We start from the raw sequence: 72,089 nt of genomic DNA on the forward strand, positions 1-72,089 counted from the left end.
ATTAGATTCCAGTGTCCTGCATCTTGTATATAAATTTGTATAAATTGGGGAGGGGAAGGGAAATAAAAATGCTTAAATAAGGATACAGGTTGTCCCATTGTAACAATGATATGCACAAGACACTATGTTGAAAATGAACTTTACAATTTCGGGTGGGGGTTTGGAGGAGGAGGAGTTGGTGAGGTGGGGATGGAAAGGATGTATGGGAAAAACCAAGGAGGAGGTTACAATGCTCGATAGGAAATGTACTCACCTTATTCATATAACTGTAACCCCTCTGTACACAATTTTTACAATAAAGAATACATATGAAAAAATATATCTGCATTTCCAAATTTTTTGCAGCATTACTCAAAATTGCCAAAATGTAAACACATCCAAGATCATGAAATATGGGTGGATATAAATATATATATATATATATGTTGTTATGTTATTCATTTTTAATGAGCAGTGAATTGATTCATTGTTTTAAAGAAGCATTTCCTACTATCTGAGAAAACATCAATAAAACTGGAAGACACTAAGCTGTAATACACAAAATGAAAAATAGTCTCATGATGTTTCTGTCATATGCAGAATGTAAAAAATAGCCAGAATATAGAACCTCATTAAAAAACCTGGAGGCAGTGGGTGGAGTGTGAGTAAGGGGAAAGGTGGGCAAGGGGCGATGTAGGTTGAGGAGTACAAAGTTGTTGCTGTATAGGATAAGTATAGTAATCTAATATGTACTGTGAAGACTAGAAAAGTACTTTGTTACATATTAGAAATTGTGTGAGAGTATGTAATTTGAAGGTAATGGTGGGAGGGGAAATTGGGGGAGAATAAAGGAAAGGGTGACATTGACAAACATTGTTTTCATAAACTGACATGTAACTGTCAACCTTTTGTACAATGAATTCCCAATAACAATAAAAATAAAATAATAAATTGTTTGAAAGAGTAGTTTTTAATGTTTTAATCATTTCACTATGAACATAAAATATATTTACACCTTCAATGTATACAATTATTTTATTTTTAAATATTTATATAATTTTAATAGCTTTTATAATTTTGTAGGTATATGCACTTTTTTGCTGTGTGTGCCAATCCTGTGGCTTGAATCCAGGATCTGGGTGCTGTCCTTGAACTTTTGTGCTCAAGTCTAGCATTTCATCTGTTGAGCCACAGCTTTGCTTTTGGCTCTTTGGTGGTTAATTGAGAGTCTCTAAGACAAGGAAAGCACAACTAGCATCAAACCTTGATCCTTAGATTTCAGCCTCCTGAGTAGCTAGGATTGTAGATGTGAGACAAAAGCAGCCAACTGGCTTTACATTTTTAAAATTCTAATTCTTGTCATGAAAGCTGATGCAATGTAATTGATGTTTTTTAAAAATATTTCAAAAAGCATTATCAAGATTTGTTAATATAAATTTAAGCTCTTTGTTGCACCACATAGCATGTAAAAAGCACAAATTTTCTATTTTGTACAACAGTAAAACATTTGCTGTCTTGTTCTGGAAGCCTGACTCAGCAGTACTGCACTGTCTTAGCCAATGCCAAGCCATGTGTTCAACCCCCAGTACTTCCAATACTGTCTGTATTTAGGTTAGTATTATTACTGCATATGAGAAAGTGATTGCTGTTTACTCCAGAGTATAAATTCTCCTTTTTATTTAATTTTTGAAAATAATAGGTTATTACGTTGAGATTAGACAGAAGGAATTTAAGCAGGCATCTTCAATAAATCAGTATTAGTATACATGTGTTATATAACCCCATTGCTGTACTTGTATAGATTCATACTATTTTTTCTGTTTGTAACCACATGATGGCAACATAGATTTATCATCAGATTCCTTTAAAATTCTCAACCAATATAGTCCCTATGGTATTCATATTTTTCTTAATTTGAGATTATTCTTTGCCTGATAAATTAACTTTGCACAGTAAGGTAAACATGAGAGATTGAAAGATACATAATAAAAAAAGTAGCATGTTCTATTAACAGTTAATCAGACAATACAGTCACATGTGTTTTATTTCTTGCTTACAGAAGTAATAATTGCAACAGTCACAGGTGGAGAATTCATACAATTGAATAATTAGCACCTATAAAATAGACATTTCTGTTTTTCTTAGGGTGTTATTAGTAAAATGGACAATATTTTAATATTGTCAGTATTTGAATATATGAACTGATTTTAAAAGATTCGCAGGAACAATTAATAACAAGAACAAGAAAGGAAAACATTTGAGGATTTCGAACAATAGATACTTGCTGAATTCAGAGAAAAAAAATTGACCTTTTAGCTCTAAAAATCAATAATGTAAAATCATCTCTGTGGGAAAGAAAAAGTGAGATTCTGGAAGGCACTTTTTCAAACCTGTAGGATAGACTAATTAATTAGTTGTGTTATGTAATGCATAAGACTAAGATGTAGAATTTTCAAGATTGTAGAAAAATTTCACCTAGGAAAAGCTTTGTCTTTGTTCAAGCCCCACGACCAACAAAAAAAAATTGTCTTTGTTTCACAAATGACCTGTAAATGATAAAACCTTGAGAACAAGAACTGAAAAAAAATCTAATGCTATAGACTTGATAGTTCCACTTCTCTTTATCTAAAATAAACCATGATTTGTTTGGGAGTAGAGGACTAAGAATTGGAAAAGAGACAGACATAAGTTTTCATTTTGGATCTTTGGGGGCCGTAATAGTTACGGAACAATTTGTGGTGTTGAGACAAATGGAAAGGTGTTAAAAATAATAGAAGAGAACTGATAGGGAATATTGTATGCATCCATGGAGATATTGCAATGAAGCCTCTGTATAATTGATTAATTAATGTATGCTAAATTAAAATTTAGTGTACAATTAAAAAAGAAAAAGAAACTACAATGATGTAGACCTAGCAATTACTTAGCTAAGTCTAAGGTATTTTCACCAAAACTATAATCTATGGCTAGGTGTCAGTGATTCATGCCACTCCTCACGTACTGAAAAGGCTGAGCTCCAAAAGATTGCACTTCAAAGTAAACTTAGACTATTCTATGAGATTGTATCTCTAAAAAAAGCCTAGCTAGAGGTGTGTATTGGGTGCTAGAGGTCTAGGTAATCAAGGAAAGCAAGTACAAGGCCCTGAGTTCAAATGCTGACACTGGCAAAAATAAAAACAAAAACAAATGAGAGCTATATAAGAAGAACTGATTAAGAATTTAACAAAAACTGCTGCTAAGTGCAATAGTAATCATATTAATTTTTGTTTTAACTTTTCATTGCTATTTTTATATGTAATACATGTATGTTACATTTGATTTTCAGTTACAATACAAAAAATAAGTGACATGAGCTGTATTTTTCTTTTTTAATTTAATTTTATTGTCAAGGTGATGTACAGAGGGGATACAGTTACATGCGTAAGGTAGTGAACACATTTTTTGGCGAACATTGTTATGCCTCCCTCATTTTGCTCCTACTTTCCCTTTTCCCTCCCTCCCAGTTCTCATTCCAGTTTGTAAAGTTCATTTCCATCATATTGTCATTTGAGTGTCACTGTTGCATTGGTCCCCCTTTGTCCTTTGTCTCACCATTTGTTGTTCCCCTTTCATCCCCCAATTCAGAAAAACAAATATACAATACACAGGATTTTTCTTAATATAACTGATCAAGCAAGAAATTAATTACTTTCAAAGAAAGGTAGCTGATATTTACAATTTAGGACCAAAAAATCTTTTCATTGGAGAATTATGTTTAAGTTCTATTTATTCTTGGCTTCCCTTAGTTGCTAAAGAACATCTTGGCAACGTATTTAATAAAGTTTCTTCTTGGTTTATTTTTGTTTCAGATATTAAAATATAGACCTTTATAACTATCGCCTGTGGGGTATTTTGCCAAGAGAATCAGACTTTTGTGAAATAACAACAAAAAGAATAAAATTTGGCATCATATTAAAGACCATAAATCATTTTTGTACCAAATTATCTTCAAAGGTTTCATTAGCAACAGTTTCTTATCCCCACAGTCAACTTCAGAATTGGAAAACTGACAATGTTCTCCCTTGTAAAAAGAGAAACATTTTTTGCCTCTCTATTCTTTTTGTTTTTTTAATCCTTTTAGCAACTAAAAATATAAGTGGGAATTTAGAAAACACATTTCTGAAATCGGAGTACACTTAGAATTCAAAAAGAACACCTGAATTGATGCTAAATTGAAAGGGAATTTAATATTTTAAATAATTTTGGAGTGTTTATTCGATTTTAAAAGTTTTGAACATAAAAAGACTTAGCATTATAAAAAGAAAGAATTGTGGTTTTGTTCATATCCAGGAGTATTTTATCATTGATTTGGATCATTTATAATTATTTCAAGAATTAGCAGCCATTCTATTATTTTTTGACTGATAATCTGGACTCAGTTTATTGATGATGTTTTTTAAAAATTAACATAAAATAATGATGACAAAGACTGCTTTCATCTAAGCAACATTTATTGGCTTATACTTTAGATTATTTCCTAGAGAAAAGTTACTTATAATTTTAGCTTTTCAAATGTATTAAAATCATTCTAGCAAATAATTCAATTTAGAGAAACTCAACAAAATCCTGTATTGTGAAGTTCAATTGTAAAAGATTATATTTATGTTAGAATGACTTTTCTCCATTATCACTGAATTCTTGTATTAATGATTTTATTATGAAGTCAAGAATGCTTATATAAAAAACTCTGTACAACATTTGTACAATAAATATATATATAAACACTATTTTGTGTTTATCAATGTTTTTGAAATTCAAATTTCACTTTCTCCAAAGTAAAACTACACTAATAGAAGCTACCACTTTTTATAAGAGAGTCATTTCTTCTGAGAGAGAATGTAATGAAATATTACATTTTTATCACCATAAAATGTAGACAATATTAAAGCTATGAACATGAAATTTTATTACATCTACTTCTAGCAGGACAAGGAATCATTTCACTAGCTTGACTGTCTTACAAGAGAAGCTAAGATTGAATGTGTTAAACAATAAAATCAACAAAAATTTAACAGTATGTAATTGAAATAAATGAAGTCAAACAAAATTTAAAAAATCACACCTGCTTAAATTTAAGCATTACTGTATGAAGTTCTTTCTCTTATTTTGTTTCTTTATTCTACAAAATTTAAATTAATCATTGCTACTTCTACCAAACCCACTATGACCTCACAAATTTTTTCTTCAACAACACAATTGGATTGTACAAAAAACTAGAATTGTATGCTATCTAATATCTTATACCCTTGCAATACAAAATATTAGAAATAACATAGGCTCTGGAATAGGACAAATTAGAGTGCAAGCTCATAACTTTTAGGCAAATTATTTTTTATGAATCTAAATGAAACTACAGGAATCACATGCTGAAAACATCACTGATAATATTAATATCACAGTTCATGTCAATAATATGGCATTCACAGTGTATAATGCAAAAATATGGGATAAAATAATAGATGTTTTATCGGGAAATAAAATGAAAAATTTTATTTGATCTGATACTAATGTTCTATTTTAAGATCTGTATGTAACTATTTTTTCAATTTTGAAAGACAAATGTACAGTCATAGTTGTTTACGTCCTCTGTGCAAATGGAATGGTAGTTTTGCCTAATAAATGGCTTGATTTTGTAATAATATAAATAGAAGAGAAGTATCCCTAGTGGGAGAATTATTTTATATGGTCATTTGTGCAGTCAACTGATAAATAGTTTGGAATGATTTATTTCTCTAGTAACATTGATCAGGTGGGACTGAGTTGTCTTGTCTACTGAAAACTATATTAGTAAAGACAACCTTACCTCTGCCATTTTGTTTTTTTACCAGGAGTAGTATAATGTCAGTGTCTGAGCTAATTATGGTAAAGCATAAAATGTGAAGCAAATAAATCAAGTACCTAGCAGTTAAATACACAAGGCTTGTTTAGAATAAAATAGAAAATATTTTGTGCAATAGGCAAGTAGAACTGCTATATAAACACAAATTGCTTATTGGGCATTTTTTAATGTTCCTTAGGGATTCCAATAGTTTCCCTATAAATATTTCAAGTGAATATTCCCTTGAGGAACTTTTATAAATATAGTAAAAGATGAAAATTATGTAAAAGATAGTCTACAATCACTCAACGCTTATGCATGCATGTATCCATTGAAGTGAAGACATATTGGTATCCTGTTCTATAGCCCGTAAGAAATACCCAGGCTAAAGTCCTGCTTTAGAAGTTTCCTTATTTCTGTGTGTGGAATGGTTTAGAAGGATTTATTATTATTATGTGGATTATATTATTATTTTTGTGTAGCCACTAGCCATCTTCTGGCATCCAGATATTTGTCTTATGTTAAATAGGAAGAATTATGGGCATGGATTAAAAGTTATGTATAGTTAAAAATAAACCCTTATCCATGAAATCATCTGTGCAGTTGATGTTTTCTTTCTGGTACGATTTTCAACATTGTATTAAATCTATTTAATTGACATAGGGCCAATTCAGGTGTATTTTTTGGCCAAAAGTTTTTTACTTTAATTATTTAATTTACTAATTTAAATGTTTTACTGCTGTTTTATGTTCTGCATCTGTATTATTTATAGTGATATTGCCTCTATTTTTGTGTTATAAATTCATTTCATTCTTTTTATCTTAATTAAGCTAGTATGAGGTTGAACAATTTATCTTTAATAGCTAGATTTTACTCAATACTTGTTACAAAATCATTTCCCCCCTCACCCATATATACAATTCATTCATTAATTCTTTGAGTCTACCTTCAAAGATATCAAGAATATATGACATAAAGATAATTTTCTGAACCTTTATGATAACATTTTGTTCAAAGCCATTATCATCTGAAATCTAGGCAGCTAACTGATAACTTTCAAATATCTACCCTAAACAATATTCACAATGATCTTTCAGTTCTTCTAAAGTGATAGGTAAAATCACATTTTTATCTTGAGCAACAACATGCTGTTTAGAAAGCTATAAATAAAGTGTCAAAAGATTAAATCTTATTACAGTGTGTGTCACCTAATATAATTACTTTTGTGGTAGTTTGGGAAGGCAGTAGGGATGTTAATCAAAATGATTCTTTTAAATATTACATTATATTACATTGCATTTCTTTTGAAAGCTTCTAAAACTTTCCAATTTATTCATAATAAAATAGAAAATCTTTAAATGCTGTATGCAGTCCTAAAAGATTGCTAGTTCTCAGACCACTAACTACTGCTCTGTTATCCTGAACATGTTCTACTATAACTTCAGCAATTTCCAAACAAGCTAATGACTCTCTTGTCTCAGTGAGTTTACTCATCTTCTCCTATCATCTTACAAAATATTTCCCTGATGAAATAGTAATATTACTAATTATTTCATCTGCTTCCAATATTTGTTCCTGTCATCTGTTTGGTGAGTGTTACCATGATAACTCAAATAAAAACTAATTTCTACCCTTATCTTGGCATTTTTCCTAGTTCTCGTGTTTGTTGACTATATTTCTGATAGAATTACTTGTAGCTTCTACCTTGATATTTCCTTAACTATTTGTTGCAGAAATCTTTGGATCTTTCTTTAATGATATTTAATGATGTAGACAGTTATTTCTTCCTGTTGAAATTAACCTTTCAATAAATCCATATATTTTATTTTTGCGTGTTCTGGTGTTAGGGTATAAAAGACAGAAATCTCTCATAGCTCTAAAACTAACATTTTCAGTAATCACAAGCTCCCATCTTGGTGTCTTGAATCTTTGGGTAACTGCTGCAATCCAAATTCTGTTCAGCTTAAAGGTATTTTTGCTCTTAGGCTTTATCGAGCTGTACTGAGATTGTCCATAGATGGAACAAGAGATAGCATGTTTTAAACAGTGAATTCATACCGAGCTCAATTATGATTATGATCAAATACTTTTGGGGATGCTGAGGAAACAAGTTCATGCATTACAAGGCAAGTGTTCTACCACAGGGTTACTCTTAGCCTAATAAATACTTTACAATTTAACAGCTGTGTGGTTTCTGTTACCTAAAATTTATGAAACTGACAAATTCACAGAATTTTAAGAGTGAAAATCCAGTGGGTTGTTTTTTTTGGTTGGTCATGGTGCTTGAACTTTGGGCCTGGGTGCTGTTCCTCAGCTCTTCAGCTCAAGGTTAGCTCTCTACCACTTTGAGCCACAGTGCTACTTCCAGTTTTATGGTGGTTAATTGGAGTCTCATGGACTTTCCTGCCCAGGCTGGTTTTGAAATGTGACTCTAAGATCTCAGCATCCTGAGTTACTAGGATTACAGTTGTGAGTCACTGGCACCAGCTAATCTAGTGGATTTTAAAAGAAGTCCAAGGGTCTCTGACAGGATTACTTAATTTTAACTAAAGAGTACAAGTAAAATGATAAGATACATATGGTGCAATGTCATTTGGCATCACTTTGACTTAGCCTTTAGTAATTTAAAGCATTAATTTAAAATTTTTTCTTATTCTTTTTTGAAATTTTTTTTTCAGTTGTAGGGCTTGAACTTTTGGTCTGGGTGTTGTTCCTCAGCTCTTCAGCTCAAGGCTAGCCCTCTACACTTGAGCCAGAGTGCCATTTCCCTTTTTTGGTTTATTCTGATACTGTAGTGTGTGTATGAAGTGCAATTACTTCTCTCTCTCTCTCTCTCTCTCTCTCTCTCTCTCTCTATATATATATATATATATATATATCATATATACGTATACATATACAGTCTTTTGTAATTTTATAGGCATTATGGATATTTAGAAATAGCACAGGTTTCCAAATGATGTTGAAAACTGTTGCTGTGATGACCAGAAGATTTCGGGTTTATGGTATAGAATCACGGACTGCCCATACCCAGCTATTGAATGACCAGCTAACTTAGTGCTATTTCTTAATGAAAAGCCCACAGACTCACTGTAAATGCAGTATCTTGTAGTTCTTTTGGAACATACAGACATTCAATGCACAACTGAAATCTCCCATTCTACAAAGTAGGACAGGGGCATTTGTTCAACACGTAAGTAGTACAATCCCCTTATTATTTAGAAACTGAGGTCAGAGAAATTAAGTGAACTTTTTCTTGTTCATCTGACTGATGTCAGAGCAGAAATATCAAATTAATTTTCTACGTTCAAGGCTATTTCTCTTTCCCCTACACAATGGCAATTCTTCTTACACAGTTTCTGTCAAGACAGTCATTTCCTTGAGTCTTGATGACTAACCTTGTACATGTAGGATAACAGATAAACTTGTCACAATTTTATTGGCCTAATTTCCAAATAACCATCTTTAAGGTTTTTGATTATTTATAGGTTTTTATTGTACATTTAAAAAGATTTTAGGTTCTTGAAAGGTTATTAGCAGCCTTTGGTTTTAGGGCATGAAGTTTAGGATCTACTTAAAAAGATGTTTTTGTTTGAGGTAGACAGCTTCTAGGATAATAATATCAGAGTGCAAAAGCATGATAAACTCTCTTAATTATAAATGAAATCACTATGACACAGCTTGAAAACACAACTTGGAACAACTATATACACAAATCACAAAATAATTCTATCTGTGTAGCTCAAGGCATACGAGTTTTTGAGAAGATATTAAAGAATATCTCTGCAAAGTTGGTAGCATTGTACTAACTCTTTGAAAAATATGAAAAATAACTTTTCTTACCTCAAAAATGTAACCAATGTGATTAATGTGAACTAAGCAACTCACAGGCAGTGATGGTAGGGAGGGAATGAGAGAGAAAGAGGGAACAGCTGATACTGTGCAAAAGGAAAGACATGTACATATCATCCGATTTGTAAAAAAATTAGTTTTATTATTAAAGGTTATAGAATTCATAAACAATGTAGATTAAGATAATGACTACTTTCATTGGAAAAATTAAAAGGTGTTTGTGACTTTAGGTTAGTATAACTATGCCACAGTATTGTGAAATGTATGTAGTCATGTAACCTCAATAAAGAAATATTTGGAAAAAATAAACTATGGAAAAGTTGAAAACATATGTAGCCAAACGGCTCTGTTCATGGTTACAATTTTGCAAATGGGAATGTAGCTGCTAGTAGCAAGATCATTACTGGCTATCATTAAATGTGCTCCAAAGGCCAAATAATGCTAGCCCAAAGACATTAACATCCTAATCTTAAAACCATATGGACAGCTGGGTGCTGGTGGCTTTACACTTGTAATCCTAGCTACTCAGGAGGCTGAGATCTGAGGATTGTGGTTCAAAGCCACCCTGGAAAGAAAAGTCCATGAGACTCTTATATATCCAATTAACCACCAGAAAACTGGAAGTGGTGCTGTGGCTCAAGTGGTAGAGTGCTCCCCATGAGCTGAAGAGATCGGGGACAGCGCCCAGACCCAGATTTCAAGTCCCCACAACTGACAAAAAAAATGTGACAATAGAATAGGGGAAGGGGAAGATAAATAAATTGAAAGGTGCAGGTGACCTCTAAGAGCTGGTCAAGCCAAAAACATAAGTCCTTTGTAAAGAAAACAGCCTTGGCCATACCTCAATTTCTATAATTTATTTCCAGGACTGCAAAATTAAAATATTACTATATTTTTTACCTTAAATTTTTTTTTCTTGGGAAAAAACAAGGTGTTAGTAAACACTACATTTTTAAATACGTTTTTAATTGTAAAAATACTGTAAAGAGGGGCTACAGTTACATGAACAAGGTGATGAGTACATTTCCTATCAAGCATTGTTACCTCCTCCTTTGTTTTTCCCCTACCGTCCCTTCTCTCCCACCTACACAACTACACTCCCCCATCCCCGCCTAAATTGTAAAGTTCATTTTTCAATAAAACACTACATTTTATAGCCCACAATGATTTGCAGTTGGGACTAACCTTCCTCCAATAGCCATCAAAACTCTATCTGTTTAACTAGAAGCAAGGGTTCAAGCCAGATGGAATGTACAGATGACACTAGAAGACTGAATATTTTCCCTGAGAGAAGCAACAAACAGAAGTGACTGAGATATCCATCTTCAGGGCATAAACCATGTGACTCTTCTTGTAAATCAATTGCCCATTATAAACAACTTGGGCTTCCAATGCTACCCTATACTAAAGCATCAAATAAGATCTTGACTATATTCAAGCAATCACATCTAGTGAATTGGGAATTGATGCATTTTTATTTTATTTTATTTTTTATTTTGTCGGTCATAGGGCTTGAACTCAGGGCCTGGGTGCTGTCCCTGAGCTCTTTTGCTCAAGGCTAGTGCTCCACCACTTTTAGCCACAGCTTCACTTCCAAGTTTGGAGATGAGTCTCATTGACTTTCTTTCCCTGGTTGGCTTTCAATGGCATTTCTCAGATCTTAGCCTCCTGAGTAGCTAGGATTACAGGCATGAGCCACTGGCACCTGGTAAGAGCAATGATTTTAAACACAAGCTTACATCTCTACTCATTTACCTACAACTAGATTTGGATAGAGAGTACTTTTAGTCATCTTAACCATATAGTAAGATTTATCCAAACCCAAGTGCTTTCTGGTTCTTAGAAATAAAATGATATAAATATGTGCTTTATAATTAAAAACAGTAATTATATAGCTGCCCATAATACTCTTGGCCATTTATTATTTCCTCTCTGGGGTCACAGACTAAAGGTTTTGTTCTGAGATGGAGCTTTCAAATGACCCTATTTCCAACATAGAAACTTTCTCCAGTTTACCAATATGGTTTATGTAACTCTGTGCTTTCACACAGTCCACATTTTTCTGTAAATTGAACTGAGCGTTTTCAAACTAAAAGTAAACTTTAAAGAAAACCATGTAAGACATTTGTTCCTGTTTCCAAAGATTCTTAAGAAGACTTTAAAACTTTTCTTCCATGGACAGGAAAACCATTAACTGAATGACATCCAAGGAAAAGGGAGAACTTCTAACCCCCATTACTGTTTCTGCCACCGGTCATGATGGAGGCAGTACTACCTACCACCTCCCACCAAAACAAAACTTATGAAAGACGAATGTCTCTTGGCTCCTAGAGGTGTAGAGAAATTCTTTCAAAGAAAAACAGGAAAAATAAGGTGTTTTATAGTATATAGTATCCAAAGTCTAAAGAGATGCCAATGCAAAAATTCAAAACAAATCTTGAAAATCATATAATAGAAAAAATATTTTATTGAAATTACCAGGCTGAAATCTGTTTAACAAGCAAAAAAAAAAATTGTACGTTTGTTAGACTATAGCCTTCTTTTCTAAGCCGTCATTTTAAAATTTGTTAAGCCAGCAAGGGATCCAGTGCCTTTTATTCACGTTATATGATCTTTTTGTACATAAAAAGCTAATCATTCCCATTTGAAACAGCTGAAAAATTTTTAGGAACAGCTGAAAGATAAGCTTATTAGCCTGAGAAAATATGCTTGTATTTTAAAGCTTTTTTTGCTTATTGAATTCTCATTTATTATGCAATGTACTTTCTTAATACATTTTAAGTTCATAATATGGTATTGTTATCTATACACAGTGTTTTTTCCAAATTTTTTATTGTGATTAAGTGGTTACATAATTTCCCAAATTTCACAGTATTGTGGGATAGTGATGCTTAGTTAAGGTCACAAAACATTCTAACCTTCATGGAGCAAATTATCTATCATGGTCTATAACATTTATGAGTTCTATGAGCTTTGCAATACAGTTATTTCTTCCACACTGGGTGATATGTACATTTCTTTGTTTTGCATAGCATCGGCTGTTCCCTCTTTCTCACTTGTTCCCTCCCTCCCATCGCTGCCATTGAGTTGCTTAGTTCATGTTGGTCAATGTCCAGTACAGCTGATGGGTCCCCCTGTTGTATGTTTTTCCCTGATTCCCTCTAGTTCTGTGTTGTCCTCCTGGTTTGCCTCTGGTGTGTACATATATGCCATATATGTGATCAGCAGCATGGGGTTATTTAGTAGTAATTCCATCAGATGAGTGGAAATCCTTTGTTTCTTAAGTCTTGTTAATTTTGTTGCATCACCTTACATTTTGGATTTAACATCCACTTATCAGGGAGACCATGTGACATTTGTCTCTTTGCTCTTGGCTTACCTTGCTCAGCATGATTTCTTCTAGCTCCATCCATTTCCCTGCAAATGCCATTACAATATTCCATTGGGTATATATACCACAATTTTGGATCCATTCATCTGTGTTAGTGTGGATCACATGGGCAGTAAAGATGGCGCTGAGAGGGAGTTGAGTGGGCAGAGCCTGATTTGCTTTACATTCAATGTGCAACCAGCCCTTGGAAGCTTAGGTGCATGATAGGGTGTGACCTTTGCAGTGATTGGTTCCTCTTCCTCCCCTCCCATGCCACCCGTTCTTTTTTGCTTTAAAAAGGGCTTGCTCTGTGTTAATAAATGAGTTTCCTGCTTGCCTTGACATTCGCGCGTCTGATTGTCTCCAGGGTTAAGGGAGGTTGGGGAACGGGCAAGCAGCCACACTTACCTTTCCTCGGACCCAGTCCATCTTTCGTGGGACAGACGAAGACCCGACATGTTAGGACATCTGGGTTGTTTCCATATCCTGGCTATTGTGAACAGTGCTGCAATAAACATGGAGGTGCATGTGTCCTTGTATCCTGGTTCCTGTTATTCAGGATAGATGCCTAGAAGTGGTATGACTGGGTCATAAGGGAGGTCAATATTTAGCTTTCCAAAGACCCTCCAGACTGCTTTCTATAGTGGTTGTATAAGTGTACATTCCCCACCAGCAGTGTAATAGGGTTCCTCTTTCTGGGCATCCGCTCCAGCATTTGTCATTGGCTGACTTGAGGATGTGGGACAGGGTTGTCTTTATTTGCCTTTCTTTCACAACCAGGGATGATGAGCATTTCCTCATTTTTTTTTCTTTGCCATTTTTATCTCTTCTTCTGAGAAGTCTCTTTTTAGTTCCCTTACCCATTTAGTAATTGGTTTGTTAGGTTTGGGAGGGATTAGATTCTTGAGTTCCCTGTATATAGTGGATAGTAACCCCTTGTCTGATATATTGCTGATAAATATTTTTTCCCAGTTAGTTGATTGTCTTTCTAGCTTGGCTGCTATAGCTTTAGCTGTGCAGAAACTTTTTATTTTAAGGTAGTCCCATTTGTCAAGTCTCTCTCCAATTTGTTGTGACCCTGGGACTCTGTTCAGGAAGTTCCTTCCTGTGCCTATAAGTTCAAGTGTCTCTCCTACTCTGTCCTGCAGTAGTTTCAGAGATTCAGGTTTGCACTAACATCAACTCAAAATGGATTAAAAACCTTCACATAATGTTTTAAATGAGATAACTAGAATTTATATTCATTGCATAATTAAATCTTTATAATTTTTGAGAAGCAACTGCCCATTTCCCCCCTCCATGCTTCTTGTAATCACCATCTTACCTCTATTTTAGATATTTCATGGAGATATATGCCTAATTATGTATTATTTGTCGTTATGTGATTGAGTTATTTACTAAATATATCTTTCAGTTTCACTCATGTTGCAAAAATATACCATATTTAATATTTTAATGCTGAATAATATTCTACCATATAGATCACATTTTCTGTTTTTATTATCAGCTGATGAGCATTTGGATGGTCTTCATATCCTACCTATTGTGAACAAAGCTGCAACAAATATGGGAGTGCAGGTATTGTGTTAGATGTTGACTTCCATTTTTGGCTAAATGTCTATAAGTGAAATTGCTAAATTATATGATTTTTATTATATTTTTTTATTTTTTAAGGAAGTTCTGTGTTTTGTGTCTATACTTGTCACATCATTTTGCATCTCTACAAATATTTCAACTCTACTTCATTCTTGTAAACACTTTCAATTTATTTATTAATAATAGGTATAAGGTGATACTATGGGGAAATGAAATCCATCAAACTTTTTTGATTTATGTATAACAAATTCAACTTGTATTCTTTATCCAACTAGGATTTCCTCGATTTAAATATGCTACTATTTAATTTCAAATGCAAAAGTTGTAGAGATAGTGCTACTTAGAATACTCTTTCCACTCGGTTCATTCCAGAAGAAATTTACCCTTTTATTTTATTCCTTTTTGAATATTTTATGCCATCAAAAGCAGTTTATGAATACACTGAATCCTGATCAATGTCACCCCTTCCAACATTCTCACCCACCCCTCCCAATACGCACATTCTCTCATTTTTATTAAATTTTAGAATATGTATTGGGATTTTTTGCCATTTAACAAAGCACTTTATGTATACTATGCATCTTGATCTGTTTCATTCCTTCAACATGTCAGTCCCCTTTGACCCACCTCTTCCCTTATTTTTCTGAATTCTGTGGTATATACGATGGATTCTTTTTATAAATATATTTTATTTTTATTGTTAAGTGATGTAGAGGAGTTACAGTTACATAAATCAGGTAATGAGTACATTTTTTTGAACCATGTCACCCCTTCCTTTGCTCTGTCCCAGTTTTTCCCTTTCATCCCTAGCCTACAAGTTGTATAGCTCATTTTCCACATAGGGTCTAGTTAGTACCTCTGCTGTATGTGTTCACCATTTGTCTGACTCTTTATGTGCCAGTCTTACCCTCCCAAATAAAAAAAAACTAATAATGAGACAAAAGTAAAAGACAAAAACAGCAAAAACAACAAAAACTCCTTGTTTCTATTTCTTGAATTTCATTTGGTAAATTACTATTTTATAGGATCATATGCACATAGCTATACAATAAACTCTTGACTGCATTCTACTTTCTCCCCCTCTTCATTTTTATACCTCTCTCTCTCTGGCCAAACCCACACCTTTAAATACCCATTTACTAGTATTTATTTTGTTGGGTTTTGATTTAGTCTTTTTAAAGAATAATACTATTTGCCCTCACCATATTCTATTATATTTTGATTAGTCATTTCAACTGTTTGCATACCAACCAGTGTGTTTACTTATAGATTTATAGGCTCATTCTAGCTGCCACAAATGAGTAAAATCATGCAACCTGTGTTTCTATGGATCTGGCTTATTTCACTTAATATAAAAGTTTTCAAGTCCTTCCATTTCTTAACAAATAATACACTATCATTCTTTCTGATGGATGAGCAGAACCACATTTTCTTGATCTCCCATTGAGGAGTAACTGAACTGATCCCATATCTTGGGAAATTTTCTATTTTAAAAGTGATGCCTAAATATAAAACTCTATGTTAATTGTAATTCTTGTCTACTAAAACTTTAAGTGGTATATTTTGGATGTAATCTGCAGAGGGATATGACTCATTCTGATAGAAAAGGTTTTAGCTTTCTCTGTTGGTGCTTCTAATTACTTTAGCAGGCATGTATTGTTTCTTTAGTTTCTTTAGAGACTTAAGTACCACAAAGAATATGTTAGAGTTTTGGCAATATTATGTCCACAGAAGTTTAAAAATATTTTGAGCAGTTGTGCATGAAATTACTTAATATCCCTCGAGAGGAAATGCCAACAATATTTTAACTGAACAAAAACTACTTTCTAGGAGTACATCATAACAAACTTCTGAATTAGCTATTAGAGCTAAAATATTACTTAAAGCCTTGATAAAAACAGATATAACAAATAGCATTACATACAAAGATATATTGGCACAGAACTATATAATTCCAACAAAATAACTTTAAGGATCATAAAGATGATTGCATATCGGGTCATAGTGGAGAAATTCAGCCCCAAAAAGCGAACAATAAGAAAGGAAGTTTTGAATGCTAGCAAGTTAATTGATTAAAAATTAATTAAAAGTGCAACTTCAAAATGTAGGTAGTAGTTGGACCCAATTTTTATTTAAAGTTAGGCAGGAAGTAGAAACACGAACCTTTTTGCCTAATATGTATAGAAAAGCAGTATATGAGACACTATTATAAACAATTTTGTACATATGTACTTACAATGCAATTGTTTCAATTCTTTTAGTGTAAAATTCCATTAGCAAAATCCATGTAACAATTTTATCAGCAGCCAATAGATAGTGAATAGATTTTTTTCTTTCTAGAACTTTTAGTGTTTGAATTCACATTACCTAAAGAGCCTTATTTCTTCCATTCTTGTTGTAAGTTGACATACACTAAAAGATAAAACTTTAACTTTTAAATATTAAACTACTTCATTTTACAGTGAGAGATGAAGAGTCTGGTCCACATTTCTTTTACTAGAATGAGTAGTTTACAAAGATTAATTTTTGTAATTTGTTTTGCCACAAGACTATAATGAGACAATACTTTTAAACCAGCAGTTCTATATTCCTATAAGAATTATGTATAAAGAAGAGTCCAAAAGAAAGCAATAAAAGTGAGTCACGTACCTGATTAAAACAATGAGATAAAGAAAGTCCACGGATTGGGAGAAGTTCTTCACTAACCATACAACAGACAAGGGTCTCATATCTAAAATATACCTGGAACTCAAAAAATTAAATCCCCCAACAACAAATCCTCAAAAAACAACTGCCCAATAAATAAGTGGGCTAAAGACTTAAAGAGAAACTTCTCTGAAGAGAAAAGAAGGATGGCCAATAGACACATGAAGAAATGCTCAACATCCCTAGCCATAAAAGAAATGCAAATCAAAACAACACTGAGATACCACCTCACCTCAGTTAGAATGGCTATAATCAAGAACTCTAATAACAACAGATGCTGGAGGGGATGTGACAGAAGGGAACCTTACTGTATTGTTGGTGGGAGTGTAAACTTGTTCAACCACTTTGGAAAGTAGTATGGAGGTTTCTCAAAAGACTCCACATAGAGCTCCCCTATGACCCAGCAATTCCACTTTTGAGCATTTACCCAAATGATCACAAACAAGACCCTACTAAAGCTACCAGCACAACTATGTTTATTGCAGCATTATTTACCATAGGTAATATATGGAACCAACCCAGATGCCTCTCAGTAAATGAATGGATCAAGAAAATGTGGAATCTATATACACAATGGAATTCTATGCCTCCATCAGAAAGAATGGCATTGCTCCATGTTTTAGGAAATGGAAAAACTTGGAAAAAATTATATTAAGTGAAGTAAGCCAGGCCCAAAGAAACATAGGTCCCATGGTTTCCCTTATTTGCAATAAGTAGTATATGTCTGAGACAAGCAGAAAGGGTCAGATAAGTTGATGTTAGGTGAAATGAACCCGAAGATAAGTATTCAAATGTTAAAAAAAATGAGATAAAATAGAGAATACAAGCAAACACATTAGTAAGTAAACACTTGCTTAATGAAACTGAAAGGAAGTGGCTCAATTCAAGAATAAAAAAGAGACAAATTCTATTTATTTATATATTTATATATTTATTTTATTTTTTTGAGTCCAGTCGTGGGGCCTGAACTCTGCGCCTGGGCGCTGTTCCTCAGCTCTTCAGCTCAAGGCTAGTGATCTACCACTTTAGCCACAGTGCCACTTCCGGCTTCTTGCTTTTTGCTTTTGTGGTGCTGAGGAATTGAACCCAGGGACTCATGCATGCAAGTCATGGGCTTTACCACTGAGCCACCTTCCTAGCCCCACAAATTCTATTTATGAGTGAGAACATGTACCTTGTTTACCTTGATCTGAATTTTTTTTCTTAGTATAGTATCCTATAGTATGATGTCTTCCTGGTTTTCGTAAGTAACAATATTGCATGATATACATGGCTGATTATTATTTTGTTATTTATAGCTACCAGATCGTCTTTGTTCATTTTTCTGTTAATGGTCTTCATAAAAAGGGTTCAGAAATGGCTTGTATCCCACATGTCCTATCTCTACTTTGAGATTTCATATGGCTTTTCATAAATTGGATATCACTATTTTCAATATAGATAAGATAGGAAAGACCAGCCAGTTCACTGGGAAAACAGACCATGCTCACTGATCTAGTTTGAATTTCAGATCTGTTCTATGGTCTTGGACAAATAATTTACTTTTCCTAAGTTTCAATATTCTGTTAGAAAATTAGGATGATGTTTCCAAAACCTTCATCATAAAGGGGTGTTGGATCTTGTAGAATGCTTTTTCTGCATCTTTTGAGATAACAATGTGGTTCTTATACTTGCTCCTGTTGATGTGATGAATAATATTAATTGATTTGAGTATATTAAACTACCTTTGCGTCCCTGAAATGAATCCTGTTTGATCATGGTGTATGATTTTTTGGATGAATTGTTGAAGTCGATTGGCCAAAATTTTGTTAAGTTTTGCATCAATGTTCATCAAAGAAATGGGTCTATAGTTCTCTTTCTTTGATGAGTCCCTGCGTGGTTTTGGGATGAGGGTTATGATGGCTTCATAGGATGTGTTCGGTAGTGAACTTTCTCTTGCAATTTCATTGAAGAGTTGGAGGAGTATTGGTGTGAGCTCAGCCTTGTAGAATTCCGCTGTAAAACCATCTGGTCCTGGACTTTTCTTAGCTGGGAGGTCTCTTATTGCTGTTTGTATTTCAATGCTTGATATGGGCCTGTTAAGATGGTTGAACTCATGGTTTTGGCATGTCAATATTTGCTAGGAAAAGGTCCATTTCTGCCAAGTTCTCAAACTTATTAGCATAAAGTTTTGAGAAGTATTCCCTTAAAATGTTCTGAATCTTGGTTGTTTCCATGGTGATGTTTCCATTCTCCTCTCTGAGTTTATTTATTTGGGTGTGTTCTATTCTTTTTCTGATAAGATTTGCTAAGGGTCTGTCAATTTTGTTAATTTTTTCGAAGAACCAACTCTTTGTTTTGTTGATCCTTTCTATAGTTTCTTTGGATTCTAATTCATTTAATTCTGATTTAATTTTAATTATTTCTTTCTGTCTACTGGATTGGCCATCTAATCTTTGATAAGGGAGCTAAAAAAAAGAATGGAAGAAAAACAGCCTCTTCAGTAAATGGTGCTGGCAAAATTGGTTAACTACTTGTAGAAAACTAAAGCTAGATCCTTATATATCACCCTGCACCAGAATCAACTCCAAATGGATCAAAGACCTCAGAGTCAAAGCAGACACTCTGAAAACATTACAGGATGGAATAGGAGAAACCCTACGTCTCCTTGGCGCAGGCTGAAATTTTCTTAATAGAGACACGGAAACACAACAAATCAAAGAAAGGTTGGACAAATGGGGTTGCATGAAGTTGCAGAGCTTCTGCATGGCAAACGACATAGCTAGCAAGATCAATAGAAAGCCCACGGATTGGGAGAAGATCTTCACTAGCCATAAAACGGACAAGGGTCACATATCTTAAATATACTTGGAACTCAAAAAATTATATCCTCCAACAACAAATCCTCAAAGAAACAACTGCCCAAGAAATAAGTGGGCTAAAGACTTAAAGAGAAACTTCTCTGAAGAAGAAAGAAGGATGGCCAATAGACACATGAAGAAATGCTCAACATCCCTAGCCATAAAAGAAATGCAAATCAAAACAACATTGAGATACCACCTCACTCCAGTTAGAATGGCTATAATCAAGAACTCTAAGTAGTATATGTCTGAGACAAGCAGAAAAGGTCAGATAAGTTGATGTTAGGAAAATAAACCCTAAGATATGTATTTTAAATATTTTTTTCTTTCATGCATTTGTTTCTAACGCAATTATAAGATTATTTCTTTGTTGTTTTGTATGTCCCCTGCTTTCACTGTATTTGATGTCGGTATAATTTGTGGAGGGGAAGGGGAAAAACACGTCGTTTAAATAAGGATACAGGTGGACGTGTTGCAACAATGAAAAGTACAAGTTGTCATGTCGAATGTGAACTTTACAACTTGGGGGGGGGGGAGGATTGGGTACAGGGAAGGGAGGATGGGAAGGGTTGGGAAGGGTAAACAAAGGAGGAGGCTACAATGCTTGATATGAAATGTACTCACTATCTTGCCCATGTAATTGTAACCCCTCTGTACAGTATTTTCACAATAAAAAAGAAAGAAAATTAGGATGAGGAAGGGATGGGAAGGGGAAACAAAGGAGGAGGATACAATGCTTGATAAGAAATGTACTTATTATCTTGCCCATGTAATTGTAACCCCTTTGTACAGTATTTTCACAATAAAAAATAAATAAAAAAAGAAAATTCGGATGATGATATCTATTATGTATAATACTAGTAATTTAGTTTATATGAAACAATTGATGCGATGTTGGTATTAACTGCTTAATAAATTATAACCTTAACCTGTATCAGTTCCTAATGATTAATGAATAATATAATAAACCCATTTTACTGTGTGAGACAGCATCTAGATGATGCTGTTTAAATGTTTTAAAGTTTTAAACACATTGTCAGGTATTCTAAAGTGGTCATACTAATTTAAAACCCTAGCAGTAGTATATGACAGTTTTGTTCATTCTAAATTTTGATGCATTTTTAATTTTAGCCATTCTACCATTTGCACAGTAGTATCTCCATCGTGATTACTCATGTTGCAAATCATTTTATAAGTTTGTTTCCTATCAGTATCTTCTTTGGTAAAGTACCTTTTATTCACTAATACTCTCAGATTTTCTCTTTTTTGTAAAATCAGTTTTAGTACTGTCTGTATTAATGTGTGTATTACATATAGCACAAGTATTGTCTTATAATTATTTCTTTCTACAAGGTGATAATAATCTAATATCTGTTCTAGATTTTAATAATTTGTACTTCTTGGTCATTTTGGCTACAGTTTTGTTAGTTTTGCTGATTTTTTAAAATAAAACCAACCTTTATATTTGTTAGTTTTTCTGTACTACTTTTCTAATTGTCATAATTCTTTGAGCTTATTAAATATTTTAAAAATTAGCGTATTTTTATACCAGTTTTGAAGCTTTAACACAGAGCCTGTGCTCTGTTCCTGAAGCTTTTGCTCAAGGCTAGAGCTCTACCACTCGAGCCACAGCTCAACTTCCAACTGTTTATCAATTAATTGAAGAGTCTCATGAACTTTCCTACTTGGGCTGGCTTCAACCCACGGTCCTCAGATCTCAGTCTCTTGAATAGCTAGAATTACAGGCATGAACCGCCTGCACTCTGCTTTATTAGCATATTTTTAAATGTACAAAATAATGGGTTTGATTACAATAGCTCATATATGTACACAATGTACTTGGATTATATTTTTGCTTTAATTTTTTTCCTCCTACTTCCTTTAGATGTGGTTAGGTCTTCTTTTCATAATCTCTTAAGATGGAATATAGGATATTATTTTGGATATTTCTTTTTTAATACAGCTGTATGATTTTATAAGTTTCCTACTATCCCTGGATTTATCTACAGTCCACTCGTATGGTTTGCTATATTTTCATTATCATAATCTACATTTATTTTCTAATTTCCTTTGTACAGTTTCTTTAGAATATGTGGTTATAAAGGTATTGCTTAATATACACATATTTGTATATTTCCATGTTTTCTACTCTGATTTGTAATTTCTCTTAAATGATCAGAAAAAGTATGCATTCCAACTCATTTAATTTATTCATACTTTCTATATGTCCACACAAAGGATTTACTCTGAAAATATTTTATATTAGTTTAAAATATATTTATATGATTTTGATAGATTTTTCTACAGATGTCTCAGGTGTACTTTTTTCTATTTTTCAAGATTTCTATTTTCTTGAAGAAATTAGTTAAGAAATATTGTCTTTCATGACTACATAATTAGCCTTACTGTTGTCATTGTTCTATTTTATTTCGTCCTTTTTCCCTTTTCCCTCGTTTTATTAGCCTAAACTAATTGTACAAAGGGGTTTTATTGTGATGAATAATGTACTTTGATCCTAGACACCCTCTCTATTACTCTTTCTTAACCCCACTGCCCTCTCTTTAAAATAATTTAATGGGTTTCATTACTCTATTTTCATACATGCATATAAAATACTACAATCCTATTCATCTCCCCTCATCTACTCTTTTCAACCTTCCTGCTACAGCTAGTTCCTGCATGCAATCCCACATGTGTCTTCTATATTTATTTTAAATGTAGTTATTTTGTGTTTTTTAAGAGACAGAAAATTTGGAGTCCCAATGTATAATTGGAATAAAAAATTCACTGTGGTAATGAAACACAGATATTAACAGTCAAAAGAAAAATAAAAGTAGGAACAGGAAACTAGCTAGATTAAGATGATCTATTTGAAGAAAAGATCTTAAAACCAGTCATGGTAACACATGCCTATAATACAATTTATATTTATTATGCTCTTAATCTTTCAGTATTCTTTCACTTCATTATGTAGTTCTTTACTATTTCTTCTGGAGTGGGTTTATTGATAGGTTTGTTCAGTTTTATTTTTTCTTGGAATAGATTAATTTTGGCTCCATTTTGGAAAGACAATTATGCTACGATAGAGTATTCGTCTTTTACCTATTTTTTAAACACTATGCATATGCAAATGTTTTCTTGTATCCTTCACTAATAAGCACTGTATTTTATTGAGAGATATTTGTAAAGAAAGAGTTGAGGCAATCTCATTTATCCAGTGTTTCTTTGATTTGTTGTGATTCTGAGGATCACAATGGCTCAATACTTATATGCACATGATCATATAAAATATTTATCAAAATGAACTCCAAGAAATGGAAACGAGGTTTTTTGTTATTTTCCTTTTTGTATTTTTTCTTTCCTTTGTCACTGCTCTTGATTTCTATATCATTTGTCTTGTATATATGTTTATGTGTTTGGGGAGGGTAAAGAGGAGCACAGAAATGGTGGGAGAAACAGTGAACAAATGCAGCAGTCATACTTAGACACTATGTTGAAAATGAACTATACAGCTTGTGGGGAGTGGGGCTGCGAGTGAAAAACTGGGAAAAGTCAAAGGAGGAGGTGACTGTTCAAAAAGAAATGTACGAATTACCTGATTTATGTAACTGTAATATCACTTTTACAATAAAAATAATAAATGTGTGTGTGTGTATGTGTGTGTGTGTGAGAGAGAGAGAGAGAGAGAGAGAAAGAGAGGAGGAGGAATGGGTTGGGTCAGGGCCATAAGCCTGTAATTCTAGCTACATAGGAGGCTGAGATCTCCAGATTGCTATTCAAAGATATTCCAGCTTTGTGTTGGTTACTTGGAGATAAGAGTCTTATGGACTTTCCTATCCTGGCTGCCTTCAAACTCTGATCCTTAGATCTCAGCCATCTGAGCAGTTAGGATTACAGGTGTGAACCACTGTTGCTCAACAACTAGAATTTTAAAAACAGTTCTTGCTAGCGAATAATCAATACCATATAATCAATCAATCATAGAATAAAACAGCTTATCACTCATGACTTCAAGTAGTTTCTAAGTCTTATAGTTTAAATATTCTTGAGACCTGCAGTGATTAGAATTTGTCCCAGTGAAAATCATATAGTAGGAGGTGATTAGAGTTAGATTAAACTATGAGAATGGGTCAAGATGATCTAGTTAGTGTCTTAATAAGAAAAGAAATACATATTTGATCTGCTTTTGTACACTACGTAAAGATAATAAAAGAAGAAAGAAATGTTTAATCTGGAATATTTTCTTCTTTTAACGGTTATTTATTTTTCATATTATGTCATAAAGAAACAAAAGATTTTTACCCTTGGACTTAACAGCTTTCAGAACTGTGAGACATAAAATAATTTTCTTTAAAAGTCATCTCCAGATTTTTTATATTGATTTGTTGTAACACAGAACATACCAACACAGTCTTGTTGCAAGCTTGAGTTTTGAAGCAATTTCCAAATTGCCTATACAAGCAATTTCCAGTCCTAGCCAATCAAGAAATGACAGAGCCATATGAGGATCAGCATATCATTTTTATTGCTTTCAAAAAAAAACTGCTAGTGGAAACCTTTATACTTAAGCTGGACGCCAAATAAGGACACTTACCACTTCCTATGGAGAATGTAGAGCATTTACATAAAATATCATCACTCACCTGACAAATCTAGTCACCAGAGATTTAAGAAGACAAGAGAATCTCAGGCAGAGTATCCTGACTTGCCCAGAGAGAGAGAGAGAGAGAGAGAGAGAGAGAGAGAGAGAGCAGGGGGAGGAGAGATTTTTTTCTAGGCAATATCAATCAATGCATGGCCCCTTTCAATACTGTACTTGTTTCCCTTATCATAGAGAAAAATGGAAAGGATTAGAAGTTTTCACTACTACGTTGATTTTTCCTGTTGAATAGAGCAAATTTCCTCTCTCTTCCCTGAACTATTTCTTCTTTTATTGTGAAAATAAGGTACAGAGGGCAAGATAATGAGTACATTTCTTTTCAAGCATTGTTGCCTCCTCCTCCCTGAACTATTTTTAAAGCAGTATATTAATGTCCCTCCTCAATTTTTATCTTTGCCTTCACAAATGAGTTATAATAAAAATACTTCATTTGAATTTATATAAAAATAGAAAACCAAGACAGGAGTGGTAGCATGATATGGGGTGGGAAGATAGAAGTTTAACCAGATGGCAAAGGAACCAGGGAAAAGATGCAAACTGCATCACAGTATATTTTGCCAACTATCCTGCTCTACGATTGTTCTAAAGTAACTAATGTCGAGAATTGAGGCTTCTTTATTCAACAGTCAAAGTTTTCTAGTAATTTTCCCAAGACAGATTTTCCAATTTTTGAGGTTAGCCAGATATTTATTCACATCTCATTAAATTTAGACTTTCATGCATTCACCTCCCCCCAAATCTCCATCTTGGCTCTTATTAGGTAAATCTTATTAGGTAAATGATTCCCCATTCCTGGTTCTTGGAATTACCCATCAATTTCTTAGAAAACTACACAAACATGCACAAATCCTTTGTATAATAATTATCATAGTCTTTATACCCTGTCCATAAATGTTTCTAAGCCTGGAGGCTTGGTGCACTTGACAGCTTGGTCAATCTGCCCACCTTCAGTTTCGCTTTGTTTTGTTCTTAAGAATGGGAACACTGAAAGTTAAGTAAGCTTAATTTCCCTCTCTATTCCAGATTCTAAGTATACGATCTTCTGCACAAAACAAAAGAGACTACTGGACTCATTTTCTGTTTACCAACAGTTTAGATCTTGAGACATTTAAAATGCCGATGCATGAATACATGGCACAGATATTTTCCTCTATGGAGTTAGGAGGGAAGCTCTATAAACAATATATCAAAGGAAAAATGAAAACAAAAATAAATTAGTATTAGTAGTCTGTGTGTGTGCTGGGAGAGGAAGTATAATGGTATGCAGTATTCAGGAAGCCATGCTAAAGTTCTCAGTAGCTTTGTTTTCTAAAATAATAGGTCTAGTGTTGCTAGATTTCCTGTTTCGGATTGATAAATAATTAGGACAAGTGAGGAGGGGGATGGGATTGTTTTTCATTTTAACATTCTTGGCACCATTCCTTGACAGGGAAAGGATCCTTGAGATAAAGATACGCACCTGTGACCAAACAATAGATGTTAATTAATGACTTAATAAAAAAACTCAAACCAGCATTGCTTCCAGGAAAGCAATTGTGCATGAAATACTTATTCCCAACAAAAGCTCTTACTATTTACCATATAATTTTTTTACAACAAATAACAGCAAAATGAATCCTCTTCATTAAAATGGAATATGTGTGTGGTAAAAATGTCAGACACAAAAGTAGATTAAATACAAGTCTTTTTTATATTACAGTGATAAGGATTTGGCTTCAGAAAGCAATCTGCACAAGGTAGTATGAATGCTTGAATTGTAGATAGGACTCTAGTGAACTAAAGCATTTCCTGATAGTTAAGAAAAAAATTTTATTGCATCTTCATTACTGACTCATTAAATTTAATGTTCTCTAACTACATAATGTATGCAATTTATTATTACCCACCTTACACTGACTTTTCTTTCTTTTTTTTTTTTTGGTCATGGGGCTTGAACTCTGGGTCTGGGCACTGTCCTTCAGCTCTTCAGCACCACTTCCTGTTTTCTGGTGGTTTACTGGAGATAAGTCTCACAGACTTTCGTACCTGGGCTGGCTTCGAACTGTGATCCTCATATCTCAGCCTCTTGAGTAGCTAGGATTACAGGTGTGAGCCACCAACACCTGACCTGAATTTCTTTAAGTAATAGAAGGCCAATTTCCTATGGCCATTCATCCTTGTTTTCCACATAAGTTTCCCACATAGTAAGTGCTAACTTTGCTCTGGAACTACCTCATTTCAAGTCCTTGCACTACTACTTCACTGCAATGTATCTGTAATCAAATTATGTAACCTTTCTATATGCAGTTTTTTACATAAAATCACACTAATAACAGTTATGCTGTCTCCATATACTTGAGATGAAGATTAAATTAGCAAATACCTGAATAAAGCATCTACCAATGTGCTTACTAAATAGTGCTAATGTAGTTTTCATGATAATACTATCGCCATTGTGCTTTGAAAGAAGTAGTTTAACTCTCCAGATACATCTGTACCAAATAAACAAGATTCATCCAATACATTTAATCCTTTGGTATAGTTCCAAAAATTATAGACATTTCCATTCTCTAAACATAATCATGTACATCTTTTTTCAAAATATTGACTCCCCCTGAAAATTAAGTAATTACTCCTGACTGGAGACATAATCTGAAGAACATGGATTACTCTTTTTAGATTGGAGTGTTGACAATGCCAATTACTCTTGAAAATTAATCATCTATATAAATCAGTTTATACCTTCTTTTCCTTCCCTGAGTGAATTATCATATCTATGAGATATGGAAATTCACCTTCCTCAAGTTGGAATATGCAGCCAGAGGAATTCTTACAACACTAATCCTTGACTCTTACTGAATATCAGAATCACCTATTTAACTGAAGTATAATAATCTCTATGGAGAATTCAAATAGTATAATCTTTTAGAAAAGCTAGGTCAAAGTGCAACAAAATCAACACAAGGAAATAGGTATATCCAAGAGGAGGTAGGTCAAGGGGAGAATGGTAAGTGAATGAAGAGAAAGGAGGAAGTATGTAGTCTCTCTCTCTCTCTCTCTCTCTCTCTCTCTCTCTCTCTCTCTCTCTCTATCTATCTATCTATATATATATATATATCACCAAGTTACGAAAAGTATATAAAGGTAAGGGATGGGTTGAAGGGAAGTAAGAATGTAAAGGTATGGGACACTGAGCAAGATGCATTACATTCATAAACTGCTTTGTTACATGGCACCTCCTTTGTCCAACTACTTAAATATAATTTTTAAAAAGAAAATTAAAATTAAAATAAGAAGCAATCAAGCAAACAAAAAACAGAGTTTCTTAAAACCCATTCCTGGAAATTCTCTACCTGAAGTAGGACCCAGGCAATTCTCCTTTAATGATTTTCCAAAGAGATGATGCTATCTATCCTCTGAAATTTAAGGATAGAAATAAATGATAGATTTATGTCTAAAGAGATTTAAGAAGCTCTACCACTAGGAATGAAAAAGAAATCAAAGGGCATAGTAGTGCATTTTCTGAATGCTGACCACATTTACTTCATTACTTTCATTACCTTTGTGCTTTTCTTAGCTAATTGTTAATTAGTAAAGAATTAGTACCCTAATGATACTGAAGTCAAACTTCCAAATCTTAGTATGAAGATTTGTACTTCTGAGCATATGCATTCTTTCATAATTCAAAACAGTTATATGAGCCCAGTTCATTGCTCCATACTTTTTAATTCTGTAGTCCCATATATACTACTTCTTTCATAATTATAACTTTTGTACATAGATTTCACAGTTGAATGACTTTGTGTTTTGAAGAGAAAAAAAATCCATATTCCAGAGGAGAATACGTTGGTTTTAGTGAATATAGACCATTAAGAAATTATCCATGGCTGTAGGTATAGCTCTGTGACTCAGAACTTACCTATCAAGCAAAAGGCCTTGGGTTTGATTTCCAACACCATAAAAGAAATTGCAGATGCTAACTTTGTCTCTCATTGTATTATAGTTTTCTATATGAAACATCATCTATTATGGTACCACTTATTCTTTACCTCATGCATTTCTTGTTTACTATTCTGAATAATGTGTTTTCACAGTTGGTTATTGCTTTTTTAGATGCATTTATTAAAATGAGTAATAACATAAGACACGATTAAAGCATGCAATGAACTTGTGCTTGTTTATCATACTTTTACTTTCTTATTTAATTGGTAAAATTCTAAAGAAGTAAACTTTCTTTTCAAAAATCCTCTAAAGCCCTTTATAATCCTGTTGTTTTCTTATATAAAGCCATGTTTGTGAAGAAAATGACATAGTTTTATATTAGTTTTAAACATAATGACACATATCATCTATGCTAGACTTTATTAAAATAAGGATTGTAGCTGGGCACTGGTGGTTCATGCCTGTAATCTTAGTTACTCAGGAAGCTGAGATCCGAAAATCACAGTTCAAAGCCAGCCAGGGCAGGAAAGTCTGTTAGACTCTTTATTTCCAATTAACCACCAGAAAACCAAAAGTGGAACTGTGGTTCAAGCAGTAGAGTGCTCTCCTTGAGCTGAAGAGCTGAGGGACAGGGCCCAGGCCCAGAGTTCAAACCTCACGACTAACTAACTAACTAAATAGCTTGTAAGCAACTCTTGCCAAGTCACCTGTCTATAGCTACCTTCACTCTCCAACAGCAGAGTTTGAGTAGTTATTTTCTGGCTTGAGGAGGAAAAAGTTTGATGATGACCCTTACTCCAAATAGATAAAGTTATAGAGCTAATTATTAGGGAAATCAACTAAAGAAAAAAAGACTGCATATTAAAGAAATAGCTAGAGTTATCTTCCAAACAATAATTAAGCATTCCATTCCTTTGTATGTGTAAATACTGTGTTAAATAGAATATAAACATGTACATTTTGTGTATTTTGTCTTTTTAAATTTAATTTTATTGTCAAGGTGATGCACAGAGGGATTACATTTCCATATGTAAGGTAGTGAGTACATTTCTTGTTGAACATTGTTTTTTAATGGAGGCTACAGCTAATAATATCAATTAGAATACCAGAATTTTGACATCCATTGAGTGATATCTCTTCTCTGAATCCTAAGCTGATCCTTTTTACCACATGATATTATATAATTTTTGTTTAAAATTAAATAATGAATTAAAGTAGATTATTGATCACTATTATTATAAGGAAACAATAGTAATTCTGAGCCCCAAATCCATTTCACTTAATATTGAAATAGATGTGGATTATTACATTATTTAGAGTCAAAGCATTTAACCAATATGCTAAATTAACATTAATGTTCATTGAATTAAAAAAAAACATTTATTAATACTCTGGATTTTTTTAATATATGTGGCTACCATTGAAGGCTTTCTAGATTGGGACAGGCGTTTTTCTGTAAAGTACAAAAGGGTAATGTTCTCAATTTTATTGTATGAGAAACCGATTGAATTATGGTGTTTGAGGCATCAGCAAAACACATCTGTTTTTGATTATTTTCTAACAGACTTTGAGATGTTTCATTCAGTCTGCACAGTTTCAGTCAAAACTTAAAGTTATAGCAATTTATTTGTAATTCATTAAACTAATATCTATGGAGAGCTTAGTGTATACCAGGCAGTTTTCTAAATATGGAGAAAACAGCAATGAGAAAAAGTAGGCAATAGCTTTTCTCTAACACAATCGATACTCTAGAGAGGAGATTTAAGCAATAACTAAGATAAAGTAAAATGTATAGTGGTGACATGCTAAAGAAAAAATGATTAGTGATATTTTGTGTGTATGAAGAGAAAGACAGTAAGAGACAGAATTAGAAAGCAACATTCTGTAGAGATTGAAAAATAAGCTATCACTTCCCATCCCAAATGTCCGTTTATACAATTCAATGTATTCTATCTTGAGTTCCAACTACCAGCATCTTCATCTCATTTCCAATTGAGGTGTATGTTCTATACTGGTTCTCAAAATTCTCCTGAAAGATTAAACTCAAATTATTCACAGTAATAAATTTCTTGATACTGTCCCTTCCTTGTCTTCCAAAATTGTCCTGGAAATAATTTCCAAACAATCTACTTGCTTTGTGAATCTTATCTTCAGATTTCTGTTTATTGGGAATGCAAATCAAGAAAATTGTACAAGGAAAAAGTAATGACACTGCTTTAGAAGGTTCTCCATGAAAGTATGCATCATATTTGTATTTATTTTTGTGATTTTTAGGTGCAATTGACAAATACAAACCGTAAATATTTAAGTTGTATAGTCTGATGTTTTGATAAATGTTTGCACTTTGAATGTCACCACAGGGCTGGGAAGGTGGCTCAGTGGTAGAGCGCTTGCCTTGCATGCATGAGGCCCTGGGTTCGATTCCCCAGCACCACATAAGCAAAAAGAAAAAAAGCTGGAAGTGGCACTGTGGCTCAAGTGGTAGAGCACTAGCCTTGAGCTGAAGAGCTGAGGGACAGCACCCAGGCCCAGAATTCAGGCCGCACGACCGGACCCCTCCCCCCAAAAAAAGAAAGTCACCACAATCAGGTTAGGTACTCTTTCAATAACCTCATATTATTTTGTTTTTGTAATAAGAACATTCAAAATCTACTCTTTTGTAAGTTCTAAGTACAATAGTTACCACTGTAGTCTTAGGTTTCTTAGATTTCTTAGATTACACTTCCCTCACTTGAGGCCCCTGGTCACTACTACTCTTCTGGTCACTTTTGAGTTTTGTTTTAGATTCCATACATGAATGAGATGTGTATTATCTTTCTAAATCCAACTGGATTAATTCACATATTTCCTGGTTGATCTGTGTTGTTTCATATAATAGATCGTCTTTCCTTTATAAAAATGATATATTACTTAAAGTATCATTTATAATTAATATCCAATTTCAGGCATGGAAATACTCCACATGTTCGCTATGCATTCATCTACCAATAGACATTTCAGTTTTCATATCTATTGCCTAATATATACGATAGAACTAACATGTGTTCTGATAGCAAGGGATTTCAAAAAACAGGAAAATTTTGTATAGTATTAGTAGGAATGTAAATTAGTACAGCCATTATGGAATCAAGTAGGTGTATTTCTCAAAATATACAAAAGAGCTGTTACATTATATAGTCATCTCACTCAGTAACATTGGTATACATCCCAATGAAATGAAATCAGCAGGTCACAAAGATGTTTGTACTTTTGTATTTGTTGCAGCACAATTCACAATTGGTAAGAAATGGAAATATACCAATTGTTCACTGACTAATGAATGGCTATAGAAAACATGGCACATGTACACATTAGAATAATATTCAGTACTATGAGAATGAATTTTTCACTTGCAACAGTGTGGATAGAAGTGGTAGATAGTTGTACAAAGGAAAAAAAGATACAAAAAGAGAAAACCACGTGATCCCATCCATAGGTGGAATTTGAGTTCATAGAAGTTGAGCAACTACAAGAATCCTGAGAGAATCAAGGTGGGATAGGAAGGGATAGGAAAAGATTCATCAGTGAATCATAAGTTATACTTTGAGTGGAATAAGTAATTTGATGTGCTGCACATTAAGATGGGTATATAAAGCAACAATATTATATATATTTGAAAGAGCCAGAAGGAAGTAGTCTAATTTTATAATAAAAATATTAATATGTGAGGGGTTAGATAGAATTAATCAGACTTAATCATTATATAAAATGTATAAATATGAAAATATCATGTTATTTCACAAATACAATTCTGTGTGTTTATGTACAATTATGTAAATTTGATTGAAAGAATATATATATACTTACTTACATATGCATTATACATCTCAATACCAAAAGCAAACAACATAATTTTAAAAATGAAAAAGTACCTGACTAAATATTTTTTCCAGATGAAACATGTAATTACCAAGATGATCAATATCATTAATTATCAGTAATATGCAGATCAAAAACACCATAAGAAGCTGGACACTGGTGATTTATTCCTATAATCTAGCTACTTGGGAAAGTGAGATTTGAGGATCAAGTTTTGAAGGAGCCTGGGCAGAAAAGTCTGTGAGACTCTTATTTCCAATTAACCACCTGAAAACCTGATGTAGAGTGTGGCTCAAAGTGATAGAACTCTAGCTGTGAGCAGGAAAGCTCAGGGACAGCACCCAGGCCCTGAGTTCAAGCAGTACCACGAACAAAAATCAAACAACAAAAACTTGTTTTTCATATGTATTATGAATGGGAGATCTGACAATTTTCCCCAACTGCTTGCCAAATTTCTCACTAATTTGTGGTTTATGTAATGATACTATTTATTTGGGCAATGTCAGAGTAAGCTACAAATAAAGTTAGAATCAAATTCTGGTCATTATTCATTGGTTAACCTCACACTAACCCTTTTGATATAGAGAACCTACTAACCCTTTTGATATACAGAACCTACTCTCCAATATTCACAACTGTACCCTATAGCATATGCAGAGTATTGAATGAAAAAGTAAGAGAGAAAATAAGAATGAAATTAACTCAGTCATATGTCTGTATCCTATGCAAAATAGGAAACAAATATCATCTTTCCAATACAGAATATAATCTTTGTTATTTGTTCACTTTCTATGGTTTTATTACTATATCAAAGATCATACAAATTTTTTCTATCAGTGCAAAATGCACTCTTTAAATATCAAAATATCTAGATATTTTTATAAACAATCCATTTCAGTAGCTAATTAATTTCAATAGTTCATTTCAGTATTTTCAATAAAATAACTCTTTAGTCAACAAAATTTTGCAATATGTCATCTTAGTAAATCACTTAAGTTATTTTGATATTGCTTTATTTGGATGTTATTCTCATCTTTTCTTTTATTCAAGGTAAAAAAAACTCTGATTTACACTTCCATCAGCACATTGAAAATTGAGATAGGCAGGTGCTGGTTACTCAAGCCTGTAATTCTAGCTACTGCGGAGGCTGAGATCTGAGGATTGTGGTTCAAAGCCAGCCTATGTTGGCTTTTAGGAGACTCTTACCACCAATTAAGCACAAAAAAATCAAGAAGTGGAGCTATGGCTCAAGAGATAGAGCACAAAACTTCAACAGCACCCAGACCTCAAGTACAAGCCCCAGGACAGGCACCAAAAAAAAAATTGAGTTTGAGGCAGTCTTTTATTCTAGAGTGTGAGACCAGAAATAAATTGGATAAAACAGGAACAATAACTTGAAAAATTAAAACATTGCAGAATTTTATTTATATTTCAATATCATTAAGTTGTTTTCTATATCAGAAAAATAGCACACTTTTGTGTATAGTGATTATTAATATTGGAAAATTAGTAGTATGATTGGGGTTGAAGCCTGGTCTCAGTAGAGTGGTAGCCAATGAGTAAAAGTGTCAGGTACTGAGTTGAGTCCTGGCCTTGGACCTTAAATAAAGAAAAGAAAATTATTTGTACTGTCAAAAAAGAAAAAAAGTAAGGCTGAAAATGAATGAATCTGGGGCTAAACAGTCCATTTAAAATATTTTAAAATTTTCTCATAATTTGGAATTAAAAACTATGTAATAAGAATTAAGAGTTGATATTCATTTTTGTCATTTGACATTCATTTTATGTCCAGAGCAAATTGTGGGCCAATGAGCTACATAATTTTATATGCTATATTTTCTTCACTTTTAAGGTTAAGATGCAGTTGAAATAATACATTTGTAAATTTTCATGTGTTCCATTATGAAATAATTTAAATTGTCCTTTACTGACAATCCAATAACACAAATTCAAACACATATCAGTAAAAGGGAGAGACAGACAGACAGACATACAGAGAGAGAGAGAGAGAGAGAGAGAGAGAGGATGGAGGGACTGAGTTTGAAAACTTAATGCAGTTCAATCTTAATTAAACAAGTCATGCCCTCAGCTGTTTACCTAAAATACCAAGTAAAATTGGTTGTAGAGATTTAAATAAGTAGTAAGATGGCTTATTTCACACATTATGAAGTCAGACATCCAAGACAGGAGAAGAAAACAAAAATAGATAACAGATTTTCTTCATAACAACATTTAATGAAAGAACTGATGATTTCCCTAGCTCCCATATGGATCTTGGTTTAAAGAGCTTTTGACTAAAGGATATTATGTAAATGCAATTTCAAGCTAATTTTTCTAAAATTACAGGCTTCTTTTTCATAATTTTACAAATTCATTATTTCTATGCTTACTGAAATACTTTTGGGTTTATAATACTATAATTCTTTCATAGAAAATGGGTAACAATGCTTGATAGGAAACATACTCATTACCTTACTCATGTAACTTTAACCCCTCTCTGTACAGTATCTTTACAATAAAAAAATATATATTAAAATTTTCCAAAAGAAGGAAATGAGAGTAACAAAATAGTGAGACAAAGGACAAAGGGGGAACCAATGTAACAGTGATACTCACAAGACAATATGAAAGAAATGATCTGTACAACTGGGGGGATATGGTAGGGGACAGGGTAATAAGTTCAACTAGAAATGTATTCACTATCTTACTTATGTAACTATAACCCCTCTGTACATCACCTTGACAATAAAATAAAACAAATTCCAAATGATAAATTTTCTTCTAATGTGTATAATTTAAATTTATGAAACAGGATATATATTTAGCAATTTTGAAATGCAATACTAAATACCAGACAATATATGATATGAAAATTCTACAGAAGTTCAGAAAAAAGGTTAAATTAATGAATAACCAAGTAGTCATTTAAGACCTTATAAAGGAACTTGAGCTTAATATGAACCTCTGGAAAGATTTTAAAAGATTTTAATGAGTGAATGGGATAACAATAAAGAAGATAGTTAGGTCTAGTTTTGAGAAGGCCTAGCCTTCCAAGCTTAAAGATAGAAAGATTTTAAGCTGTAATATTAATTAATAAAACAAAGGAAGAGGTAACAATGCTCAATAGGTAACTGTATCCCCTCTGCTCAGTATTTTTACAGTAAAATCCAAATATAAAAAATAAAATAAATAATGCCCAATATCTTATATATAAAAACAAATTGTGCAAATGCATTATTCTACTTCGTATGCATAAAATATCTTATATAATTGGAGACACTATTAATCCTGTTTCATAGCTAATAGAACTGAGGCTCAGTCACCTAGATACTAAGCATCAAAATAAAGATTTGAGCTCAGATTTAAGCAAATCCCAAATCCTATGGACAAATCACTAAGGCAAGTAAAGCTAGAGAGATATACTAATGTAGGATAAAATAGTACTAGAGGATGTGGAATTTGATCAATTATTTGACATGCACATATGGAAATATCACAAAGGAACCTCTTTGCTCAATTATTTTATGGCAAAAAAGAGAGATAAAAGAGGGGAACCAACTCATGGGATTAAGTCAAGCAGTGCTATAAGGGAAATATATAGCTCTAAGTGCTTACATTAAAAAATAAAAATGAAGAAGTTACCAGCAATATAATGGGATATGAAAATATAGTCCTCCATTTACATAAAGATTTACAGTTAACAATGTGCCGACTAGAATGTGTTTGTGAGAACTCTAGTGAACAGAAACCACAGAAATGAAATCATTATAAACCAGAAAGATATCATAGCAAAAAGAGTAGAAAATGCCTCTTTTTGTGTATCTATTTGTGTACTTCTAAATCTAGCATAGTAGGATCTACTTTTATATACCATTGGCGATCTCTCAGGATGGAAATAAAAGAAGGGACAATGTTTCCATTCTTCTATTTTGTTTCTGGGATCCTTGAGGTTCTATTATCTCTCCTGTCTGACTTAAGGTGTGGATTGGACTGGTGTTCATTTTGAAGGCTACTTGAAAACAAATGTGATGAGTATGAATTATTTCAAAAGACCCTTTAATGTAAACCTACATGTAAAATCATATTCCGTGTTAAAAGATGAATAAATTTCCTCTAAGGAACAAGAAAATGATGTTCACATTTTGCTTGTTCTATTTAGGATTCTTAGCCAGAGTAATTAGGCAAAGGAAAAGAAGGTGACATTCAAATTAGTAAAGGAAGAAAGTAAAACATTTTTTCACATAGCATTAACTTACATTTAGAAAAAGGTTAAACATTTCACACCAACAGTTAGAGATAATGAATTAAGCAGTTATTGGAGTAAATTTTTTAATGAATTGAATTTCTTTATACTAGCAACAAATAATTGCAAAAATAAAATTAAGGAAATAAATTCCTTTATACAGTACCAAAAGGAATAGTATTTAATAATAAACTTAACCAAGAAGGGTAAAACTTTGATTACTGAAATCTACAAAATAATATTAAAGTATTTCTCAACAATTTATATATTATAAAAATATAGAAATAATAGTAAAAGTTTTAATAAAAAGTAATAAACGTTTAAGAACATAAAATATTAATTTTCCTGATTTGATTGCCACTCATTGAGCATACTTATCAAACTTGGTATCTCATATTTGTCTATAATTAATATGTGCCCATATATGTTTTTGTTCAAAAGATACTGCATCATGAAGTGGATAGACATTTGTTCATTTATATCAAGATGTAATACAAAGACTTTGGTACTAGTCCCAGATATCCACAGACTAAATTCAATCTATTATCTCCATTTTTTTGCCAAAATAGGAAAATGCATCCTAAAATTCATATTAAATCTTAAAAAAAACCTGATAGTCAAAACCTGTAAAAGGATCAAGTTGGAGACCTCATACTTCTTCAGCAAGTGTTCAATTTTACTATAACAGTATAATGAGCATTAAAATATGGTACGAGAACAAAGGCAGACATACAAACAAATGGGGGTAATATTAAGAAATGACATCAAGAGAACTGTTAAGTACATACTACAGATTGAAATTGATCTCTTACATTATTCCTATAGAAATGGATAATAAAAACACATGGTCTGTTTAAATTGCTAGATGAAAACAGAGGAAAGCCTCATTGCATTGGGCCTAGCATGGAATTCATGAATATAATATGTAAAGTACTTAAGAGTACTTGGACTTTCTCAAAATTAAATGGAGTAGATAAATCAGTAACAATCCACTACTTCAGCACTTAGGCAACAAGTGATCATTTATGACAGGCAAATGGTTCTATCAATGTGCTACCTGATTTTCCTCCTTCTTGGGTCACTGCTTTTTGCAGAAGATTCTAAAAATGTAGTTACAAGGCATTTGAGTTATAGCAGCTCTTGAATCACCCACTCTATCTCCAGATAAATATACGAAAGCCAGCAGAAATTGCAAACTATGTTTTATAAAATTGTAACAAATGTTTCCACATTGAGTTACATGCCTCTTTCAAGGTAGATGGATAAAGAGATCTTTAATATAAGTAAATAGAAGTTATTTATGTGAAAATTTAAAAAGCTGTGACTGCAATTGAGCTATTGAAGATCAAAAGTATTTGCACAGCCATCCAACTTCTTAAATCATGTTTTTAAAAGATTTTGAGTTCAGATGAAAGCTCCATAAACCTGAATTTCCTGCTACCTACCTTTCATTCTCTCTTCTGTTTCTGTAAACACATCCCCAGTTTCCCAGCAGGTTCAAACACAGATGGCTGCCTTATTGTGACAGAAGCAAAAATGCAACATTAATGTTTAATGGGATTAAAAATCCTCCTAGCAGCAGTGGCATATGTTGCCAGTTAATTGTTGCACTGGAAACTTCCCTGCTGTTTTAAAACATGGACTCATTTTACATGCTTATACTGCGCAGTATAAAATGTCAAATTTGTTGGGATAAATTTTAAATTTTGTGTGACAAAAAATTAGTCATAAAGAAAATAAACTTTTCATTTGAAATTGAAATTTCATTGAAATTGATCATTGAATGGCAGTGTTATTTCTGTTAGGAGCCTGAGTTTGTTCTGTATTCACATAGTTGAGGAAAAATCACAGCATGCCTCAGAGATGTCAAAGATTTCGGTATCTTTACATATGAGCTTTCATGACTGATACCTTGGCTGATGAAGTCTGAAGTATAACTATTTCAGAATATAAAACAGAATTATTTAGAGATTATCTTTATGAACAAACAGTCCTTAATATCTTTCCAGTAATGAATATCTGAAATAATAAGGACGTTCTACTATCCATATGGTCTGGTAATTAACACTATGCAAAGTAACATTATCTTTTAAAGATCTCTGCTCTACTATTAACTTTTCACAATAATTGATTAATGGTTTGTATATGACATATTGTGAAACAAGTCAGATATTCCCCATGGCCAAAATAAAAGTTTGGAGAACTGAAAATTAATTTTAGTCAATTTTGTTTCAATTGCTTGTATCTTCTTTCATTTTTTTCCACCAACTTTCTGTGGAATAATTTTAGTAAGAATGATCTTGTCCTTAGGTGGAAGCTATCATTTACAGCTCTTTGTTAATTTAATAAAGCAGTAGAAATTTATTGAAATGATGCTTGTGATTAAGATGGAGTCCAACATAATTTATACATAAGAACATTGAAAACAGACAATAATATTAAGAATGAACCAGATTAAAAACTATAAAATTTTCTGGTCCATTAGGAAATCGGAAATAAAAAAAAAACAGTTAAGACTGACAGAATTTCTGAAATGAACATATAGAGCTGGGAGTTCATATAAGCTTAAACAGTTAATAAAGCAGAGTATTAAAAGGAGACAAAGCCAATATGACCAAAATCCAGCGGTATTCTAATATTCTTTGTCAGGGATTCAGTTGAATACTGGCGTGTGGTGTGTGTGTGTGAGAGAGAGGGGGGGGGAGAGAGAGAGGGGGGAGAGATAGAGAGAGAGGGAGAGAGAGAGAGAGAGAGATTAACTAGTCCGAAAGAAAAAAAACAATTTAAAAGAATAGTGAATCTCTGCTTAGACTTCACACAGGTATTATTAAAATATTGCCTGGTCCAAAAGCCAGAAAGGAAAATACTATAATTTAAAGGATATGAGATAAAACACTAGGACACATCTTTTTTCCAATAGTAGAAAATAATGAACCCTAGATTAAGTGAAACTGTGATCTTGTCTAAATTGGAAAGCAAGAACTGCATGGATAATTTTTCCCTATCATTTAATCACATCTCTTAAAAAGCTTATGAAAAATACATATGTACAAATATGTATATACACACATACCAAGAGCATTCTATATTATAGAATGCAAAAGGTAAAATATCACTGCATAACTCTCAATGAAAAATTCCCACACCAATACATGGTTTAATCTAATGAATAAATTCAATTAATTTTAAGATACAAAATCAGCACACAAACACTAGTGCTTCAGTAAGCTAAAGGGGTAATGTTTTAAAAGAAAAGCAAGGGAATAATCACATTAACAATTGTTTAAAAATTAAACTAACAGTTGGGAGGCTGTGGCTTGTGTCTACAATTCTAGCTACTCAGGAGGCTGAGATCAGGAGATAATGGTTCAAATTCAGCTCAATTAACTACTAAATTAACTACTAAAAAGGTGGAAATGAAACTGTGGCTCACAGTGGTAGAACACAAGCCGTAAGCACAAAAGCTCAGGGACAGTGCCTATGCCTTGAGTTCTAGTCCCAGGACTGGCAAAAAATAAATGAATAAAATTACCTCGGAAAAATTTTAAACAAAGTGATGAAAGAGCTGTATAATTAAAATTTCAAACCATTGATGAAAAGAACTGAATAAGATACAAACAAATGGAACGGTTTCCCATATTTGTCCATTGGAACTATAATATTGTCAAAATGTCTATATTATACAATATGACTTACAGATTCAATGTAAATTCCCTCAAAATATCAGTGACATTCTACACAGAGGTTTAAAATAAATATTCAAATTCTCATAGAACTGAAATAATCCCTGAATAGCCAAAACTATCAGCTAAGTTAGAAATTTCACAGAACCTGACTTCAAAATATATTGTCACAGTAATTTAAAAAATTATGATATTGAAATAAAAAGGCACATTGACTCATCAAATATAATATTTCATAGAAGTAACTCCACACACATCTAACAAATTTTTGATAAGTGAGGCAAAGCTACATAATATGGAAAGGGTGATCTCAGGAATGAGTAGTACTAAGAAAAATGGATATTCACATGAAGAACAAAAGTAGACTCCTAATTAAGGACATTGGCATGAAAACATTTTCTGCATATGACTACAATGAATGACATCGCCCTACTTGTTAAGAAATGGAAAGACTTGGAAAAAATTATATTAAGTGAAGTAAGCCAAGCCCAAAGAAACATAGGTCCCATGGTTTCCCTTATTTGCAACAACTCTTACATCTCTAGGACAAGCAGAAATGGTCAAAAGCTATGTACATATGACCATATAAGATGATGTTAAACCAAATGAACTCCAAGATAGGGACACAAATATTTTTCTATTGTTTCTAACATATTTATAATGTACTATGTGATTTTTTTTTGTTTCTTTGTATGTTCCTCCCTCACAGTATAAGCCTGTTTTCACTGTATTTGACTCCAGTGCCCTGCATCTTGTATATACACTTCTCTAATTTGGGGAGGGGAAAGGAAAAAACAAAATGCTTAAATAGGGATACAGGTTGACCCATTATAACAATGAGATGTACAAGACACTTAGTTGAAAACGAACTTTACAACTTCGACGGGGTGGGGTCGGGTAGTTGTGGAGGTGGGAGGGAAGGGATGGTAGGGGAAAAACAAAGGAGGAGGCAACAATGCTCGATAGGAAATGTACTCCTTAACTTGCTCATGTAACTGTTACTCCTCTGTACAATATTTTTACAATAAAAATGTACAAAAAATAAATAAAAAGATCAGCCATATATCATGGGTCAAGGTATTTGCAAAAGTCATATCCAGCCAGGCACTGGTGGCTTATGCTTGTAAGCCTAGCTGTAAGCCTAGCTCAGGAAGCTGAGATCTGCTAGTTGCTGTTCAAAACTAGCCTAAGCAGGAAAGGCTAAGAGACTCTCATCTCCAACTGACTACCAGAAAGCCAGAAGTGGTGCTATGGCCCAAGTCATAGAGTGCTAGCCTTGAATACAGCAACATAGGGAGAGCACTCAGGCCCTGAGTTCAAGCCACAGGACTAGCACAAAAAATAAAAAATGACTTCATGATAATAAAGAGTATTTCAGAGAGGAAGAGAACTGGAGCAGTGACTGGGCAACAGTTTCAAGAGAACCAAAAGCCGGGAGAAGGAAATCAATCAAACCATGCACAAAGACAGGCAGGGTTAAAACGCTCCATAGTGCAGTTGGGAAATGAACAGAAGGAATTAATCCATGGAGCAAGGCAAGGACTTCTTTAGTTAGTATGCACTGGAAAACAACTTTGTGCCTAGCCAAACAAATGCATTCTAACAGAAGTACAGAGAGGACCTGGGGGATGTTAGTGGATGGAATGCCACCTTTAAATTCAGGCTGAGTTTTGCTGACATTGGTGAACATCTGCTTAAAAAAAAAGCAAAAAAAAGGAGGACTATATAACCTACACTGCTGCACAATTTAACATCATAAAAACTTCAAGTGAGACAAGCAAAAACAAGACAAAAGCATTGTCAAATAAGGCACATGTAAAAATCTACACACATTATCCAGTGAGAGGCTATGTATGTATGTATGTGTGTGTGTGTGTGTGTGTGTGTGTGTGTGTGTGTGTGTGTGTGGAGGTAGAAATAATTACCAAAATTCTGACATTTGTAAAGCATTGGCATATTTGTTACAAACAATCACCAAATAATCCCCATTCAGAAAACTGCTTTGTAAAATGATTATTCAGTGTCTTCAGGGCTATGTATTTGTGGCTTTTTTTTTTTTTTTTTTTTACGAAATTTCATTGAGCATCTGGAGAATTCAGTTTGTGGCAAAAAAATTGTCCATCCTATGAGAAACACAATATGGAATTATAAAAAGTTACAAATGTTCATAAACCCCATGGTCATGAAGTCACAGACCAGCAAAATATTGGGCAGAACATACTAAAGTTACTCCACTTCACAGCACACTGGGTGTGACTTCATATTGAGGCAGCATTAGGTACTGTGTGGAAATAGGTCACTAAAGTTTCTAGCAAAATATAATTTGCCAGTTTCCAGAATTTCCAGTACAGGAGCACTTAACATGAGAGCTATTGCTCAATTCCAATTAAATGTGGGTGACAAAGTGAAATTTAGAAGCTGTAAAGGAAGAGTTGTCTAGTTGATATTTAACTCTTCATTAAAATTTTCTTTAAATTTTTGCCTGTCAGTCTGTATTGCTGTTTTTATTATACATAAGTTTCTTTGTGTAACTTGTGAGTTTTCATGTGTTTTATTTGTATTATGTAAATATCATTATAAATAAACAATTTATAAATAAAAAAATGAAAGAACTATTATCCAATGTATGTGTGCGTGTGTGTGTGTGTGTGTGTGTGTGTGTGTGTGTGTGTGTGTGTGAAGAACTCTTAATCAGATTTCCATTGTTATAGTAAATACCTGAGATAACTTCTAAGAAGTTGGCTATTTCAGTCCATGCTTACTCGATTGGTTCCATTATATTTGAACCAATGATAAAACAGCACAGCATGACAGCAAATGTGTGGAAAAGCAAAGCTTTTCATAGCACATTATCCAAGAAGCAAAGTAGAATAGAGAGGAGTCCAGTAACTTATTAAGCCTACAATGACCTAACTTCCTTTTATGAGTATTCAATGCAGGGGCCCTGAGCAGACATTTAAGATGCAAATAGAGCAACTTCAAACTTGGCAGGAAGAGAATTTTATTAAAATATGGGCAGAATACCTTAAGAAATAACTTTCCTAAACATGATATACTGAAGTAAAATAAACACAGGAAAAGTTGATCTACCTCATGTGGCATCAGAAAAAGACCAAACTGTGAGACACGCCTCCCATCTAACAGAGTGGCCAGAACTCAGAATACTCACAAGATCAACACTAGTGCAAATGTGTGGTGATGAGAACTTTCATTCATTGCTGGTGGAAATGTAACAGCCCAGTCTTAACACTGGGAGAATCTGGTAATTTCTTATAAAACTCAACCTTATTCTTAACATGTGTTCTAGGAGTCTCTTTAGTATTCACCCTAATGCATTAAAAATTTGTGTGTACACAGATATATCTTGTGGCTTTATTTACAATTCCCAAAACTTGGATGCTAACACAAAGTCTTTTAGGTGAACAGATAAACCAAGGTTCCTCCAGATGAAGAAATATTATTCAGGACTAAAGAGAAATAAGCCCTATCAAGTCATATAAACATATGGATGAACTTGAATGCATGTTGCAAGTGAAAGGAGGTCAATATGAAAAGACTATAAACTGTATGACTCCACTTCTATGACCATTCTGGAAGAGGCAAATGGATCTGATAAAGTCATTGGGATTAGGGAGGGTAAAGACCAATAGGCCAACCACAGGGAACTTTGAAGGCAGTGATAGTAACCTGTATTATATAACAGACATGTCACTGGATATGTCCCCAGAACCATACAATGCACAACAACTGTGAATCTGAAGTTCATTGCTGGCCTGATTGAAAGTAGTGTATCAAGGTAGATTCATTGGTTCTACCAAATGTACTGTGTGGCGGGGGGGGGGGGGGGGGGGGGGGGGGGGGGGGGGGGGGGGGGGGGGGGGGGGGGGGGGGCGGGTAATTGATAATGGGGGAAGCAAAACGTGTGGGGAGGAGCCTAACGACCTATCTCTATACTCTCCTCTCAATGGTGCTTTGAACCTAAAAATGTACTAAGAATTTGTCTTTAAAGTATATATATGTCACTGTTGGGTGAAAAAAATCAAAGATTAATCAATGGAATCAAACTAAATAAGTTCTGTTTTTAGAAAAAAGGAAACAACAATTGAACAGATAACCTGTGGAATGCTATGGAGCATCTGGTCAAGGATTAATATACCAAATATATTAGGAACTTAATTCAGTGAATTCAAGCAAATCCAAGTTTAAAATGAACTAAACCTCTGAAGAGTTTTCTTAAAGTACATTTAAAGGGCAAACACATATATGGAAAATGTTCAACATAACTAGTCATCAGTGAAAGAACAATAAACATTTACAAAGAGATACTGCTTTGTACCAATTAGAATGGCTACAATCAGAAAGCCTAAAAATGTGCCATTGACAATATTAAGGAAAGGAAATATACATTGTTGTGTGGTACATATATTAATTACTATAGTCATTGTGGAAAACAATATGGAATTTCCTTAAAAAAACTTACAATAGAACTACAACATGATCCAACAATGTAACTATAGGGTATCCAAAGAAAACAATCAGTGACTTGACATCTACACACCACATTTACTACAATATTATTCATTTTCTAAGAAATAAAAAGTGTCCAACTCTGAAATACATTAATCAAATGTGGTGCAAATATATAAGGAAATGCCAAAAATAATAAAATAATAAAATTTTATCTTTATGATAATATGTATAGAATTGGAGACCATAATTAGTGAAATTATTGAGGCACAGAAAACAAATAATGTATGTTCTATTTTGTAAAATCTAAATGATTTGATCTGATAGAAGTTGAATATCAAATGTAAATAAATAGAAAGTGTGTAGATAAGTGGAAGAAAGGATGGATATTTTAAAGGACATTTCTATTATATTTAAAAACTTTTATTATATTTAAGTAGTTATACAAAGGCAGTACCCCTCAACAAAGTGGTTTATTAATATAATGCATCTTGATCAATGCCACCCCCTGTCACCATTCTCATCCCCGTTTGACCTACCCCCTTTTCTTATTTTTCTGAAATTTGTGATATATACCGTGAGTTCTTTTACTGCATTCTCCCCATAGGCCCCTCTTCATTTGTTTACCAGTCTTTCCCCTTCTTTCCCCTTTGCAAGTACCCATTTCCTTGTGTTTATTTTGTTGGATTTTGTCTTTTTGTTTGAGATTTCCATAGACTTCTCTACTTCAGGCAATTCATTTGTAACCACTAGCATACCATGCAACCTGTTTATTTATAGATTTATCAGCTCATGAGGGAAATCATACAACCTTTGTTTCTCTGGGACTTGCTTACTTAATATAATTTTTTCTAGGTCTTCCCATTTCCTTATGAATGGTATAGTATCATTCTTTCTGATTGATGAGCATTCTTTCTGATTGATACCACATTTTCTTCATCCATTTGTCTACTGAGGAATATCTGGGCTGATTCCATATACTGGTTATGGTGAATAGAGCTGCAATGAACATGGTTCTTAGGGAACCTCTATACTGCTTTCCATAGTGATTGGACATGCTTATATTCCCACCAAACATGTGATACAGTTTCCTTTTGGTCACATCCATTCCAGCACTTGATATTGTTTGTTTTCTTGATAATGGCCATTCCAACCAGGGTGAGGTAGAATCTGTGATGTTGTAATTTGATTTCCCTTTGTGACCAGAGATACTGAGCATTTTTTGTGTATTTATCGGTCATTTTACTTTTTCTGAGAAGTCTCTTTTTAAGTCATTATCCCATTTGTTAATTGGGTTGTTGTTTCTTTGAGAGTTTTATTTTTGAGGGTTTAATCTTTTGAGTTCTAAATATACTCTGGAAATTAGGCCCTTATCTGATGTATAGTTGGTATATAAAAAAAATTCCCGTTCTGTAAGATTTCTTTTTAGCTTGTTAACTTTATCCACTGTGGTACAGAAACTTTTTTGATGCAATCCCATTTATCAAATATTTCTTTTTTGTGTGTGTTTCTGGATGTTTACTTAGAAAGTTTCAGCCTGTGCCCAGAAGCCCTAATGTATCTCCCATCTTTTTTTATAATAGTTTCATAGTATCCAGACTGATCAGTAGTGAATTAACATTATATAGGAGTGAGACTTTCTGGTGTGTTCTTTCAAAGTAGTGTGTAAATAGATAACATACCAGAGACCATTGATATCTGTGGGTATAATGTTCCAAAGAAAAAATTTTAGAAGAGGAATCATGAATTCTCAGAATGCATAAAATTTAAATACAACTGATTATCATGTGGAACTGACAGTTTCTCTGCATCAGTGAGGCTGCATAATGTGTGGGTAGGATAATTTTTACAAAATTAAATACTTAGACAATACTACACATTTAGACAATACTGTGTGCAACAAATATAAAAACAAAATGGGGTCACTGTACTATAACTTTCAATAATATAGAAAAGTTATTTTCCATTTACTTCATTAATAAATAATATGTTTTTCTGCTCTTTGGATGGTGGAGATATCAGGATCATGGTTTGAGGTCAGTCCAAAGCAAAATTAGCAAATTTATCTGAAAACAAAAAAGAAAATAAAACTCTAAACAAAGCAGGACTAGTAGCATGGTTAAAGTGGAAGATCACATGCCTAGCTAGCAAATGGAAAATGTTGTGTTCAATCCTCAGGAGTGTACCAAAAAAGAAATAGAAGAATTGATTGGTGTTTGTGGAGAGATAAATATTTAACCTTATTTACATAATGCACAATGTATAGATGTATCAAAGAATTACAAGACACACAATAAGTAAGAATTTCATGATTTTATGTATCCATTATTTAAAATTTTATAGAGGTAACTGATGTATTTGTTCCAAATTTTAATGATGTTTAGATTTTCTTTCCCACTACTTATATATTTTAGAGAGTAAAATTTGCTATATATTTAATTCTACAATATTTAATTTGTTGTTGAACTAAACTTGTACAATTATTTTCTAGTTTCTTATAGTGGAGTCTGAGGTGCTATGGTAGCTTTCATTAGTTCTGTTCAATGATATAAAAAAGATTGAAGGACTGGATATTCTAGCCAGTGCTGTACTGTACATAGAGATGAAACATTTTGCATATTAGAAAGAAGCAATTTTTCTTTCACAGATGACATGTTCATCTATACAGAAGATCCTATACAACATATGCAAAATGATGGCCATTTTTATTTTGCTGATCCTGGGGATTGAACTGTGGGCCTGGACAGTATCCTTGAGCTTTTTATTCAAGGATAGGGTTCTACCACTTGCACTACAGCTCTATTTCCTGATTTTTGTGGTTAATTGGAGATAAGAGAATCCAGAGTTTCCTGCTTAGTCTGGCTTCAAATAGTGATTCTCTGATTTCAGCCTCTTAAGTAGCAAAGTTTACAGGCATGAGCCACTGGCACCTAGCTGGACATATTTTTGTGACCATAATACAATAGGAAGATTACAGTTAAATACACAGAATGTTTCTTTTCCTTTGTGATTATAATGATCCATAGGTAAAATAAGTTAAAACATTATAAGAATAAAAATATGAAATATTTAGGGATAAATAATTCAAAATGCATGTGCACCAAAATCTATGAAAATGCAGACATTAAATTTTTAAATAGAAATTTTTAAATAGAAATATAAAGTATTCATAGAAATGACAGATCACAATTCCTAAGGGACTTTTCTATTTAATCTAATGTCTCCATCCAAATTCCCAGAGGCTTTTATGTAGATAAGCACTTACTAAAGCTCATATGAAAATTCAAATTACTTAAAGCAGACAAAATAACGTTTACAGTAATATCTTACAAAGTAGAATGAGAAACTATCTGCTTTCAAAGTTTATTGTAAACGTACAACAATTGAGATAATATGGTGTTGGTATAAAGATAGATTCATAGAAAAGAATAGTCAAAAAAGAAATAAGGCCTACACTTATTTCTGAATATTTTTAAAGAAGGCCTATGACAATTAGGGTAAAGGTTTGTGTTTAAAAGAAGTGCTATAGGATTAATTTGGTGTCTATGCAAACAGACATCAAACTTTATTCTCTATAGCATAAAAAAGCTAAAATGACTCATTATATAATTTTAAAGTGGATGTTTATCTAAATCAATAACTTTTGCTCTTTCTTCTTTGAGAAATGAAAATGAACCAAACCCCAGTGGCTCATGCCTGTAATCCTAGCTACTTGGGAGTCTATGATCTGACGATCTGGGTTCAAAGCCAACCCTGGGCAGGAAAAGTCTGCAATACTCAGCTTCAATTAATCACCAGAAAACTGGAAGTGGCGCTGTGGCTCAAGTGGTAGAGCACTAGGTTTTAACAGAAAAGCTCAGGAACAACGTCCAGGCCCTGAATTCAAACAGCACAAATGACAAAAAATGGGAAAAAATAATATTATGAAAATGACATTACTGTCTAAGGTAATCTACAAATTCTATGAAATACCTATCAAAGTATCAATACTAATGTCATTCTTCTAGAAAAAAACAACCAAAAATTTCACATGAAACCACAAAAGACCCTAATTCATAAAAGCAATGCTAGGCAGAAAAAAGAAAATGTAGTGCTGGAAGTATAACAATTCCATTCTCTACACAACTATACAACTATAGTAACAAAAAATAGCTTCAGACTGGCACACAAAAAAATTCTGAGGAACAATTAAACTGAAAACCTAGAAATAAACTCACAGAACTGCAATATAATATTTGATAAAAGAGAGAAAAAAAATGGGACAGAAAAAAGACAGCCCCTTCAAGAAACAGTGTTGAGAAAACTGGATATCCACATGCAGAGAACTGTAACTGGATAATTATCTATCACCCTGTGCTCATATAAATTCAAGATGGGTCAAAGATTTCAATGTAAAACCTGAACCTTGAAACTACTACAGGAAGGAGTAGCAGAAACCTTAGACCTTCTTGGCACAGTTAGGAGCCTTCTACATAAAGTTCCAGGGAAAATCATAGAAAACAGACACGTTCAGAAAATCATAGAGAACAGACAAATGGGATTCTCATCAAGCTAAGACATTTTTGCAAGGCAAAGGACATAGTTAAAAGCTAAAAAATAGCCTACAGAATGGGAGATCTTTACTACAATGGCCTGATCTCCAGAATATGCAAAGAGCTCAAGAAACTAAATCCCAAAAGAATCAACAACTCTATAAATAAGAGACAAATGTGCTAAATAGGGCCTTCTCAAAAGAAGTAGCAAAAATGGCCAACAGACACATGAAGAAATGCTTAGCATCTCTGGCCTTTAAACACTGAAAATCAAAACAATACTGATATTCCCCAATTAGAGTAGCCATCATTAAGAATAAAAACAGCAGATGCTGAGGGAATAAGGAACCTAAATACACAAAATCCCGTACATAGAACTACCCTATGATAAAGAAATACCACTCTTGGGCAATTGTCCAAAAGATTACAAATCAAGATATAGTAAAGCCATTTAGACAGCCATGTTTATTGCTGTACTATTTACCATAGCCAAGGTTTGGAATAGCCCAGATGTGCTTCAATAGAGAATGAATATATATATATATATATATATATATACATATATATACATATATGTATATATATATATATATTATATAACGGAATTTTACTCATCCAGTAGAAACAATGATATTACAGTATTTACAAAAAAATGAGAAACCTGAAAAATTATGTCAGGCCCAGAGTGACAAAGAAGGCATGTTTTTCTCTCATATATGGAAGCAAGATTGATTCATAAGTGTACTTATAAACACAGATGGGGTTATATGGTAATATGGTATTTGTAGAGAAGACTACAAGCAGTGTAATTCCTTAGAAAAACTAACTCATAGTCCAATAAAATGAATATTAGGAAATGCATTTGAATAGTGTGTTGGAGGGAGTAAAGAGGAATGAGTGTGATAAAGATGGAAGGGGAAAATGCAGTCATTATATTCAGTGTATATCCAATGAAACTAGGACAATTGAAGGGAGGGATTGGGCTGTGAAGGATGGGGGAGAATGATGAAAGGGATGATATCTATCAAAATGTATTGTATTTATAAACTGATTTGTTGAATGGTAACCCCTATCTACAACTAATTAAAGATAATAGTAATAATAGTATAAAAGAAACCAACATGTCGCTAGGTGCCAGTGGCTAATGACTCTGGAGGCTGAGATCTGAGGATCCTGATTAGAAGCCAATTGGGAAAGAAAAATCTGAGAGGCTCTTATGTCCAGTTAACTAGCAAAGAGCAAGAAGTAGAGCTGTGTTTCAATGGTAAATTACCAGCCATGAGTTAAAAAGGCAAGAGAACTCAAGGCTTTGAGTTCAAGCCCCAACACAGGCATAAAAAAACAAACCAAAATAAAGTAAAATCAAGGAAAAATAAGCAAGATTTTTGAGGGGGGATGGAGGAGTTGAGGAGGTGGGGATGGAAGGGATGGTAGAGAAAAACAAAGGAGGAAATGTATTCATATCGTCCCCATGTAACTGTAACCCCTCTGTACAATATTTTTACAATAAAAATCAAAAAAGAGTGGTGAATAGATAGTTCACTCATAAAGATATATAGATGGTCAATTAAGTAAATGTACTTATCATCACTCATCATTTGGGAAATGAAAATTAAAATATAATTCAATATGATTGTACACTTCTTATAATGTATTAAAACAAAAAAGCATTGGCCTTGCTAAGTATTGGATAACCTGTGAAAATAATCAAATCTCATATACTGCTGATAGGAGTAGAAAAGTTGTATAATGTCTTCAAAAGATAGCTTGTCAAATTCAGAAATGTTAAGTGTACAAATCCCAAGACATCTGCTCTTCCATCACTGCCACCTGCTTTAAGTGTTATGTCCACATGTTCTTTCACTAGAGACCTTTGCTATGATTTCTCTGTATTTGTAAATAACCTTAAAACAACCTATTTAGAACTTATAAGAATTGGTTTGTCTAATTTCTAAATCTAAAAATGTTGATAAGATAAAGCATTTTGAACTAGGAATTAGAAAATATGCTATAATGCCAACTTGTTACATGTCAGCTTTTTGATTTTTGACAAACTGCATACCCCTGAGGTTTCAATTTCTTTTTCTAAAAAGGGTAAGATTCGTTATTTATATATTTTAAAGTTATATTCAGAATATTATGTTTATCTCCATGGTATTTTTAAATATATCTTTTTGTCAGAAAAATGGAGTAAATTATGCAAATAGCATAAACCATTCTGGGAATCAATTGGCTAAATAGAAAATTATTCTCACTCCTAATACTACAAGTATTATATCATATGCAGAAATGTGAAGAAAATATTCCTATAAAGCTGTTTTCCTAAGAGGTTAAAAACGATGTTCTTAATTATCACAAAAGCACCATCTTATCTTCAATATTTATTTAAAACTGATAAACCATGAGACCTATGTTTCTTTGGGCTTGGCTTACTTCACTGAATATAATTTTTTCTAAGTCTTTCCATTTCCTAACAAATGGGGCAATGTCATTCTTTCTGATGGAGGCGTAGAATTCCATTGTGTATATATACCACATTTTCTTGATCCATTCATCTACTGATGGGCATCTGGGTTGGTTCCATTTCTTAGCTATGGTAAATAATGCTGCAGTAAACATAGTTGTGCTGGTAACTTTAGTATGGTCTTGTTTGTGATCATTTGGTTAAATGGCCAAAAGTAGGATTGCTGGGTCATAGGGGAATTTTAAGTGGAGTTTTTTTTTTTGTTTTTTGGGTTTTTTTGGTCAGTCGTGGGGCTTGAACTCTGGGCTTGGGCGCTGTCCCTGTGCTCTTCAGCTCAAGGCAAAGAACTCTACTGCTTGAGCCACAGCACTACTTCCGGTTTTCTAGTGGTTTGTTGGAGACAAGAGTCTCAGGGATTTTCCTGGCCCGGCTGGTTTTGTACCAGGATCCCCAGATCTCAGCCTCCTGAGTAGCTAGGATTACAGGCGTGAGCCACCCACGCCTGGCTTATGTGGAGTCTTTTGAGCAATCTGCACACTACTTTCCAAAGTGGTTAAACAAGTTTACACTCTCACCAACAATGCAGTCGGGTTCCCTTCTGTCCACATCCCCTCCAGCATCTGTTGTTATTAGAGTTCTTGATTATAGCCATTCTAACTGGTCAGATAAGTTGATGTTAGGTGAAATGAACCCCAAGATAAGGACTCAAATGGTTTTTCTTCCTTGTTATTGTTTCTAACATAATTTATTAGATGATTTCTTTGTTGCTTTGTATGTCCCTCCCCCACGGTATAACCCCTGTTTTCACTGTATTTGATGTTGGTATAATTTGTGGAGGGGAAGGGAAAAAGCAAATCGTTTAACTAGAGATACAGGTGGACCCATTGCAACAATGATATGTACCAGACATTATGTCGATAAACGAACTTTGGCACGAGGAGGAGGGAGGAGGGGGAGGAGGGGGATGGGATGGTAAGGGGAACAAAGAAGAAGGCAACAATACTTGATAAGAAATGTACTCATTACCTTGCTCATGTAATTGTAACCCCTTTGTACGGTATTTTCATAATAAAAACATTTTAAAACAGATATATAAAACAAATACTTCGTACACCTTTGCTGATAAATGAATCCATGAGATTCTATCCACAATGAACTTGTGTATTCTATTGGAGAACATACCTCAGAGAAAGTATCTTTCAATAAAGAAATTACACATGATTTCCCTATACAAAAGTATTTAATACTAATCAGTTTTCTTTCAGGAAAGGAGGAGTAAAAAGGAAATAGTAACAATATTGTCCCATGTTGAAAGAGGTAACATTGATCAAGATGTATTGTATTCATAAGCTGCTTTGTTGAATGACAATTCTTTTGTACAAGTATTTAAGGATGAAAAAAGATGCATTGTGTTCATAAATTGGCATCTTTACATTTTTATTATATTTAAGTATCTGTACAAAGAAGTTGCCATTTAACAGAGCAGCTTATGAATACAATCTATCTTAATCAATGTCACCACTTTCATCATTTATAGACTGATATGTTAGATTAACACCTATTATAAAATTACTTAAAGATGATCAAAATTAATTATATATTTTAGGGAAAGAGATAGCAATCTCTATATGTTCTCAGCTCCTATGATACATTCAAGATGTGCCCAGATTATTTTAATCAATATATAAAATATATATAATGTTGAAAATGACAGATGAATTTGAAGATTATTTTAGATTAGCCATCAATGAAATAATATAACTAGATCATAATGGCCAAATGAGTGCATACACATTAATAATAACTGTTTATGAGAACAGAAATAAATAATAGTGGAGCTGACATTTTGAAAAATAGACTATGAATTAATAGCAGATAAGGTATATAAAGAAATAAAGTGAAAAAATCTCCCATGCTCCTGACTGGGAGGATTACCATTGTGAAAACGGCAATACTGCCCGAAGCTATCTACATATTCAATGCAATACCCATCAATATTCCAACAACATTCTTTAATGAAATAGAAGAAGCAATCTAAAAGTCATATGGAATAATGGAACCCTGAATAGCAAAAACAATTCTCAGCAGGAAAAATAGTGCTGGAGGAATATCAATATCAAACTTCAACTCTGTTATAAAGCTGTAGTTAAAAAAACAGCTTGGTATTGGCACATTAACAGGCCTGAGGACCAATGAAATAGATTTGTAGACACAGACATCATCCCACAGACCTATGGCCACCTAATCTTTCATAAGGGAGCCACAATTATCACATGGAAGAAAGACACTCTCTTCAACAAATGGTGTGAGCAGAATTGGTATGATCAATCAGATACCCTGAAAATATTTTAGGGGAGGATAGGGGAAACACTAGTGCTCCTTGGCCCAGGTCTTAACTTCCTAAATAAAGATCTAGAAACACAGCAAATAGTAAGACCAATATATGAAGTTAGTAAATTAGAAAAACCTGTAGAAAAAAATAACTAAAATACAGAAAATTATCAATAATGCAGAGTTTATCAAAGAAAATACAATGCATATCTTTCAAAAATCTAGAAACAGAAAACCTTTGGCAAATTTCATCAATATAAAATGTTAATAAGCAGATAAGCAATCTTAGAAAATTCTTCCCAAGAGGTATGTTGAGAGCATTAAAAATACTGTTGTGGGGGCTGGGAAGGTGGCTCAGTGGTAGAGCGCTTGCCTTGCATGCTCAAGGCCTTGGGTTCGATTCCTCAGAACCACATAAGCAAAAAGAAAAAAAAGCCAGAAGTGGCGCTGTGGCTCAAGTGGTAGAGCACTAGCCTTGAGCTGAAGAGCTGAGGGACAGCGCCCAGGCCCAGAGTTCAGGCCCCACGACCGGACCCAAAAAAAAAAAAATACTGTTGTGTTCATTATTCCTTTAAAGTTCAAAATCTAGGGGCTGGGAAGGTGGCTCAGCGGTAGAGTGCTTGCCTTGCATGCCTGAGGCCCTGGGTTCGATTCCTCAGCACCACATAAGCAAAAAGAAAAAAGCCGGAAGTGTCGCTGTGGCTCAAGTGGTAGAGCACTAGCCTTGAGCTGAAGAGCTGAGGGACAGCACCCAGGCCCAGAGTTCAGGCCCCACAACTGGATCCCCTCCTCCCAAAAAAGTTCAGAATCTAGATGGAAAAAGTAAAGTATTAAGTTGTGGAAAATGTAAAGTATTGCAGTGGTTCAAGATGAAATAATACATCAGAAAATTCTGAAAGCATAAAACAAACTCAAGAGAAATAAAGGATTTTATAAAAAGATAAAAAATGCTGGATAGAAGACTAATATACAAACAATTTTAGTTTTATCACCAACAAGCAGAGACAAAATAAAAATTTAAAAATTCATGTAATTTTTATATCACTATAATTTTCAAATATCCAAGGAAAAGTCTTTAAAAAAAACAAAAATATGAAACACGGCTATACTGAAAAATGCTACTGAAATTTTTTATTAATGAAAAAAAAAGAAAAATCAACTGAATGCCAGTGGCTCAGATATCAATAGGCTGAGATCTGAGGATTGTTATTTGATGGCAGCCTCGGCAGGAAATGAGACTCATCTCCAATTAAGCACCAAAAGCTGGAAGTGGATTCAAATTGCAGAGTGCCAGCCTTGAGAAAATTAAGCTCAGGGACAGCGTCCAGACCCTGACTTCATGCCCCAGACTACAATAATCAATAAAATATGGAAAAGCAAAATAAAATAAATAGAATGTGTATTTGTTGGAACAATTAATATTATAAAAAGTTGCTTAATTTTATCTAAATTTTCAATACAAATCAAACCAAATTAAAAGGCATTTTAGTGAAAATTAGTAAGATCTACAAATAACCAAAATAGTGTGAAGAAGAACAAAAGTGAAAGAACAAAAGTTATTAACATTGTATGTTTTTAGCAGGGTGCCTGTGGCTCATGCCTGTGATCCTAGCTATTCAGGATGGTGATATCAGAAGATAAAAGTTTGAATACAGCCTGACAGGAAGGACCATGAGACTCTTTTCTCCAATTAATCATCAAAAAAAACCAGAAGTGGATCTGTGGTTCAAGTGGAAAAACCTCAGCCCTGAGCAAAAAAATCTCAGGGAGAGTGCCAGTCCCCAAGTTCAAGCCCTCATACTGGCACAAATAATTGTATGATTTTAATACTAAGTAGTAGAGTAGAACTGAGAAGAACTAAGTGAAATGCCCCTGAATAGGTCAACTCACCTATGTTAACTTGATTTAACAAAAAAATGTGACATTGCACATTGTAGTTAAAGAATAGGATAGTTTAAAAAAAAGTTTTAGATAAATTGGGTGTTTTGTATTGGATATTTAATACAAAATGAACTATAATTGCTACCCCACATGATTAACAAAATCAGTTACAGATAATTCACAGCTACAAATGTAAGAGGTAAAAATTAATGTAAACCTTTATAACCTGAAGTAAGCAAATTGGATTTTTACGGGGGTGAGGGGGAGTGGGGGTTTGGGTAGGTGAGGAGGTCGGTCATGGGGCTTAGACTCTGGGCCCAGGTGCTGTCCCTGAGCATTTTAGCTCAAGACGAGTGCTCGACCACTTCAGCCACAGTGCCACCTCTGGTTTTCTGATGGTTAATTGGAGATAAGAGTCTCATGGACTTTTCTGCCTGTGCTGGATTTGAACACTGATCCTCAGATCTCAGCCTCCTGAGTGGCTAGAATTACAGGCGTGAGTCACCGACTCCTGATGCAAATATTTTTTTAAATTTTTATTTTTTTATTGGTATTATAAAGGTGATGTACAGCGAGTTACAGTTAAGAAGATTATGTACCCATAAAAGAGTGAAAATATGGAGTATATCAATTTTATTAGGATCCATAATATGAAAAAGATACAATATAAATAGAAGTTTAAATTAGTAAAACAAATTTTGGAAAGTTAATTGTATATACTAAGTTCAGACTATGTGACTTGTGGACTATATTAATGGATTCTAAACTAGTTTCTTTCATGGCATTATTTAATCATATTTGAAAAAATCTTTGTCTGTAGAAAACAGTGAAGATACTTTCCATGAGCTACATTTTGTTGATAAAATTAAGATCATAATAAGTTGTGCTTATTTTTGTTGATAAAATTAGGATCATAATAAGTTGTGCTTATATTTAAAATGAGCATAAAATTCATCCCATATGAACTGGTAGTGAGTAAGCCAATAATAGATATATATTTTTCTTTTTTATTTTAAAAATAGTGTACAGTTACATGAGTAAGGTAATGAGTACATTTCCTATCGAGCATTGTTACCTTCTTTGCTTTTCTCTCCCCACATCCCCAACTCCCTCCCCACCAGGTTGTAGAGTCTGTTTTCAACATAGTGTCTTGTACATCTCATTGTTACAATGGGTCAACCTGTATTTTTGTTTCAGCATTTTGTTATTTCCCTTCCCCTCGCCAAATTAGAAAAACGTGTACACAAGATGCAGGCATTGACGTCAAATACAGTGAAAACATGGGTTATTTTTCTTGTTCTGGTCTTTGAACTCAAGATTCTGTATTTATTTGATTTGCTTGATCACTAGACTTTTCATAGTACATCCAATAAAAAAGGAAGCAGAGACAGAAATACACAGGGAAAGCTGGGTCTGTGTATGCAACAGAAGGATTTGTCTGAATTTTAGCAAAATGCTCTCCAGATCCTTCAATGTTACCACAAATGGAAACATTTTCTTAATTTCAAGTCTGATTCTCAGACTTTTCGTTATCAAACCACATTTTCATTATCAAACCATCTACTAAAAGACATTTAGTTATTTTCTAAACCTTGGTTATTTTGTATAATATTGTAGTGAACAAAGTGGAGCAGATATCCTTTTTCAGATTCAAATTTCAATTATTTTGAATGTGGGGACAATATTATTGGATGAAATGATCATTTTATTATGAATTTTGGGGAATGCTCCATATTAATTTCCATAGTGAGTGTACGAATTTACCTTCCCATCAACAATGTAGATTGATTCTGATTTCTTTATATACTCTCTACTATATTTGCTTAAACTCCAGTTCCTTATTCAACACTCAGTAGTGCCATTTTTTAGTCATAAATACCATGTCCAGTCCATGTCTGTTTCTGAACTTTATGTTAGACTCATTTATTTGACTATCCTTCCAATCTCACATTTTCATTCTTATGGGAGCTCTATAATCAGTCTTGCTATCTATTATTTAATCTTTCAACTTTATTTCTGGTCATTTTTATGTCCATATCAATTCTAAATTATCTTGCTAATTTCCACAAAAATTTAATGAGATTTTGATTTTCATTGGATGGATATTTATCCTACGATATTTGTGCTCTTCTAATCCATAAATATGCAATCCCTGCACTGTCAATTTGCTTCAACTACAAAAAGGTTTATTGCTGGAATATAACATGCAATAGATTTTACATACTGACTTTGAAGTTAGCAGACTTTTGAATTTACTTACTAATTATCATATTTTTCTGCATATTATGTTGGATCTTTACATATTCAACCACGCCATCTGTGAATAACTAAATTATTTTCTTCTTTGAAATTGTTATTCTTCATATTCTTTTTCTTACTTTATTTTCTGAGATACCATTTTGTTGAGCAGCAGTTTTAATGGAGCATCTTCATCTCATATCAATTCAGGGAAAAACCTTTCAATATTCTATCATGAAATAGGTTTAGTTTTTGTAAAAACTGTTTTACATATTAATGAAATGCTATTCAAATTATATTTGCTAAGTATTTTGTTCATGAGTGGGTATTGAATTTTATCACTTGAATTTTCTCCATCTATTGAGATTCTCCTGTATATTTTCTCTTACTGATAATGCAGTAAGTTACATTAGCATTTTCTAATACTAAATTAACCTTTCATTTCTCATATTAACTGCTCATTATCATGATGTCTTGTCCCTTTTACATACTATTCAATTTGGTTTGCTAATATAATTTTGGATTTTTGTATCTATGTCCTATAAAAGAGGTTTAAATGTAATTTTCCTTTCCTGTAAAAACTGTCAGGTTTGGTATCATTAATTAATTAGTGGATTCTTCATTTCCTTTCTGTTCTCTGAAAATGCTCCAGTTAAGGTTGTTGTTTAATCCCTGAGTGTTTGTAATGATTAGCGGTGAAACATTTTAGCCTGGACTTTTTCTTGAAGAAGTTACATATTTGTATTTCTTTGATGAGTATGAAATTATTGACATCCTTTCCATTGTGTTAGTCAAGTGTATTGTACTTTTCTAAACACTTGTTCATATATGTCTAAATGAGTTTATTTGAAAAATTTTTATATTCTCTCTCATTATATTTGTAGTACCTACTTTACAGTCCCATTTTAAATGGTGTCCATTTGTTATCAGTTTTACCAAATGTTTAATAATTTTCACTTGAAATAACTTTTGATTTTTCAATTGTGTTCTAATTTAATAATACATAATCTTTGTATTTATAACTTATTTTTATTTTGTCTCACATAAATATTGTATTAAAATGTTGTCTCCAAATTATGAGTGTAGAGATTATTAAACTCTACTTTTTTCTTTCCTAACATATAAACTTAAGGCCATAAATATACTTCTTAGTTATATTTCATCAGTTTTGAAATGTTCATTTATTATTTTCAAACTGTTTTCCAAATTTCATTATGATTTCTCTGAAATTATTTTAAAAATGGTTTAGCTTTATTTATTTATACATATATGCACTTATATTTTGAACATGTGTTAATACCAAATTATGCTTTCCTACCATTGGGGTTATTCTCATGTATTGACTTTCCATTTCCCAAAATACCTTTGTGTATGAAGACTTTAATAATTTTCTACAAGAAGAAATGTCATTATTTACACTAAGAGGTATATAAAGGTCCCAAACTGAACATAAACAAGAATTGAGCAGTGAACAGAAAATCACTTAGTAAGTTCTCTGTGACCATTTTCTTATCCCAACTCTATCCTCATTGTTCCACATGAAAAAAGCACTGTTAACAACAGCATTGGTGCCTACATCTGCAAAATTTGAGATAATATTGGGAAAGAAGTTTATGCCTATTATTACTAATCTGATAATGACATAAGCAAAGGAAAATCAACAATTTTGCCCAGTGGAAATTTATTCATCATATAGCTTTTTGGTTATCAATACTGGCAAACCTCCTTTTGACATTTAGATTCATTCATCCATAAATTATGCTCCAAAATGTAAAAAAACTTGCCTCTGAAACTCGGCGTTATTAGCTTATGCCTGTAAGCCTAGCTACTCAAAAGTCTGAGACTTAGAGGATGAGGGTTTGAAACCAACCTGAACAAAAGTGTACATGAGGTTTTGTGTGCAATTAACCAGAACAAAAGCCGGACTAGAAGCACGGCTTATATATTAGAGCACTAGCTGGGAGCAAGCCAGCCAAGTAAGTATGAGACACTGAGTTCAAACCCTGGTATGGAAAAAAAAATGTATTTCCTCTGAGAAAAGTGATTTTTTTGAACTCTGGGCCTTGGTGCTGTCCCTCAGCTCTTCAGCTCAAGGCAAGCGCTATACCACTGGAGCCACAGGGTCACTTCTGGACTTTTCCTGCCCAGGCTGGCTGTGAACCATGATCCTCAGATCTCAGCCTCCTGAGTAGCTAGGATTACAGTGAGTCACCGGCACCTGGCTCCTCTGAGAAAGTGTGTGTGTGTGTGTGTGTGTGTGTGTGTGTGTGTGTGTGTGTGTGTGTGTACAGAGAGATGTATATATGCACATATATAATGGAAATTGTGTATAAAGTACTGGAATAACATGAACCTATTAGCACTCAATTGTGAGAGGGAAATAGGATTTATTGAAAAATAACAGAGAAACTTCATTTTTTGTTTTTACATTTGTTGCTTAAAAATTTACAATTAAAATGTCTCACTTAATCCATACATAAATTCTTGTAAAACATCTTGGTAATGTGTGTGCGTGCACACACTGGTAGTGGGGCTTGACCTAAGTGTGTGTGTGCTGTCCTTGAGCTTTTTTGCTCAAGGTTAGCATTCTACTCGTTGTGACACAGCTCAACTTCTGGAGTTTTGGAGGTTATTTGTTGTTTCCTGAACTTTGCTGCCTGGGCTGGCTTTGAATTGCGAATCTCAGCTCTGAGCCTTCTGAGTAGTTAGGATAATAAGCATGAGTCATTAGCGTCCAGTTTGGGAACTTTTAAAAATATTCTGTGCAGTGACCATTTTCTAGTTATGTTGAGTTTTGAATTAACTATCATTGCCATGGTTAGTTGGTTGAAAGAAACTAATCTGCTTTCTTTATGCCCTGAGATTGAGATTATTTTAAGTATAAAATATTTTTATATTAACTCTTTTTTATAATAATTAAGTTATATAATTCCTTAAAGGTTGTTTGGTCAACTTTTATGTTTCCAATCAGAGACTTTTGCCCATATGACAGCAACTGTAGATACTGTTAAGACTAGGTTTTTATTATTCTAGCATTGTGGCCTGAGGGAAAGAGGCTATTGCTTCAATATAAAATCATCTAAGCAGTTTCCCCCTAATATTTCAGTTTTTGTCATAGTCTACCTTTTGAACCAACCATGGTGCTGGAGGTCTAAGAAGATTCTGAAATAGGCCCCTATTGTGTATCTTGACTACCCTTGATATGAGAAAGGGTGGGTGGGTATGTGCCAACAAAATTAAATGAATACTGCAAAGATAACAGAAAGCTTTTCAGTCTTAATACATGAAAGTTATCAACACAAGTGTTTTAAATATAAGAGCAATTAAGAAAATATACCCACTGACTCCTTTCCTTTAACTAGGCACCATCTTTGAGTTTCCACCACCTCCAAATAATGCCATCATATTTTGAATATATCAGTGGATTGATCCACTGTTTCGATCAAGCATCTTATTATCCATCCAATCACTAATCAAAAGTCTATCAGCCAGTAACCAAATCTGTAAAACAAAAGCCTTCAAGGGCCATTTCTTATTCAAACTGACAAGCATATTGATCAATTCAAAACCAAGAAACAAAAGTTAATAGGATTTTGGTTGCTCTCTCCAAAAGGCACAAAAACTGAAACACTGAAGAAAGAAGTGCGGATTGGCATAGATATTGAAAAACCACTCTTGCCTGCATGACTCACTATCTCAGTGGAGGTATTACTTTCATTCTTTAGAGTGATTTATTTTTTATTTGTTGTTTGTTTCAGGTGAGTCAAACTTGCATATATGCAGACATATATGCATACCTATCACATAAACTTACTTATTTCACCTTCTAATAGTTTTTTTGGGGGGGAGGTCCGGTCGTGGGGCCTGAACTCTGGGCCTGGGTGCTGTCCCTCAGCTCTTCAGCTCAAGGCTAGCGCTCTACCACTTGAGCCACAGTGCCACTTCCGGCTTTTTTTCTTTTTGCTTATATGGTGCTGAGGAATCGAACCGAGGGCCTCAGGCATGCAAGGCAAGCGCTCTACCACTGAGCCACCTTCCCAGCCCCGCACCTTCTAATAGTTTTATTTTCTTCTTTCTTTTTCCTTCTGTCCTTTTAAAACTATTGCTTACACTTTTACAATCAGACTTCTAAATATTTTTTCTTCTCATGCTTTTAGTTTTCTGATCTTTTTTGTTTTCTTTTCTCTTTCTTGGATTTTATCATTGATTAGCTTTCTATTTCACTGCATATGGGAGCAAAACTCATTATTCCTGTCATGAACTGAAATGGTTGTTCTTATTGGCTTTTTACTTTGTCTTTTTATGATTTAATTTCTTTGCTATCATTTTAATTATAGTTATAATCATAATCATAATAATTATTATTATTAGTTTTCTTCCTGGTTTTATTCTCATCAAATTCATATATATATATATATATATAATATATAAGCCAATTCATTTTTGTATTTTGACTTACATCCTGCTAATTTGCTGCAAATGCTGTCAGCTGGTGGAGTCTTTGGGGTCTTTTAACTACAAGATAACATCAACTAAAAATTGCAATAATTTGATGAATTTTTCCCTGTTTGCATTCCTTTTATTTATTCTTTAAATGTTTTTGCCTTGGCTAAGATATTAAGCACTGCGTTTATAAGAGCAACAGAATAAACCTTATGACAAATGTCAATATTAGTAAACTTACAGATTCAATGAAATCCTAATCAAAATTATAATGAAATTCTTCACAGAACTAGAATAAAGGAATTCTTCAAATTACTATTTTTCTGGGCACAGATGGCTTATATATTTAATCTTAGTTACTTAGGAGGCTGAGATCTGAGGATCATGGTTCAAAACTACACCAGACAAATCTTTTTTTTATAAATTTTTTATTGTGAAAATACTGTACAGAGGAGGTTACAGTTACATAAGCAAGGGATGAGTACGTTTCTTATCAGGCATTGTTGTCTCCTTCTTTGTTTTTCTTCTACCATCTCTTCCGTCCCACCTCCACAACCACACTTCCCCACCCTTGACTAAAATAGTGAAGTTCATTTTTCAACATAGTGTCTTGTACATCTCATTGTTGCAATGGGTCAAACTGTATCCCTATTTAAACATTTTGTTTTTTCCCTTCCCCTTCCCAAATTATACCAACATAAAATACAATGAAAACAAGGGTTATACCATGAGGGAGGGACATACAAAGCAACAAAAGAAATCACATGGTAACTTATAAATACGTTAAAAACAATAACAAGAAAGAAAAAAAACCACTTGTGTCCCTATCTTGGTGTTCATTGTGCTTAGCTTCATCTTATCTGGTCATATGTATATAGCTTTTGACCTTTTCTACTTGTCCTAGACATATACTAGTTATTGCAAATAAGGGAAAACATGGGACCTATGCTTCTTTGGGCCTGGCTTACTTCACTTTAATTTTTTGCAAGTCTTTCCATTTCCTAACAAAAGGGGCAATGTCATTCTTTCTGATTGAGGCATAGAATTCCATTGTGTGTGTGTGTGTGTGTGTGTGTGTGTGTGTGTGTGTGTGCACGTGTGTTTGTGTGTGTATATATATATATATATATATATCACATTTTCTTGATCCATTCATCTACTGAGGGGTATCTGGGTATGCACCGACACGAAAATAGGCAAAGGCTAATGGAATGAAAATGAAGAGCAAGAAATAAACCCACATATCTAGAGCCATTTGATTTTTCAGAGTTGCTAAAAAAAAATATGTGTTTTAAAGGTGATCTTATGACCTAGCTCTAGTGGCTTACACCTATAATCCTAGCTACTCAGGAGGCTGAGATTTGAGGTGGGCAGTTCAAAGCCAGCCTGGGCAAGAAAGTCTGTGAGACTCTTATCTCTAATGAACCACCAGAAAAAAAATATAGAAAGTGGTGCTATGGCTCAAGTGTAGAGAATTTGCCGTGAGCTGAAAAGCTCAAGGACAGCACCCAGGCCCAGAGTTCAAGCCCCTCGACCAACAACAAAAAAAAGATACTACCTTACTTCTATGACTGTAACCCCTCTGTACATCACCTTTACAATAAAAATAAATAAATTATTTAATTAATTAAAAGGTTATCTCTTTAAAAATAGTGCTGGGAAAATTGAATATTCACATGTAGCATGCTAAAACTGGATCTCTAGCTCTTCTCCTATATATATATGAACTCAAAATGGACCAAAACCCATAACCCAAATCTAAAACTTTGAAACTACTTGAAGAAAACAGGCAAATACTTCAAGTTCTCTGCACAGTCAATAAGGAAATGATTTTCTAAATTGAGTTCCAATAGCTCAGGAAACAATAGCAATAAAAATGATAAATAAGAAAATAACTCATCACTAATTAAACAAATGAAATGATCCTATAACAGCAGATTCATTTTATTTTATAGTGAGGTGATAATCAGAAGGGTTACAGTTACATAAATAAGGTAATGAGTACATTTCTTGTGGTACAGTGTTACATTATCCCTCATTTTCTCCCATTTTCACTCCTCCCCTTACTCTCCTCCCCCAGAAGTTGTAAAGTTCATTTCCAACATAGTGCCTCGTGTCACTGTTGCATTGGTTCATGCTTTTTCCTTTGTCTCACCATTTTGTATTTCCCCTTCCCGTCCCCAAATCAGATAAACATGTATACAAGACACGGAGTACCAAAATCAAAAACAGTGGCAACAGAGGATAAATCAAAGGACTAAAAAATGAAAGAAAAAGAAATAATTTCACACAGTGCATTAAAAATATACCTCTTGTTTCCATATCTTGTAGTTCATTTCAATTAGCATAATTTAAAAACAATTTATTGCGAAAATACTGTACAGAGGGGTTACAATCACATGAGCAAGGTAATGAGTACATTTCTTATCAAGCACTGTTGCCTCATCTTGTTTTTCATATGGTCATATGTACATAGCTATTGAACTATTGTGATCCTCTGCTAGGACTATCTTGGACTTATACTAATTATTACAAATGAGGGAAACCATGGTACCTATGCTTCTTTAGGTCTGCTTACTTCACTTAATATGACTTTTTCAAGTCTTTCCATTAACTTATTAATGGAATGTTGTCTTTCTTTCTGATGGAAGCATAGAATTCCATTTGGTATATATACCATATCTTCTTTATCCCATCATCTACTGAGAGGCATATGGATTGGTTCCATAACTTAGCTATGTCAAACAATGATAACAACAGATTTATCAGCAGAAATTCTATAGATGAGAAAGGCATAAGACTGTCTGTTTCAATCTGTGAAAAAATTGACAGCTAACACTACTCACACCTACTTGAGATGGCAAGAATGAAAATATTGCAGTTTGAGGTCATCTTAGGCAGAAAATCTTATAAAGCTCTTCAACTAATCTCTGGGTATAATGGTAGATGCATGTCATACTCCCAACTAGGTGTGAGACTGAGATTGGAAAAATTATAACAGGCTATCATGGGCAGGAAAGTCTGCTAGACTCCACGTTGGTGGGAGAGAAGCTGGTCACTACTGGCATGTGATGACAGGAAGCTCAGGAATGTGCCTAGGCTAGAAATGAGACCCTGTCCTAAAAATACCAAAAAAATAGGGCAAGATGTATGACTCACCCGTGCTTTCACTGTATTTGAGGTCGGTATAATTTGTGGAGGGGAAGGGGAAAAACAAGTCGTTTAAATGGGGATACAGGTGGACCCAATGCAACAATGAGAAGTACAAGTCATTATGTCGAAAACGAACTTTAAAACTTTTGGGGGGGGGGCGGGGAGTATTGGGTGGGGGGGGGAGAATGGGAAGGGATGGGAAGGGGAAACAAAGGAGGAGGCTACAATGCTTGATAAGAAATGTACTCATTATCTTGCCCATGTAATTGTAACCCCTCTGTACAGTATTTTCACAATAAAAAAATAAAAATTGAAAAAAAAAAGATGTATGACTCAACAGGATCCTGCAGCTTAGCAAGTAAAAAGCCTGAGATTTAAACCTCAGTACCACCCAAAAATAAAAAAGGATAAAAAAGAAAAAGGAAAGAAATGATAGCCTTTCAACTCAAAAAAGAAATAAAAACTTACAAAGATAAACATAAACTAAAAGAATTCATGACCACTGCGCTAGCATTACAGAAAATAATTAATGGATCCAATACCCATAAGGGGAAGCAAGTTAAACATTATGAGTGTAGAGAAAAAAAAAAAACTCATTGGGATAACAGTCAAGCAAGTGATTAGGAGAGAGTTAAAAATTATTAGTTAAAGAGGTAAACCAAGATGCATATGGTAGAAATAAATGAATCTTTATTCTTTAAAACTTGTAGAAACAAGACAGCAAAATGATAGGTAAGAGTCCTATATTTCAATAATAACCTTGACTTTAAATTGTCTTAACTCTTTAGTTAAGGGGTCAGACATAATAAGTGGATTTTTTTAATTAAAAATGTTTTCTGATTACATGAAACCCACCCCACCAGCAAAGGAATATGCACATTCAAAGAGAAAAGATGAACAATGCTATTCTAAGCATTCTAGTCTAAGAATCAGAAAATAAGCAAGAGTAACCACAGCTTTATTCAACAAAATAGACATCAAGCCCACTTAGTCAAAAGAAACAAAGAAAGTCTTTATATGTTGGTAAATTTAAAACTCCATTAAGAAGATGTAATAATCTTAAATATATATGCACCAAAGTCTGGAACACCTAATGTTATAACACAAACAGAACAAGCTATAAATAGACAAGTATAAATATAATAATACTAGATGAATTCAGTATTCCATTCTCATCAATAGAGGCCATGTTGACAAAATTTTTAAAGAAATAAAATAAAATTATATTATAGGTCAAATACATTTAACAGTTATTTAACATCTGCAGATCACAGATTCCTTTATTCAGTCCATAGAACATTTTCAAAAATAGAATCGATTTTTTCCATAATTTATATCAAATATAAAAATTCTTCAATAATTCTTTTCACATTTTAGTTCATATGAAATAAAACAAGAGAAACTGTTGGTATTATAAAAAATGTGATGTTTGTGAAGCACAATTGTAACAAACAATGGGTCATTGAACTAATATTGAGAAATTAAATTTTCTACAATAAAATGAAAACAAAACATACTAAAACATGTAAGATATAGTAGCAGTACTACTAAAAGGAAAGAGTGCTTGCATTACAAACACACCAAAATCTGTTAACTTAATGATGCATTGCAAAGCCTTTAAAAATAAAAAGAAATTGGATATCAAATCAATAGAATAAGAGCAATAAATGAAACAGAGACTAGAAGAGCAGTATGAAGAATCAACATAAAAAGAGCTTGTTCAAGCCAGGTGCCTATGGCTCACATCTGTAATCCAAGCTATTCAGGAATCTGCGATCTGAGGATCACAGTTTGAAACCAAATCAGGTAGGAAAATCCATGAGATCCTTGTCTCCAATTAGTTGTCAAAAAAATGAAGTGGAGCTATGGCTTAAATTGTTGAACACTATCCTTGAGCACAAAAGCTCAGAGGAACGTGCCTAGACAACAAAATCAAGCCCCAGGATCATCACAGAAACAAAACAAGAACTGGTTCCTTAAAAAAATATAAACAAGCCAGGCTCAGGCAGCTCATGCAATAATCCTAGCTATTCAGGAGGCTGAGATCTGAGGATCGCAATTCAAACTAACCAGGGCAGAAAAGTCCATGGGACTCTAATCTCCAGTTAACTACCAGAAAACTGGAAGTGGAACTGTGGCTCAAATAGTAGACTGCTATCCTTGAGCAAGAGAGCACAGGGACAGTGTCCATGCCTCAAGTTCAAGAGCCATGAGAGACATACAAACAAAGCTGCAACAACAGCAAAAAACCAACTCAGCACAACTGAGACAATCTACAGAATGGAAGAAAAATCTTAGTCAAATCTGCTTCTGGAAAAATATTAACGTGCAAAATATATAAAGAACCTTAAAAAATTAGTAAAAAGCACAGTCTCATAAAGAAATGAAGAAATAACCTAAAAAAGGCTTTTTTAAAAAAAGAAATTGCTGGGCTGGAAAGGTGGCTCAGTGGTAGAGCGCTTGCCTTGCATGCCTGAGGCCCTGGGTTCGATTCCTCAGCACCACATAAGCAAAAAGAAAAAAGCTGGAAGTGGCGCTGTGGCTCAAGTGGTAGAGCACTAGCCTTGAGCTGAAGAGCTGAGGGACAGCGCCCAGGCCCAGAGTTCACACCTCACAACCGGACCCAAAAAAGAAAAAAAAGAAATTGCTAAGCCGGGCGCCGGTGGCTCAAGCCTGTGATCCTAGCTACTCAGGAGGCTGAGATCTAAGGATCACAGTTCAAAGCCAGCCGGGGCAGTAAAGTCCGTGAGACTCTTATCTCCCATAAACCTCTAGAAAACCCAGAAGTGGTGTTGTGGCTCAAGTGGTAGAGCACTGGCCTTGAGCTGAAGAGCTGAGGGACAGCACCCATGCCCAGAGGTCAAGGCCCACGACCAACAAAAAAAAAAAAAAAAAAAAAAAAAAAAGAAAAGAAATTGCTGATAAATACATGGAAAATTGTTCAACATAATTAGCCAACAGGGTAATAAAACTCAAAACTTCATTTATATTCCTTATCACCCCAGTCAGAATGGCTATTACCAAAAGAAAGAAATAAGAAGAAAAGAAAAGAAATAACAAATTCCACTGAAAATGTGAGAAAAAATGTTGATGGGACTGTCAATTAGTCCATCTGCTTTGAATTTCTCAGATAATTAAAAATAGATCTACAACAATGTCCAGCTACATTACCCTGGGTAGAAACTCAAAGGAAATTAAGCATATGAAAAGGGAAAAAATGTAATCATATTTATTACAGGATTATTCATAGTCAAATTAAGAACTTAGACTAGATGCTGAGAAAAATGAATAGATAATATGGCATATATATGCAGTTTAATATTATTTAACACAACGAAGAATGAAATCATGGGATCCATAGGAAAATGATTTGAACTAAAGATTATCATGTTAAGAAAAATTAGACAGAAAGGAAAGGTATCATGTTTTCTCTCATATGTAGAAATTATTTTAAAGTTGACTTAAAACTACAAAAAAGCTATTAAGGAATGGAAAGGGCTGGGGTAAAAGGATGGGGTACACATCAAAGCACAATGTATGCATGTCTGGAAGTGTCAGAGTGAAACTCATTAATTTTTGTAATTAATATGACTAAATAACTACAAATAATTTTTGAGGTGATACAAAACCAGATGAAGGGTCTTGTAGAAGTATGTTTAGCCATTTTTAAAGGTCATTATCCTTTTGATACAAATAGCTATTTTGAGATACAACTTAAAAATTTCCTTTTACATGTTATTCCCATTATTTTAATTGTGTGAATTTTGAGTAGAATGATATTCTTTAGCTTCTTTATCATTTATTTCCTTCGACATCCTTTAAAATATGTTTAACTCGATAATTGTATTATGTGTTGACTTAATGTGCTTCCTGTGAAAATATGCCTTTGTTTTTTATAACTAATGTTTGTAAAACACTGTCAAATTCACCCTGTTTTACTGGTCCTGAGTCTTGAACTCTGGTCCTGAGTGCTGCCTCTGAGCTGCTTTTGCTCAAGGCTAATGCTCTACCACTTCCAGTTTTCTGGTAGTTCACTGGAGGTAAGAGTTTCATGGATTTCCTGCCAGGGTTGGCTTCAAACTGAGATCCTCAGATCTCAGCCTCCTGAAAGAAAGTAAAAAGCATTACAGGCATGAACCACCAGCACCCATTTTCACGTATGTTTTATATCATACCACTAGAATTCGTCTCCTCTGTCACATCAGTACTGTCTATATGTAATATTTGTGAAAGGAACTCCTTTTGAGTCATTTTAACCCAACTGTTGCACCTGGCCACCACTAAGTGGCAGTGTAGCAACATTCCTATCCACTTCACCTTAGTTTCCATGAAGATTTTAAAGTGATTTATCAATTCTATTTTTAAATATATGGGACATTAGTATTGTTACTTATTTGTTTTTTGTTTTTAACTTTTAGTTTTAACTACAAAAGGAAACATGAAAATTTCTATAATTTACACATGTGAAGTAATACATTTTTATAATGATAAAATCTAAGTCAATCAAGATTACCAACTCTTCTCAAGATGAGCAAGAAAATGTTATAATCATTTTAACTCTGTTATAAAATTAATTGTATTAATTAAATTATTTAGTACTATTTTAAAATCATAGTCAAAGTTATTGTTCCAGTTAGTAGAATCCATCTGTGCAGTAACCAGAAAGAAGAGTATGTTAAATATTTTGTCCATTAGATGACATTACCTTCTGGAAAAGCTAGCTGGTACATTTAACTAATTGATGTTTCCTTGCTAATGATCGGTAAATCTTCATTGTCACATATTCAGAGTGCAGAAGTAACCCTCTAGGTTGCCCAGTAGTTCAATACCCTCATTTTATCGAAGTCATGCACAAAGCATATAAGTTATTGCTCATGTTTACATATCCAATTTGTGAGAAAAAATATAAATAGGGCTAAGATGCTTTCTTTTTTAAAAAATTCTCAGATGTTTTGCTTATTTTAATGTCTTTGAAACTCAGGCTACATTGTATAGTTCCAAATAACTTTAACAAACTGTGACTAACCATTTGAATTTGCAGAAATGTTCATACATTTGTCATAAACCAAGCCTTTCGTTTTCGCCCTATTATATCAACTGAAGGATCTAATTTGCCATCCAGGTTGTACATAATTCCCTTTTAAGAGGTAATTGGAATCAAAAGGTATGTTTGTAAAATGTTTAAGTCTTCCACCTAGTATTGATGAAAATACAAATAAATTGTACATTTAAATATAGCCACCAAAAGTGTGCTCCTATCACAATGAAAATAATTTTTCCTCCTCAACAGAGATGTTCTCACAGAGAGGAGGATAGATTAATAAGGTTTTCATTCTATCACACTGCTGCAGCTCTCAGCGTGACTGACTTAAATTCAGAAAAATATCAATGGATGGGGTTTTCAATATTCAGTTCTTCAACTCAGGAAAACAATAGAATTTTTTAATTAGTCATAACTTATCATAAAAATCTAGATGGTTCCTCCTGGCCTGCATATGTAGGCGTTAAGGAAAAAGTCAATAGAGAGCATTCCATTCTTTATTCATTGCATGGTAGAAATTCCAACCAAGGGTGAAGAGCATGATTGTTCTATGGATCACTACAGCAGAACAATAGTATCAAGAGGCTAAAAGTTACCTTGGATGGGGGGGGGGGGGGGAATCACAGGTTATTATTTATTAAATAGCTATTCTCACAGTAATTAACTCATCAAAATTTCTGTTACCATTATTGATGATGAAGTTTGATATTTGTTAGGCTCATAGTCCTGAAAATTTCAAGTGCTTATTCAGCTTTCTGTACTATTGAATTTTTCCTTGAATCCAATTTCATTTCTTTGCTGTATTAGATTCTCTTTCTCTTACATGAACTGAAACTATCAATATGCAAAAGCACCTAAAATAGATTGCAGATCATTACCAAATAATAATCCAGTAACAATTATTTTGAGATTACAGTGTATTTTGCTGAACTCATGGTTCAAGTTTTTTAAAAGACCTGCAGCAAATTTTCTAA

The sequence above is a fragment of the Dipodomys spectabilis genome, unplaced genomic scaffold, assembly GCF_019054845.1.
Source record: "Dipodomys spectabilis isolate Male_0828 unplaced genomic scaffold, ASM1905484v1 ptg000182l, whole genome shotgun sequence".
Taxonomy (NCBI): Eukaryota; Metazoa; Chordata; class Mammalia; order Rodentia; family Heteromyidae; genus Dipodomys; species Dipodomys spectabilis.